This window comes from Tiliqua scincoides, chromosome 5, assembly GCF_035046505.1.
Source record: "Tiliqua scincoides isolate rTilSci1 chromosome 5, rTilSci1.hap2, whole genome shotgun sequence".
Taxonomy (NCBI): domain Eukaryota; kingdom Metazoa; phylum Chordata; class Lepidosauria; order Squamata; family Scincidae; genus Tiliqua; species Tiliqua scincoides.
The window spans coordinates 83,140,404-83,211,571 of NC_089825.1; the positions used below are offsets into that span (position 1 = coordinate 83,140,404).

A 71,168-nucleotide genomic window follows, 5' to 3' on the forward strand; every position below is an offset into this window, starting at 1 on the left:
GGTATTAGTAAGTTGACACCCTGGGGGGGGGGTGTAACACCACTAGTGACCAAAATCACTAAAATCACAGTTTGGAGGAATAATACCATCATGTTATATATCAGTCAATGCGTAATTTCATGCAGAATGTGTTCTATCAAAAGGTACAGCCAAAAAACCAGTGGGGGCGGAGTGATGGTACATCACCACACCCACCATCTGGGGCCCCACCCACTGCATGGGGGGGTGACGCGAACCCTAGTGACGCCACTGCGTGTGAGCTGTGAGATGAGGGCTCCCTCCACAGCTTGCTGTTTCACATCTGTGATGCAGCAGTGGCAGCAAAAGAAAGGCTGGCCTTTTAGAGGCCTTGAGTTATTGCAAGACCTTCATTCATTCATATAAGTTCCATCTCTTATATATTCATTTATGTACATTTATTCAAATTTGAAATGTAAATTAATTCTTTTTTTCCCCCCTGACACAGTGTCAGAGAGATGATGTGGTCCTCTGCCAAAAAGTTTGGACACCCCTGATTTTGAAGTAAGTGCCACAAGTTCAGTGCAACTCACACCCCAGTCCTATGCATGTCTACTCAGATGTAACTTTCTCGTACATTGAATTCAACAGGGTGTGAATTGCTCCCAGGTAAGCATGCACAGGATTGTATCCTTATTCTCCAGTAAGTGTGAGTCTGACTACTACACCACTAAGAATTAATTGATTAACCTGTCAACTGAATCTTGCAGTCCTAATAAATCATATGATAATTGATAAATTATCATCAATAGCTAATGACATATTCTATAGCAGGTTACAAACCCAATTTTCAAAAACATCAAAATAAAGTACAGGTATAGTAACACACACATTCCTAACTGCTTTCATTACTTTTTCCTGTCTTCTGCCCTTCAGCTCTGTATCACAAATACACAGACAATCCTCCTTGCCTGGCTAACTCCATTTTCAATCTTCAGTACCATATTGAGGTAAACCAAACTGAGTTGATACAAGCTTTTTAGATTTATCTATTGTTTCAAGATGTCTCAACATCACTCTATAGTTAGGCTATGTAAAGAACTCATGTCTTCTATAATGGGCATTAGTGGACTGATCTCCACAAGAGATTCTTGTGAAGTGTTGAAGATTTGGGGGTGCTCAACCAGTGCTTCCCAAACTGTGGGTCAGGACTACCAGTGAGTCATAACCTGATTTTTGGCGGGTCATGAAACTGGCAAGCTGATGGCTGACAAGGAAAATGTATTGAGCCTTATGGAAAATTTACTCACTACTAGACAAATGTGCTTTGTCTATAATCAAAGGCCAGGTGAAAGGGAATGCCACACCACCATAAGAATCCTGATTGGGGGAGGAGGGCACTGTTATGGAAGATCAGAAGATCATCAGGTGGATGATGTGGTGTTGACAGCGATTCCATGTTTTGACAGCTGTTTGACAGCTCTGGGAAGGGCAGGGCTGGCTCCACAGCTGTAATCAATCAAGGCCAATGGAGGCCTGGTTGGACACCTGAGCTTCATTTGACCTTGATGGGACTTTGAATGGACATGAACTGAAGAGATGGCTCACCTGAGCCTAATTTAGACTTAATGGGACATCCAAGGATAAAAGGCAGCTTCAGAAGGCATAAAGGTACCCTGACCAGAGGGAACTTGACCAGACAGAGCTATCTGACCCAGACCTACAGGAGAAGAGGACTGCCAGGACTTGCCTGGAAGACACAGAAGACAGGACTACCAGGACCCTGCTGGAGGAGGGACTCTGCTTCAGAAGACTGGACTGTGCTTTGGAGATTGGATTGGACTTGGACTGGAGGCTTTGGACCTTTACCCACTGAGTTAAGTGGAGTTTTTGGGAGGGAAAACCACTGGACAAGAGGACTTGCAGGAGTGTCTGTGTTTGTAGTAATTCTTGTTAATTGCTCAAGTGATAAGGAGTTCTGTTCATTTCTTTGCACACCACAGCTGCTGTTCTTGGAAAAGGAGGGTGTTAATTAGCCAAAAAGTGGGCATTAGAAGGGAGTTGGAATATTTGAATGGGACAGGCACCATATTAAAAAGAATAAGAGGCTTGAGCAGCTGATAGAAGTGAAACTTTTAAAAAGTAAAGCTAGGTGGTCCAGATAGAGTGTTTTAAAAAGAGGGTCCTAGTTCAAAAAATTTTGGGAACCACTGCTCTAGACTCATTCTGAGCACAATCCTAACCAGGTCCACTCAGAAGTAAGTGCTATTGTGTTCATTGGGACTTACTTCCAGGAAAGTGAGGTTAGGATTGCAGCCTTAGACTGCCATCTAGGGCACCAGGGGTGTTGGATTTTGTGGGAGTGATCTGCTGCTGCTGAAAGTCAGTGGCTGGGGTAACACTCTCTTCTCCCCCCCCCCATGAGGCAGCTCTGATGACAAGTTATTGGGGATCCTAAGGCAAAACTGCACTGGGTCCTCCAGAGCAAACATGGCTGCCCCTGGAAGTATACTGGGTGATACCATCACCACAGGTTCTGAGGTTTCTGCCCAGCTAGGTAGTCCTCTTACAAATATGAGGGCTCAGCCAACACCTCACCCTGCCAACTGCTGATACGACCTCTGCCAGCATCGATTTTGACAGTCATAGATTTAATTTTGAATTGTGAGCTGTAACTACTTCAATAGCACTGAATTCTCTGAGGATGTCATTTTAAGCCTTATTTAGAGGATTTGCTTAAAGACCAAGATTACATGTGGAATGATAAGCATTGTACTATATTTTGTTACCTTTTTCAAAAAAATCATATTTTGCATTGTTCAAAAGGAAACCTACTTTATATACACTTGGTATCTGGGTGTGTTTGCATGGTACAGTTTTATCCCACCTTTCCTCCATGGAGCTCAGGGTGGTGTACATCTTTCCCTCTTTTTATCCTCACAACAGTCCTGTGAGGTAGGTTAGGCTGAGGTGGGTTAGACCCAAGCACCCTGTGAGGTAGGTTATGCCCAAGGTCATACAGGAAGCTTCATGTCTGAGCAGGGATTTTGAACCTGGATCTTCCAGGTCTAAGTCCAACCTCAGAACCACTACACACCATCCTGGCAGACTTTCTGCACAACCACATGAGTTAAATACCTACCTTTCCCCTTTTGATTGTATTTAAGGACCCAATCATATCCAACTTTCCAGAGCCAACACAGCCACTATGCAGACCTGATGTAAGAGAACAAATGTTCTCTTGCCAGGAGACCTCCAGAACTTGTTCCCCACCACAAGATGCAGCACATGCCCCATTGACAAGGCTGCATTGGTGCTGGAAAGTTAGATGGGATAGGGCTCTAAGATTCTTAAAGTCCTCTCACATACTGCTGTGGTCTTTTTTTTAAAATTAGAATCAACCAAAACAACACAAAGTTGTGAACTTTTTTTTAAGCTGCAATCCTTTACATGCTTAGTAGAGTTGCAGCCCAATCCTACCTGCACTTTCTTGGGAGTAAGTCCCATTGACTCTAATGGGACTAACTTCTCAGTCATGGATGTTCAGTGAGTGGGGAGGCAGGTGAGGTAGAGCCTTCCTAGAGGAGTCCTTCACAAAGTGCACAGCAGTGTGAGCTGGTCAAGCACCCACAACCCACATGCAGAGCATGTTCACCCCATGGAGGAGGGTGTGTGAGTGAGAAAGTCAGTCAGGTTCACACATGGGTTGTGGGTGCTTGGGCACCTCACATGGCGGCAGTGCTTTTTGAAGGATACCAGTGGGGAGGCTCTGCCTCACTTGCCTCAGAGCCCAATCCTATGTGTGCCTCCTCAGAAGTAAGTCCCATTACAGTCAGTGGGGCTTACTCCCAGGAAAGTGTGGATAGGATTGCAGCCTGAGTGAGAGCCCAATCCTATGCCTGTCTCCTCAGAAGTAAGTCCCATTGCAGTCAGTGAGGCTTACTCCCAGGAAAGTGTGGATAGGATTGCAGCCTTGCCTGGCACCTCCCTGTTCTGAGTAGACATGCACAGGATGGGGCTGTCAGAGCCCAGCCTATGCATGTCTACTGAGAAGTCAGTGCCATTATAGTGAAGGGGGCTTACTCCCAGGGAAGTGTGCCTCAGACCCACTGACTGCCATGGGACTGTGAGCTCTGAATAAACGTGCACAGGGCTGCATTGCGTGCAAGTGCGTGAGTGTGCTTGACTTTCACTGCAACAGTGCAGAGTGCACTGGGGAAAAAACCATCCCACTTTTCTGGAGCCATTTTACTGCTGGGCGTGCACAGTCTGCCTGCCTTGATGGCTCTTCGCCCCCCCCCTCACTCCGCTCCGTTCCATCCCTCCTCCCCTTTCGCCTCGCCTGAGTCAGACGCTTGCCCCTCCCCCTCCAAGGTGCCTCTAGCCCTCCACTCCCAATGGCGGTTGGCGCGTGCGCAGTGGCGAAAAGCGGCCCAGGCCATGGCGGCCGTTTAAAGGTAACCGACTGAGCAGGAACGAAGAGCCCCTTCCCTTCCTCTCGCTCTCCCCCGCCTGTGTCAAGAGTGTGACGAGGCTCAGGGTTAGGTTTAAGGGAGGGGTGACCAGAGGAGAAGCAGGGGAAGGGGGGAAAGTATTGGGGTTCTCCCCCTCCCCCTACACTTCAGGGGCCCCCCTTAACTTGGAGGGGGCAAAAGAGCCCCTGCTGGCCTTCAAGGGGGCGGGTGGTGTGGCTGGGGGGGCATATACAAGTCTCCCGCCTCCCACAGGCTCCGTGTCGTCCTTGGAAGTATAGGGAGGGGAAGTGTCCTCTTACCAGCCCCATCTTGGGTCATAAAAGACCCCCCCAAAAGACTCCCCAACAGTATTCCACCCCACCCCTTCCCCCCTCCAAGTAGAAATCCCCCCCATCAAGACAGGCTGCTCTCTCGCCATAATCCTGCCCCCCCACCCTATTACAGCCCCCACCCCTTCATTCCCTATGAGACCATAATCCTGCCCCCCAGCCCTTCATTCCCTATGAGACCCAAGCAGGCAAAGGGGGAAGAACAGACACACATCACACTATAAGGGGTTCCCAAATAGTGGGGAGGGGGCACCTCGTCCCTTCTGGGCTTTGACAGCCCCTTAAGGTGGGAGATATATATATATATATACACACACACAGAGTTGGGGGGGGAGGCATTGGCTTCCCATTCCCAAGGTAGGAAGGAAATGAGGAGGTCCTGAATGGGAGGGGGCCAGTAAGACGCCCCCCAGGTTGCTTGGGGGGGTCCTTTAAGGGGGGAGAACTTAGGGGTAAGGGGAGGGCACCCCAGCAGGCAAACCTTATCCAGGAGAGAAAAATCCAGGGGTTAAGAGGGACTCATAGCCCCCCCCCCCAATTAGGGGACATCCAGTTGGGAGTGGGTTTATTCCAGCCCCCCCCCCCCCGCTCAGTGATACTTGCTGGGGGTGGGGACTGGTGTGTCCTTGGATAGCCTCTTGTAGGGACCCCCAGAAACACTTCTATTCCCAACCACTGAGCAACCCAGAAGCCATCAGAAGGGCAGAAACGCCCCCCCCTTCCAGACACCCTCACCTCTATTTCTGGGAGTCTTGAGAGGGGGGGAAAAGGGGCATTCCAAGGATATCAGTGGGTGGGGGGTCTAACTTAGGAGTCTGGGGTTCTATCTGTAAGCATTAGGGAAGCGAGGCCCCCATATTCTCCCTGCAGCAACGTGGGTGGGTGGCTGGCACCCCTTTGCCCCCCTCGCCGCCAACAGTTCGGGGCTTGGTGGGAAGAAAAGGAAAGGAAGGGATGGTCCTTGTGGCAGCTGCAGCTGGGAGAGGAGCGGGTCGGTGAGTGGGTCAAACCGGCCGGAGAAAGGTGGGGTAGGAAGAAAGGGGGGCGATGGGTCTTGGTGGGGCGGGCGACGGCGACGGCGCCCCCCGAGGGGTCCAGGTGGGGGATCCGGACCCGGCGGGGAGAGAAGGAGGAGGAGGCGTCGCTGTCGCCACCGCCGCAGAACCCGGAGCCTGAAGCCGCAGCAGCGTCGCCATGAGATCCACCGTGTATAAAGCAACGACGGCAGCAACGACGGGGCCGGGCTTGCTGGAGCCTGGCCCGGAGGAAGAGGAGGAGCCGCCACCGCCGCATCTCCGCCAGCCTCCGCCTCCCCCACAGAACCAGATCCCCGTGCCGGCCCCCGTGGCTGCAGCGGCGGCGGGCCCCAAGGGCCGGGCCATCGTCCCGGCGGCTGCAGCGGCGGCGGCGGCCCCCGGGCAGCAGCAGCAGGAAGGTGGCGGCGGCGGCTGCTGCTGCTGGGGCGGCCTAGTGCCTTCGCCGTGCCCAGCGGGCAGCACTCGGCAGGCGGGCGTGGGCGATGCCGCCGGCAGCTCCCGCCCCTCCAAGTACCAGGCGGTGCTGCCCGGACACACCGCTGCCACCGCCGCCAAAGGCGGCAAGCGCGGCGGCGGCCCCCACGCCGGGCCTGGAGGAGCTCCAGCGTCTCTTTCTCCCCCTCCTCCGCCGCTGCCCCCGCCGGCTTCCGCCACGGCCGAGCCCGGGCAACCTCCTCCACCCCCTGCAGCAGCGGCGGGGGGATCGCCGGCCTCTTCGGAGCCTGGCGCCAAGTGGAAAAGCGGTAGCAGCAGCAGCAGCACCGGTGGCGGTGGAAGCAGCCTTCGGAAGAGCCCCATGGGGGCCGGCGGGGGCGCCTCCAGCCAGGCGGCCTGCCTCAAGCAGATCCTGCTGCTCCAACTGGACCTTATCGAGCAGCAGCAGCAACAGTTGCAGGCCAAAGAGAAGGAGATCGAGGAGCTCAAGGCCGAGAGGGACACAGTGAGTTCGGGGCTGGGGAAGTTGGAGCGGGAGGGGTTAACATTCATCAGGTTGGAGGGATCTGAAGAAAAACGTCAGTTCAAGGGTTAATGGATGAACGTTGAGCGGGATAGACGCTGGCTTGTTAAGGGTTAACGGGGTGGGGGCATGTATGGTATGGAAGCCTGGTGTTGACAGTGGGAGGGATTAATATACATTAGCGCAGAGGCATATGGGGATTAATGAAGGAGTGGTATAGATGCTCAGCAGGAGTGGGGTTGGAGAAAAGGTTGGAAGTGTTGGTTGAGGGGCGAAAAGGGAGGAGTATGACTTTAAAAACTTGGTCTGGAAAGAGTATAAATAAACATATTGACTCATATATTATATACACTAGAATGAGACCTGAAGGAAGAACTGAGGGGAGTTGTATATAATTATCTTGATAGAGGTGACCAACAGGCTATTCAGTCTGTATGCTGCTATGCATTTGCCATACATCCATTTGAGGCCATCCTCTACAATTCAAATGGTTCCTTGAGAAACATGTGGTATCTTAAAGGTTAATATGGAAAGGACTGGTCAGGTTTACTGAATTCTAGCAAATAAAGGGTTAATTGGTGAGGGCACATGGAAAGAGGGCTTAATCAAGGAATTGCTTAATGTTAGTGTGTTCTGAATGTGACATAAGGCAATATGGGGTAGTGGAGGTTAAAAATAGCAAAGAAGTGAAGGGTCATTAAAATCCAAGTATGGTCTTGATATTTACTGAGTTAATAGTAGAACTGTAATACCAACAATGTATCTTTAATGTACTGTAGTTGAAGAGTTAAATATTCAAGGACAGTTGAAGCTCAGAAGTTCATGGGACTAGAAAGCAGCTTGCAGCATCCAAAGTGTTAAGAAGGACTTGGCACTCTGGCAGTTAACAAGCAACTAGGAAGAGGTTGACAACCTGGGGTTTAAGCTGAAAGGCCTACTGGGTAGTTGATAGATGGTGTTAAGGGCAGTGGCACAGTGCAGGCAAACAATGGGTGGGAATGGATCTGGGAGAAGTCATAGTCACCAAGGAGTTAATCAGTAGCTGGCCAGGTGAGGGAGGGCGTCTGTGGCTTTGGGGCTCCAAATGAAAGAATACTTTGGCAACAGGAGAGTTAACTTAAAGCAGCAGGCCTGTGTTATTGGGTGGTATGCAGCACAAGTGGGGTTAATTTAAAGGGGACGTGGCTTGGTACTGCAGCATGGGGGGGAAGAGGAGTAGGAGAGCAGTTTAAGAAAAACAACCAGTTACAGCCTGTGCCATGTGGGCAGTAGGATAGGGTAGAGTCCTTTAACTGGTGCATTTTTAAAGGAATATTACAGTTTGGGTTAGCAATCAGCCCAAATATTTGTTCCTCTACAGATACTCATTTCTCCCTCCCTCTTAATGAAATCACCAGTTCCCCGTTTTTTTATTATGTGTTTTGCAAAATGTGTACTTTTTAATGCTTAATTTCTGGAAGGTGCTCCCCTCCATCCTTCCTCTGCACTGTGCACCTACAGTCTGATTGCCCCTTTCTGGCAGGGTGGTGCCAACCCCAGCTGTTTGGAGCCCCTGATCCTTGTAACATGAGAGCTGCTCTAATGCAGAGTTTTGCTCATATGCTGAGAGCACATCTGTAAGGGGATGTTTACAGGAAGGGGGAAGGTGCTCCATATTTCCCTTAATCTGTCCCCATAAAAGCTGAATGGGGCACAGAGAGAAGATTGGGGGAAACCCTCTTGATCAGCTACTAATGAAGGTTAGTTTATTGTTGCTATGGTTATTTTTTTAGAAAACTTCTGCCTGCAGCAGAGGCACTCTAGTGCATAATGTACATTTCCAAACTCTCAGAAAAACTGTTTGGTATCTGTCTGTCTTTAAATTGTCACAAAAGGCTTGTTGTCTTGGCCTGTATGCATGGCACGTCTGTAGCCTAAAAATAGACCCCTCTTCCTAGTTCCTGCAGCTGCTGCACCCATTATTGTCAAGGAAAGAAATATTTCTGTTCCCCCTTTCCTTTTGGCAGATCTTCAGACTCTGTGTTTGAAGCACGTGTGTAGGGGGATGTTAGTGTTAGCTTCTGGTTGCAGGAAGTGGCATCAGTTTAATATTTACTGGCTAGCAGAATTATATGATCTGGCAAAAAAAAAAAAATCCCTCTCCCAGCAGGCCTGTGCAAAGTTAACCAACATGGAGGTGCTAGTTGCTGTTTTGCAGTCAAAGGATGTGATGATGGCAGACTGAGCACTTCGCATGCTCCTGTAAAGGCTTAAAAAAATCCCACACCCTGAAGAAGCTAAAACACACATGGCACAGATAAATGCAAAGCTTGTGAGTCAGGCTGATACTAGAGCTACTGGGCTAGTCGTCCTTGCGTCTGCTGACTGCAGATTTACAAAGTACCTGCAGTGGTTCTCTCCACCCTCACATGTCATCCCTTTCCTTTTATGAGGTGCCAAAATGATTTGAACTTCAACTCAGTACAGTATTTTGTTTAGTTGTACAAATAATTGAGCACTTCTTGGATTTAACCATCTAGAGTGATCTTCTCATTTTTATTTTCTGTGCAGTGTGCTCTGATGGAAGCTTTACAGAAAAATGTTTTTCAATAAATAAGAAGTACTTAACATCTTTTGTATGATGTTATGGTTTTGATTGGTTTTATTGGCTGTGTCGTATGTAAAGTACTGTAGGGGACAGAAATGATGTGGTTTTTGTGTAAGGGGAAAGGACTAGACAAGACATTGTTTACAAAGAAACAAAGCTGAGAGTTGACCCAGGAGAATAATAATGGATATTTACTATTCCCTATCCCCATTTTACAGATAGGGAAGGCAAAACTGTGGAGAGTGACTTACCCAAAGCTATAAGCTGAATTCACGACTGACTTGGGTTTGAGATCAGTCTTCAAAACAACAGTGCTAAAATAAATCTTTATTACAGTCTCAGTCCAGCATAACAACAAAACCAATGCACAACCAACATGGGCAACATAACGATTAAATATGTTAAATGTGGCAGTTAACAGCCCAAAACTCAAATTATACAATAAAACCTCTCACCATCCTGACCATATTTTGATACAATTTAATCCCCTATGAGATAAATACTCTAAGATTTTTAGTCACTGTGGTGCTATACGTACTATTAGTACTGGCTCTTTATTTTGTCATATTTCTATGCAGCTGCTGTAGGAATTATCCTGACTTTGCTGGGTGCAGAGCTTGAGGTGCAGATGTATAAGTGTTGTTTGCTACCCACTGGGATTGCTTCAGAGCATGTGGCTGAGAACCATAGGGACAGGACCTGTTCCCAGTGCCATCTAATGAATATGAGCTGGGAAGAACTAAACATTAAAAATTATTTTGTATTTTAACAAGGGAGTGTAGTACATGTGCCAGCTTCTAAGAACAGATATGATTGTGGCATGGGAATCTGGTGCTCTGTGGCTTTGAAACCATGAATATATTACCATATGTCTGTCACTGTAGGTGGGATGCTCAGGTAGCCTATGTTCACATCATTTTCCTTTGTTACTGTAAGACATGTCTACAGGACTTTTTCAAAATGTCTCCTCACTTACTGGAGCATCCATTCTCTTTTCTCATACAGGCCTGCGAAAAACATTTTTCAAAATTTTTGTTGGCTTTATATGAATTTGGGGTGCTGATTCAAAAAATGGCATCAGTTTTGTCCCATCACATCTAATTTTGGAGATATAGCATAACCTCATTAGTGAATGGTTCAAGCAGTTTCTTCTTTATGAGGAAGCCATCGCTTAGGCTTCCTCTCAAGCTTGTTCACTGAGGCTATGCCATATCTCTGAAACTAGACGTGATGGGACCAAACTGATGCCATTTTTTTGAATCATCCCCCCAAATAAACCTAGAAATAGGTTTAATTTTTAAGACAGCAAAATATGTGTTACCCGCTGTAATCTGCTATGCTTCCCCATTATCCCATGTTAATGCTCATTGGTTACTCTATCCACACAGTGATAGCAGCTACCATAGAGTTCCTTTGTAAAGAGGAACATTCTCTTTGTGGTCAACAGCTGCATCCTGACAAAGATGTATAATGTTTACTACTCTAGTAACATTGTTACAAACAGTTCAAGTGTAGGGGTAGTATTTATCATTAAGAATATTATCCCATGTTGTTTTTAGTTGAAAATGGAGGAAGAAGAAGGGTTGGCAAACCTTCTTTAGGAAACCATATACAGTCAGTTCTCTTTATCTGCTAGGGTTAGGTTCTTAGAAAACCTAATGGATACCAATTAGCTGATATTGAATCACTGAGACTATGGAAAAAATTGGGTTATGTTCCAGGGGACCCCTTCACTTTATGAACCTAAATCTTAACTTGAAGTTGGTGAGGCTGAGTGATAGCAAGGGCTCATCAACATCTCCAACACCTGATGCTTCCTCCTTTGTTCTGGATATTCTTGGACTCATTGAAGGTTGCTGGCCCAGCAATGAGACCTCAGAGTTCAGCAGTAGGGAAGGGGGTCGCTTCACACATCCCCCTCCTCCACATGTCTCTTGGCTCCTACCCTGGGCTTGCCCCAGCCCCAGGGCAGCCCTCAGGTAACCTTCCAGACCCCTCATCATCACCAGGGTTGTGAAGGTTCAGCTGAAGTCCCTGAGATGGTGCCCAAGATGGTGGGGCAAGTCTAAAAACTGACACAAATCTGTCTGATGATTCTCCATGGGCCAATACCAATGCCTGTTCAATGAAAATTGATCCAATCCAGACAGTATTAGTGGATAATGAGAACAGAGTCACAGATAATGAGAGCAGATGGCAGTTCTGCCCCTTGCAGATAAGCGAATTCACAGATAGTGAGAACTGACTATAATAGGTTCTCCCCCTGGCAGAACTTGTAGATGGAAGCAAAGGAAAATATTGCAAGATCAATTGTATAAAAAGACCTGGACACGTGTAACTCATTGTTCCTTTCCCTCAAATGCCAATGTAGGATGAATTTTAGTATTGAGGAAAAGTGTTATTTAGTTGATAGAATGTCACCTTTAACATCCATGTTGCAATGTTGCATTCTCAGCTCCTTGCTCGAATTGAGCGTATGGAAAGGAGGATGCAGCTGGTGAAAAAGGACAACGAGCGTGAGAAACACAAGATATTTCAAGGGTATGAAACTGAGGAGAAGGTAGAGCCTGAAATAGCAGAGAGGTTGCCTGTAGAGTGCCCATCACAAGAACTCTTGGAGACGTCCCAGCCGCTGCCTTTGAAACATTTTCCATATGGAAGGAACGGGAAGGGTCACAAACGGTAAAGCCAGAGTTATCTATTTTTCCAGTTTACCAATATGTATGCAATAAGCTACCAATATCTAGCTTTCTGTGAGTGATCTCGTCTTTAAAAGTCCACTACAGGGACCAGTTCTTCTGCATCACCTCACCCATCTCTGTCCTTGCCAATGCCTCCATTACAAATTTAAACCAGTTTCAAGTCTGTTTATCAGGACTTTCACCCAGGAAACCTTGGAAACTGAATTTCTGTGAAAAGGCTGGACATTTCTAACAATGTTGGCATCCTGTAAATATACAGTTTCCAGGTTCTTGGAAGGAAGCTACAACTGTTAAATCTAGTTTTAAACTGTTTTTATATCTTCTAATAATGTTCTCAGTTGCAATTATCTCCCAAGGAGAGTGACACACAGGAAACATTTCTCTTTGAGTGGTCCACTTTGAGTGTAAAATAGTCCCTGGGCCTAGGCATTAACCTACCATGTTTTTCCTTCTATCTTTATCACTTTCAGGGAGGAGGAAGTGAGGGGATAGTTCAGCAGTGTAGCATGTGCTTTGTCTGTTGAAGCTCTATGGTTCAACTCTTGGTATCTCCACACAAGAATCTTTTCTACTTAGAGAGGAGAGCAGCTAGTAGGGAGGGTAGACAATAACTGAATAGGGGCACAATCCTGACCTGCATTTGGGCCGGCGCAAGTCCCTTGCGCTGGCCCAGGAGGGTCGCAAACATGCCGTAAGGCATGTTTGTGTCTCCTCTAGAGCAGGAGTCTCTAAACTTTTTGGCCGAAGGGCCGCATCAAATATTTGGCATGGTGTCGAGGGCCAGAAAAAAAAATTAAATATAGAATTTAAATAAATACATTGGAGATGGAACTTCGATGAATGACTGAAACGAATGAATGAATGGGCTCAAATGTCCAGGATTTCTCCAAGCACCAACACAGCCCAAGAAATAAAGGGGTTTGGAGACCCCTGCTCTAGAGGCAGCCAGGCCAGCGCTCCGAGAAGCACTGGCCTGCTGAGGCTGATGCAAGCCTCTGCGCTGGCTTCCTCTTGAATGCTGGGCTGACGCAAGCACAAAAGGTCAGCGGGGAGAGGCTTTTCTGGGCGGGGGACAGGTGGGTGAGCAGGGAGTGTGCAGTGGGGCTTCAAGCCGCTCCTTTCTCCTTGGACTTGTGCCACCTCAAGAGGTGGCGCAAGTCCGAGGAGACCCATAGGGGCCAGCAGCCCTTACCCAGAGGTTAGGGTAAGTATTTCCCCTTACCTCTGGCTGAGCTGCTTCTGGCCACTATCCTGCACTAGATACAGCAAGCCTCCTGGCTTGCCTGTTCCAGTGCAGGATAGGATTGCGCCCTAGGTAGAGCCAAAGGAACAGTAACAGTAATAAGTGTTTTTCTAGTGTAGTGTTTTAGGAGGTTGAAAGTGCCTCACATACACTCTCAGTAATTCCTGTGACATCCTTATAAAGTATTGTCCCTACATTCTAGATGGGAGTACAATCCACTCAGTGAAATGAAGCCTCTTGCTCAACATCTTTACAGTGCAATGCATGTTTACCCACTGAGTTTAAACAGACTTAACTGGAAGTGTGCATTGCAGCCCTAGGTATATTCTACATTGGCTGTTGAATCATTTTTTGATTCAATGTCAGATGGCTTCTTTTTTGAGCTGCTGAGTGTTAGGCTGAGATAAACATAGCTAGAAAGAAGTGCATAGTAGATGTAGTCAATTTGTGAACCCCTTATAGAAACATTATTTGTAGAAAATTGGTGAACTTGGCTCCTAGTTCTTAAGCTGCTTGGTGATGAGACAGGAATTCCTACTGCATCTCTGTCAATGCTGCTATAAAACTTCCTTCTCTGTCCCTTTGCAGGAAATCTGCGTTTGGAAGTGCTGAAAGGAAAACTCCAGTGAAGAAGCTGGTGGCTGAATTCTCAAAAGTTAAATGTAAAACGCCAAAGCCTTCTCCATTGAAAGAGGAACCCAGCAGTTCTTTAACTGAATCAGTTAGCAGGCGTGAACTGCGAAGTCAGGAGACTCCTGAGAAAGCTCGATCATTGGGGGACACTCCGCTGAAATCCTCAGCCTCTCTGAAAGGACCTGGGTGCCATTCAAAGGACAAGAGTTCCTGCAGTGAAATAGAAGACTTGCCGTACCTTTCCACCACCGAAATGTACTTGTGCCGGTGGCACCAGCCGCCTCCTTCGCCATTGCAAGAGCCTTCTCCCAAGAAGGAGGAGACTGTAGCAAGTAAGAGGCTTGCTCAATGCCTTTGTAGTTGTTGGCCTACCGTGGGTTGGAGGGAGCGTGCAACTTGTTCATTTTGGGGTCTACTTAAGAGTCTTTCAGAGACAACCAGGGGCAACATTCCATGTCTGAGTGGTGCTGTTGCAGGTCCTGGACCTCTGACTGGAGTAAGGAAGCCATTGAAACCCACAAGACTCTAGGCCAGGTGTGGGCAATGTATGAAGATCAGACACTCGTGATCTGTGATGACATTTCTGAATAAATATGACATTGGTGGCTTACTACTCTCACAGTGTATGCTGTAGTGATCCATTTTTGCCAGCAAGCTGCTCCTCTCGTAATAGGGGATGCGCTAACTAGAAATGATGACCATTTTACCAGTCAAGTTGGTGGTGGTTGAAGACTAGATAAAATGGCGCACCCAAGACAGTTGTTTGCTGAGTAGTGTGCACCTGTTGGAGTGGCCAAGAGTTCTGGTATTGCCAAAATGTTCCAAAATAATGTTTTAGGCTTTTTTTCTCCCTTTCTCTATCCCAGACAATAGCTAATAAACCATTTGGACTGTGTTCCAGGAGAGCCCTTTTACATGCGACTAAGGGTTCCTGCAGATAGAGTTGTAGATTTTGCCACTGCAGCACTCGAAACCTATGAACCAAGTTGCTGTTCATTTTAAAACCAGCCTGCCTAGCCAACTAGGACTTTGGTCTTTAACCGGGATTATGACCCCTAACAAGGTCATGCTATAACCTGAAGTGGGTTGAATCTGTGCGACTGCCATCTTTTTATTTTTTTAAAAGGGTGGGAAGGGGTTATCAAGAGTAGAAGTGAGAGAGAAGACCTTTATGAGTAAAACACGAAACTGGACCTTGCATTACAAGATTATTTTAAAGGTAAGTCCTGGGCCTGAAAAGGTTGAAGACTACTCAACTAGGAGAGGCACAACAGCAAACAGGCAACAAGAACTCTCGTTTCTTATGGGTACATATGCAGTTCTTCTGGATTGTAGTCAAACTGTTTTAAGCAGAATTAAGAGAGTGGATTGCTCAGAATTTTGGAAGTTGCATAATTTATGCCATTTTTACTAATAAGTCACATTCTGAAGATATGTGTGTATGCGTTGGGTGAAGTCATGCTACAGTCATAAGGTTATACCGTTTTTTTCAGAGAAAACAAAGGGAACTTCAGTTCTGCACTCAATCAATTATGCAAATGACTACCATATGTGCAAACTTTCTTATTTGCATGTATGTTCTTTATTTTCATGATTTTTAAAAAAAATTGTTTGAAGTATCTATAAAATATGGAGGTTTGTATTTTATATTTTACAAAGAGCAGTGCAGGTGGTGGAAGACGAATGGGCTAAGTGATGGACAGTGAGATGCTTGTATGAGTAGGTGACTGGAGGTCATGAAGAACAGGCATTCATTTGGGATTCACAAGCTCTACCATCTGAACATGTTTGGCATGCAGCATCCCAGCTGTCAAATTCTTTAAAATTTAGCAGGTGTGGTAAGGCAGCAAACTATCAAACCCACATATAGACACTGCATCAATAAAACAAGTTCTCCCTCAAGTATTCTGGACCTGGAATCCATTACACAAAATGTACAGACAGTGCATATTTATGTGTGTAACCTACAGAATTGTGGCAATATGTCTAATGAGCAAGGAGAGAGGCATGTAGTGTGCAAGGTCAAGGCATCTTGGGAAGTGGAACATCAAAAGAATAGGGAGCAGTGCAGTGAAAACAGAGCCTGGTGATTAGTCTTATGAAAGCTCTAGGATTTCTTTTGTTTATAAATTAGTGTTCTCTTAGCAGAATTACTGTTATCAGATTTCCTAGTGGAAAGGCATGACAGTTTAAAGTGGTTTATCTGTGGTATAGATAGCTAGAAATCTTGTCTGACATTTGAGCCTTTAGCATTCATCGTCATATTTTCAAATATTCAATATTTTGCATATGTCATATTCATTGTATTATTTTCAACTTTCTAACCATGAGAACTAGAAATAGAGATTGGATTCAGGTAGCCCAATCCCAACATGTCCTGGAGCAGACAGGCCAGCTGAAGTTGCAATGCAACCTGGCGTAGGGGGAATTCTTTCCTCTTACACTGTGTTGTGCAGCAGCTACCCTTATGGGGCTACTTGGAACTGTGCCACCTAAAGAGATGGTACAGATCCAGGTGGCCAGGCTGCCCAGGGGGATGGGTTAGGATCCAGCCTGAGTGCTGGATCTGAGTCCTGTCGCACTCCCAGGCTTGGTCCTCCCACTGCCCCTGAGCACCTTCATTCTGCCCTCCCCCTGCACCCCAGCCTCCTGAGCCGGTCGTCCTCAGTTGGCGCAGCTTACCAGCCGAAGTCCAGGAAGTGGTGTGAGGAAGCTGATGTGCTTCCTTGTGCCGACACCCCCAACTCTAAAGGAGGCACAAATGTCCCTTAGGACATGTTTGCAACAATCCTAGGCCAGCATAAGGAACTGATACCTGCCTAAGGGTGACCCAGGATTGCACCCTAAGTTATTCTTGTGCACATGGAAGGTGCTTCATTTATGTGTTTGAATTCCCCCCCCCCTTCCTGCAGCAGTGCCTGCACCCATTCCTGTGCCATATTCTAGTGGTTCTAGAACCACCTGTTCTAGTGGTTAACTCAACCTTGGAGTAGATTTTTACAGGGCTGCAGAAGGATTACCATCTCTCAACAACTCCGTTCTCTCAATGGAACAGATATTAGAATCCAAGCCAATCTCTATGTCAATAGATATATGGCACAGTGTGAAACCCACGTTTTCCCATTTAAAGCAAAGGGCCTTCACTTTTAGTGCCTCTACTTTTCCTACCACCAGATAGATTAGCAGATAGAAAGGATTTTTGGCTCTCTAACTGTTGAGTGAGTTTATGCAAATTGCTTTTATATTTTCCTTCTATACTTCCTTAACTGTTAACTTTCTTAGCAAGTTGCCAATTCGTTCCATGTAAATAACTTTGCCAGAGTTTACAAATTCTGAGATTATTTTTAAGAGGAAAGGTAAATATAACTGCAGGCTCTTCTTTTCTCCTGTTTTAAGGATAGAACTCTTCTGCCTCATACCTTTAGGAACTAAAGAGGAGGGGTCTATGGCAGAAGTTTTCATGCATTGATTGCTTTCCCTCAGAGAGCAACTGTGTTGCTTGTGTACTACTTTCCTTGCACTTTGGCAAATGGGGTTTTTCAGTGGACCTACTCTGAAGAAGAAAAACAGCTATCTCCTCCTTGACAGGAGCATGATTTTCTTTTTCTGTTAGGATTGGGTTTCTCCCAATTAGGGGAAGTAGCCTCCCTCTTTACAAGTTGTGGTGTCAACACTCATTCACCACCATTCTTATTCAGGGTGATAGGGGGGCTTCCTAAAGCCTCTCAAATCTAGCTCTAAAGATTGTCAGCTTCTCTTGATAAAGCTGAAGATTTGCAAGTGAAACTGACTCCCCTTCTTCCATACTTGTATCTAGATTAAACTGAGCTGTCTTGCAGTTTTGTATTTCTTTGTCTTTTTTAATCATATGTTAAACAAGACACATTTCTTAAAAGCTGTGAAGCAATTTCCTTCTGAAGGTTGAGAAAGATTTTTTTCCTTGCACAGCAGGTTGCCGAAACCTCTTCCTCTTCCAAGCTGCTTGTTCTTAAAATCCAGTCAGCATTTGCTTAATAGAATAAACAAGAAACTAGAGGCCTAACTTGCCCTCAATTCCTTTCTTCTGCCTTAATCCTGTCTACCTGAGCTGTTCCTGCCATCTTGTATTAAGAATGAGAGACATTTAGGAAATGTTCTATGGGGCCAACTCTTAAATCAAACTTCTGCAAGCTAAAGAACCTAAAAATTCCCTTGCTGAATCAGCTCAAAGACCCATCTAGTCCAGCAGCCCATTAAAGAAAAGCAGAATTGCTCCCAGGAATCTCACAAGCAGGGCAGAATGAATCTAGCCACTCCCTACTGTAAACCTTCAGTGGTATGCTGCTACTGAATAGAGATTTCGTTCTTGGCTATTATAGCTCCTACCCATTGTCTTTTATGAGTTTGTTTAATCCTTTAAAAAAAAAAATCCATACTGTAGCCTTGCAACATCTGTGGCATTGGATATACTACAAGACTTAGATGGTTCTCAGCTTTCCTTGGGGCTAATTTAAACTTAAATAAAAGAGCTGGTGTGATTCACTGGATGGAATCAGGCTTGGGGGGAGACCTGTGTTCCAAGGCCCAGGTCAGTCGTGGGCTTCAGATAAATGGTCATCAAAATGGCTTTGAGAACAAACATCTTTGAAAATGTCTGGAAAACTTTCTGAAAGCTGCCATTCAGTCTTTCAAGTGTGCTAGTGGAAAAGTCATGTCAATTTAAAGAGAAAAAAAGCAAAAGATTAATGCAGGCTGGTAGATTACTCTTTGGAGATCACTTGTGAGAAATGGGAACCAGATAGGGAAACACTTGTAAATTAGAATAGAGTTGACTTCTTTCAACCAACTTATGTACCACATAATATGGACAAGCAGGTTTTTAGAGTAGTTCAGTGTTTCTCAACCAGTGGCACCACCAGTGGTACTTGAGGTGTTGTCTGGTGGTACTCACAAGACCCCTGGGCCCCTGCTACCTAGCAGCAAGACCAGGAATGTGACACAATAAACAGCAGTAGGAGGCTCCAAAGCATGCTTTTCCAAGCTCAAAAAAGCCCTCCCCATCCACCCTGAGCCTCTTACTGATGTTAGTCATGTCACATCTGGCCTCGCAACACAGAACTGAAATGGCAATGATGTGATCGCCAGTTACTTCTGGTCGTACGTTAAATAGGTGGACTATGTGAAGTGGTACAGAGGAGGACAAATGTTGAGAAAAGTTGGAGTAGTCCATTTAAAACTAACTAGTCACAGATTCTTTTAACCAGCAAAGTCTCTTAAACTGGAGTTCTGATGGATAAACGAGCAATGGGTTTTTGCCAGAAAAAAAGAATCATTGCATTTCTGAATTGTTGGTATTCTGGGACACTGAAAATAAAGGCTTAATTTATAAACCTGCTCACATTAGTTAAATATAACATGTTATCTTTATAATGTAGTAAGTAGTCATGTATACCCAAGTGTGTTAAATGATATAGAAATGGATGTTCCTCACTCTTCTGAATAATTCTGATTCTGCTTATTGCAGAATGAGAATCTCAAATCGGGATGCACATTTAACTCCATATTGTAAATGTGGGTCCTTATTTGAGATTCTCATTCAGCCATAAAGCTCAGCGGGTGGCCTGGGGAAGTATCATAAGAAAGGATTCCTGACATAAACACTGCTGAAATCAATGAGATAAGTTAGTTGTAACAAACTTAACGCATTTCTGTCCAGCCCACAGGTGTACACTTTTGATCCCTGTTGTGTATATGCAGTGTTGGGCAGAAATGACTTAATTTCCTCTAATTTCATTGGGACTTGTTCATGATTCTTAGGATTCAGCTCAATAGAATAACAACAGATTGTAACCCATCCTGAGCACTTGGGATGGGAAAGATACCTTCAAAACAAAAATTGCCATGTGAGCAATACTGGAAAAGTCTTACACAGTTTTGAAGAGGACCGTAATAATTAATGATTTCTGCATGTAGAGTTGTACATAGGAAAAAGGCAGGCAAGCAATCAGCTTAACAATGCTACACAAATCTTTTTTAAAAAGTTTGGTTTAACGTTGCAGTGGATGCTGTGCTCTCAAGCATTCATTTTCTACAGGAAAAGCTCTCAAGAGTTGTGGTTTTGACACTCTTCTCTTCCTTCCAGTTCCGTCATGGAGGGACCACATGGTAGAGCCTCTAAGAGACCTGAATCCTTTGGAGCTTTTGGAGGTATGTCGGTAGATATCTAGCATCAAAACTAGAAATGCAAATAGCCCTGCTAGGCTGATGGTTGGGAATGGGAGGCAAGTCAGTAGCTATGGGAGGAGGACCAGAGAGACGCTGTGGAAAACCACTTGTGAATGTTGGAAACTGGCCAGCTAGGCCACTGTTCGAGTCATCGCTAGACATGCTGCCGTGTAAAGTTACCCTCTACGATTGTAAAGACGACACTATATTCTGAACTTTCTTTCCATTCTGAACAGATATCCAACCAGCACCCAAGCAATTTTACAGACATTTGTGATGGGGCCTGTACACTTCATGAAACAGCCCATGCTGCTTGTCTAATTAAATGAATTTTTCATTCTTCCAGCATCATGTACTTGATCAATAAGCCTGTGCTTGCCCTTAATATAAGACAGGTGGCCCATTAATCCAAACAAGGCAGTTTTGTTGGTCTTATGTATGTGGGACTAATGAAATAGCCACTTTGTCTTCAAGTCAAATGTTATGTTTTCAAAACCTGACTTTCACCCTACTTGATTCTAGGGGTAAATGCTGAATGTCCAAGAGGTTGACATTGTTGGACCTCACAATGCATATTCTGAATTACCTGTTGAAATAAGGATAAACTTTGCAGATCAAAACTTTAAGATAACGGGATTTTGTGACAGAGTCTGGTTGCCAACATTGCCATGTAATCTGCATTTTGATTACTATAGTATTTATAACTTTTGGTGTTCATGCTTAAGTTGGCTTTGCTAGGAGAAGAGGAGAAATGCACCAAAATATCCCAACTCTTTCCTGCTAACACAATATATGCATACTATTGGGAAACTGAAGTGATAAGTCTGTAAGCTGCTTGCCTACAGGAAAATAATTTTTATTATATTTTAGATATTTTTTTATCCTGCAGGTTTAGATTATGCTATATTTTTTTCTTTTAAAAGACAAATCCCAAAAAACCCAATTATTCTAAAATCCTACAGGATCACAAGAAGATTCAAAATCCCAGTAGCAATTCATCATCCTCTTTTGATCAAAATAATCTATTGCTGCCCCTTAGCCTTTAAACCAGCAACATCCACAAGCATATATGCTTTTTCTTCTTACTAAGGGGTGTAATGTAGCTTGGTCTAACTACTGACATTTTAAAACTACAAACTACCAATTGAAGACTGAACCTGTACAGTAAGACTCTTGTAATGGATATGTGTTCAACAGCTGGTGTTTAATTTTCTTGGTCTTTATTCAGATGCCCTACAAGAGCTAAAGCAAAACTCTTTGCTCAGCCTTTCTAACCCAATTGTCTGTCTGGGCACACCCATTCTGCTCTCTAATCTGGCATCTTTAGGATTGCCTGTTTTCTTTTTCTGATAGGGCTTTCTTCTGCCTGTTTAACTTGGCAGGTAAAACCTTTCCCACTAGTGCAGTGTTTCTCAAAATTTTGGCACTGGAACCCACTTTTAAAAATAACAGTCTGTTCGGGACCCACCAGAAGTGGTGTCAGGGCTGGAAGTGATATCATCAAGCAAATTAAAATAATTATAAATAAAGTAAAACAATTAAATAAGGGGAGATGAGATGGAGTGGCCAGTCCTGTTCCACCAAGTGAATTCTCTCTGTAGCCTGCCTGCAATAACTTAACTTCCCCCCCCCCCGCCAAAAAAAAAATCAGTAAGATTTTCAGCCCTACCCAGTGCCCAGTTCAATTAAAATTCTTATATGGAAACCATATCACTATCTGGACCCACCTGGCTTTTGTTGTTGTTGTTAAGTCACAGCACACCAGGCCTCCTCCTATCACTAACTTTCAGAATTTATCCAAGTTCATGTTCATTGCCTCAGTGATACTATCTAACCATCTCATTCTCTGCGGTCCCTTTTTCTCAGCATCAGAGTCTTTTCTAAAGAGTCCTCCCTTCTCATGAGAGGTTCAGAGTATTTAAGCTTTTGCTTCAGTATCTGTCCTTCCAGTGAACAGTCAGGGTTGATTTCTTGTCTAAAAAAGGGGGAAAAAAATCACTTTACCAGTGCGAGCCTGTTTCTATCCTTTTTAGTGGGCTGCCTTCTGGAGCATTTTTTGAGCTCCACTTTCATCGGATTGGGACCATTCTGGTGGCCTTGCATTCCCCTTTGCCTGACCTTCAACACAAGCCATTTGCTTACTTGCGAGTAAATGCAAACATGCTGCTTGGTTTCCCTTTCCATAGGACTCAGTACATTTGTCATCTTGGAGGGAGGGACCTCTTTCTCAGGTGTTTTTCAGGGGGCTGCATTCATTGGATCAGAACCATTCTGGTGGCATTGGATTCTTCTAGGCCTGCCCTTTGCAATGGATTAAGGCATGTTTCCCTACTTACATGCAATGTGGTTCATTCTCCATAAGGTTTGATGAGTTTTCCTTCTCCACTATCTGCTTGTCATTTTCAGCTTTACAACCCACCAACAATCAGGTCTCAGCCCACAGTTTGAGAAACCCTGCACTAGTGCATGTGTGTGCAATGTCATGCAGTTATAAAGATATAGGAGCCCTGCCAAAAGAAAAACTGACTACCCTGAAAATCTTTGATGTTGTTTTTTGGGGAGCAGGGGAGTGACACAAGATAGAACAAGAGAGATAGCATGGTAATAGCAAGAGGCCTCCTCTCAGAGAGCAAGTGATTAATAGCAAGAAGGGCCTCATCATCTTTTTTAAGAAGGAAAATGAAAATTATGGTGATGAAAACTTGGTGCTCTCTAAAAGCCGTGGGAGATGACATTAGCACCAGGTTAAATTATTTATCCTCTTGCCAAATTTTACAGAACTTGGATGACAGTGTCTTCTCCAAACGGCATGCCAAGTTGGAGTTGGATGAGAAGAGGAGAAAACGGTAAGGAGAGAATGCAGCTGTGCATGCAGGATGCTTGAGACAGTTGCTTTTCTCTAAGTGCACAGCCTCTACATCCAGTACTTGACTCTGGTCCTTAATAGGAGTACATCCATTGCAAACTATTAAGGGGGAACAAGATATAAATAGCCTGGAGGGTGTGTTATTAAGACCTTGTGTATCTGGAATATATTCAAATAGTTATAATATTTCTAGCTGTTACAATGCATTTTGGGGGTTTTGATGAGTCTGGGTACAGGGTAAGGATAAGGAAAGTGTGAGATACCCTTTTAAAGACATAATTGCTAAGCAGGAAGTTTTATGATTCTTTGTAGTATAAGAATTCAGGATAACCCTTTGAAATTTTATAGTTGGCCAATGTAATTTGCAAATATGTACTTTCCCACACTAGTAGTAATATATGCATCACCTAGCCGCATTATGTTGATATAGGGTTTTTTTTTAAATTAGAAAAGTGGAGATCAGTGGTTTTTAGCCATAACTCTCTGCTCTCAGTTTAATTAAAGTACATTGTGTTTTCTCCCTCTTCTCTCTGCCCAGGTGGGATATTCAGAGGATTCGAGAGCAAAGAATTTTGCAACGACTGCAACTCAGAATGTATAAAAAGAAAGGAATTCAGGAATCTGAGCCTGAAGTTACCTCATTTTTTCCAGAATCTGATGATGGTAAGTGGTTTTAAGGCTTGTAGGTTTTTTCTCCCACCTTCTGTATGCAAAAAACTGGTTTGTGAAGCACCGAGAGAAGAAATCTGCTGTAAAAACTAGTGTTATCCAAAAATGCATTGCACATATGATTGTGAGAAAGTACTGTTACTAGTTAAACCATGTTTCATGTTCTTTCTTTCTCTTTCTAGTTGAAAGTTTGCTGATCACCCCTTACTTACCTGTTGTAGCATTTGGCCGACCACTACCAAAATTAACCCCACAGTAAGTACACTTGTACACTGTGTCTGCATTAAAGGAAGTTGCACATGTGCTTTACAGAAATGATGGGGTTTGAATTGTGGGGTTTCTTCACTTTGAGAAGATGATCTTGCTTGCATGCTCTGCTGTCTTCTGGATACTGGTCCACTATTGCACTCTGAATGTGTTGGACAGTTTCCAAGTCTCTTAACGCTGTATGAAGCATCAAGAACTTCTGCCCCACTGCAGTAGAAGGGGCCTCCAAGACCTGGGCCTCCATGTGGATGGGAGGAGTTGCTTATGCAAGCAGTGGAGGGGGATACATCTGGAAGGCAAAGACTTGAACATATCTATCAGTGCAATCCTGTGCATGTCTACTCAGGAGTAAGCCCCATTGTGTTCAGCAGAACTCACTCCTACATAGGTGTGTATAGGATTGCACCCTAACAACCCAATCCCTGTGCGGTGATGCAGTGGTGTTGGCATGGGCTATGGAGCACCTTGCAGGGGCACTTTGGCTGCTGAAGGTCTCTTTGAAGTAAGGGGACATTTGTCCCCTTACCCCATGATAAGTCCCAGCAGGCACAGTGGGTTGGAACTACACCAGTGATACTTGGAATTGCACCAGCAATATCTCTAGCACAAGTCTTAGTTGATTCATGCAGGCAGATCAGGCCTGGGGAAGGGATTAGGATACCCCATCTTTGCACTGCACTTACCTGGTCCGGCAGGTGGACTGATGGCACACGCAGGAAGGTTCTGGCCTTCCCACCAGCATGTTGGCTCTCTGCACTGTACCAAAGTGCTTTACAGCACTTTTGCAACAGTGTGCGCCGGCAGAATACACGTTATACCAGTACAGGCCCTGCATATGATAGTGCCATATGATACTGAGGAGTGGAGGAAGAATGCCTACTGTGCTGGTTGTATGGAACAGGGGCAAAGGATGAAGTGCACTTTTACCCAAGAGCAATCCTGTCTTTGGGGGGAGCCTATTAAGGATGGTATAGTTATTTATCACTTAACCAACATGAAGGAAGGAAAATAAATCAATCCATCATTCCCCACTTCTAACTGTTTAGGATGAGGTTCCCCAAGCCCTCAGGCCAGAGATGGGCATTACGTAGGTTGCATTGTTTTGTCCTTTGTGTTCTTTTTTGGATCCTTAGAACCATGACTTTATCAATTTCTATACCTCAAAAGTACAGAGGTACAGTACCGAAATACATGTTGGTTAAGTGATATAAATACAGTGGCTAAAAGAGTGAAGCTCATATTCATGGTTTTGCAGTTGTCCTAATTTCTAATTCTCATAATCTCTCCAGCTGGTTAACGTTTTTTCCACATGCAATAGTAACAAATTCAAAAGAAGAGTGCTAGAGATGAGTACTTCAGCAGCCATATTCAGTATCCACTATATTCTTTAAAATACAGTAAATTATGTGCTGTTTAAACATAGCTCAAATTTTTAGTCCTTTTTAAACATCTAGTAATAGAACTATAAATCCAACACTGCATAATGCATTGGAAATGGCATAAACTAAAAAGCTATCATTTTACCATTTTAAATGGGCCACTTCTTGTCTCACAGGAACTTTGAGCTGCCATGGCTGGATGAGCGAAGCCGTTGCCGGTTAGAGATGCAAAAGAAACAGACACCTCACCGGACATGCAGGAAATAGGCATGTCCAGTAGAGAGATCTCTACTCAGTGGTTGGCCTGTGCTGTTTGCAGCAAATGGCTGAGAACTGTTTTATGTTCTGTCATGTCAACCTTTCCCCCTTGATGTACATTCTTGTTCACTATAAATATTTTTTATGCTTATGTATGGTTTTTATGATCTCTTTTCACCCCTCACTTCCAGTTAAACTTCGTCACTGTTTTTTCCTTTACTTGGTAGAAAGTACTGGAAGTTTGTATGGGGACAACATGGTTGGCAGTATGGGGTGCACTTTTTGGTTGAGCTCCGTTAGATAACTGCTGCCATCATGGTCCGTTAGAAGCTGTGGAAGCTGGAGAAGCAAAAAAATACAATGAAACTATTCTCATTTGTAAGTTCTCAAGCATGTCATGCCCATCCTCCTTTAAAAAATTAATAAGGTCCTTAAAAATATTTAGTGTACAAGCTAAGAGCTTTGTTGGGGGGGGGCACTTGTCAAGGTACATTGGGCAAGCAGAGACATTCCCAGTTGACCTCCATATATTTCATCCTGCCTCATTTGGCTCTTCATATGCTCCTGTGGTAATGTGGCTTTTTAATTTTTTTGTATGAGTATAACTAACCTTGTTCATGCCTTCTGCTTCTGATCAAAGGACAGCGGGTCACTTAAAACTTGACATCTTAGTTCTAATAATTAAAGGCTGCATGCCTTGATGACTGTGTCGCACTATGGCATAATCCTGTATTAACAATGCAGTGCCAGCTTTTCTCCAGAGTTTTCTTTTGCTGGTGATCTCTCTCTTTCCCTCTGCCAAATGGAGCAGGGTCTAACTTGTTGGTTTCAAAAAACAAAAACCCTCTATATGCAATTCTGATTTCTTAATGGATATGTAGCAGCACTGCCAGAATTGCTGGCATTTGGGATCTGGACATTTTGGGTAAATAATTGGACTCCTAGCATTTTCAAGGGGCACAAAATGATGTCTTAAAAATAGGCTTCCCTTACTGTATCAAAGGTGCCCGAGTTTAGGCTTGAACAACTTAATTGCTTAACAAACACCGTGTGCTACCTTCCTCAATCAGATGCAGCAACTTGCTGCTGTAGGGAGGGGCAACTATAGGTGAGGTAGCATAAAAAGATTTTTCCCCCAAACCCACAATAAAGTGGTTTAGCTTGAAGGTGTCTCTTGAAAACGATTGTTTCTTCCCTCTCCCTGCCCGTCTGAGGTGTGCTACAACCTGACTACTGACAATTTCTAGAAAAGTTAAAGGTGAAATTATGCTGAATACAATGAGCTACAGAAAATCACTCCCACTGGAGGAAGTCTGCCTTCTCCTCCCCCCCCGCCTTTATTTTGTGAAGACAGAGTTAAGCCAGAGTGTAACATCTAAAACTTTAATTTGTGTCTCTTTGAAACTCACTTGGCATTTTTAAAAATGTAGATGCCATCCCTTTAAATTCTTACAGTAAGTGGAGATAAAACCATTATCCTCTCCTGAGAAGCCCACATTCTTAGTAATCCCACATTCTTATCTTCCTGATTCCATTTGTTGGAACCACTATTATCTTGCATAAATAGCAGTGAAGCTAACCTCTTCATGAAACTTGTATGTAAATGGGAAAAAGAGTCATGTCTCACTTTCTCAGTTGTTTGAGATTTCAAATTTTGAATAATGTTTGCTATCTCTAAATGCTAGGAATGTGGAGCAGGGGGCAGCTATTCAACAAATTGGTTTTCACTTCCAACTGTCAAATATTTCTAGTTGTTGCTCCAATTCTGCATTATGTTCTATGGGATTTCAGAAGGTAGCACAATCAGGTAACAAGGTTGCATATGATTTAGACTCTGTAAGGAGAATAACAGATTCTCTCTTTATGTAACCTGTGTAGTTGAGGTTGTACACAAAGCTTGCCTAATTTTATTTTAATAAGAATGTGTTGGTCTCTTGCTTTTTAGCATGCCAGCATGCATTGTTTAAGGGTATAAACCCCCTCCCCTGCCCTGTTACAAGTCTAGAGGTATAAGACAAGCAAGACTTAGGCACAGGCTTCTTGAAGGTATTGTTGATTTCAGAGCTTAGTTTTGCCAAGACTTAAACCTACTTCCTTTTCTAAGCAAACTTGGAGAGTTTGAGGGAGCAATTCTTGGGTCCATGTGAAGGGAGAAGAACAGTTTCTACTTATCCTAAAATATGGCTATATCAAACATGGAACAGTATGTTCCTGAAACAGAAAAAGAAATCCCTCCCCAAACTATCAGATACATGCCAGCTTTCATGAAGAGTCCCATTTTAATACTAACACATGCAACTTATATCTAAGAAAGGGGTGGGTAGGCTTGCAAAAGTAGGTAGGGGTGCGTGCCAAGAATGTGCAGTGGATGTTAGCCAGGGTGGAGGGAATAGTCTTTCTTCCCTATAGGGGATACAGCACTGTGAAATTTGTATTAATGAAAAGCCCTTGCAAATTTAGATCCAAACTTTTGGTTTGAAAACAAAATGTTTCTTTCTTTAACCAAGTTTATGGTAGTTCTTTAACAAAAAAAAAGTGTAATTTCTTCCCTTTTTTGTTTTTCTGCCCTTTGCATCCTTTTTGATACCATTTTAAATATGTAAAATCTGTTGTCTTGTAAATATCTTATAAAGGAAAAAAAGTTTGTAAATACCAAATTTGTGGCTGTTAATGTTTTTTTTAAGTTTTGCTTCAGTTCATTTCTGTTTAACAGTGTTAACAGGGAGTATTGAAAGAGAAATTCTGCTTGTATGTTTAAAATTGAAACAAATCATTTTTTTACAATAAAACAAAAAAGGATATTAATGCTTTTGTCATGTCTCATGTGCCTAGTTTGACAGATGAGATAAAATTTTGAGGACCAAAATCTGCTTCTATGTTGGTTTTCGTTTTGTTTTGCTTCGTTTTCTTTTGATTCCTTTCTACAGGATGGCTTCCAAATAGTAAGAAACTGATACATCCCTGTTCTCCTCCATGTTACTTCCACTGAAGGGCAGAATAGGATATTGGGCTAGATTGAAGGCCCAAATGGCCTAACTCAGATATAAGGCACCTTCAAATACTCATGATTACAGCCCAATTTGTCAGATGGTTGAAGTGGTTTCCCATGTTGGCGCACAAAAACAGAGAAGAAAGTGCAAAAGGCTATGAAATACTGTACTGTGTATAAGATGGTTGTACAGAATTTTGGCAGACTGTCAAAAGATGCAGAAGACCAACCCGGTTCCCAACAAGAGCCACTGGTTGGGAAAATAGACTACTTTTTTGTGTTCCCAGGCAAGAATAGACAATTATTTCTTTTAGTGCAAAAAATACCCCAATTCCAAAGGAGTTCAACTTGAATTTTCAGAGGTGAATGCTCATTCCGCAGCCTCACACCAGCACCACCCTTTCCAAGTACTGTATTGAGTGATGCTGAGGTCAGAAGAAGCATGTTCTAAGAGGCTGAATGACTGAGCTGCACCTACTAAGGGCCTGATCCTATCCCACTTGGCAGCGCTGATGTGGCATGTGCTGCATCCTCTGGTGGGGAGGGCACTCAGGGAATGTGTATTCCCTTCTCGGGGCTGCATCACAGCTGCATCGGCGCTGAAAAGTTGGGTCCTATGCGTGTCTGCTCAGAAATGAGTCCTGTTACATTCAGTGGGGCTTACTCCCAAGAAAGTGTGTTTAGGATTGCACGCTGAGTAAACGGCAGAGGGGGCGTTGTCAGCAGCAATCACAGAGGAGGAGGAGGGCTGTGAGTTCCTTTCCTCATGCCTTGGGTGGGCGATGATGTTGCTTTAGTACAGTACTAAAGCAAAGGGGGGAATGGTTGCAAGGTCGTCCGGGGGTCGTGGGCTGGTTGGTGCCTTGCGGTCCTGAGAGCCTCGCCTTCACTGCTCTTGCATCCTCCTCCTCCTGGCTGCAGCAGCAGCGGCACCGCATGATAAACAGCCATGATGTCACTGTCGCAGTGTTGAAAGCGTAATGCCAGCCAGCACAGGCGAGGGATTCTCCCGGGCTCACCCTCCCCCGCCCATGCAGCACACGGAGCACGTGATGCTGTTGCTGGGGCGTCCTGCAGACCCCCAACACTCCAAGCCCACCCCCACCCCGTCTGTCCGTAGAGGGAAGAACGACCAGAGGTATACTACACCCAGGAGCTGGTACTGGGCTCTCTCCTATAGGTCCTGGGGGTGTCTTCATTTTGGGGGTCTCTCCTAGGCTAGAAATTGTCCCTAGAACCATAATTGGGGGGGGGGGGCTTCAACTTCTTTAAAAAATAAAACTTGTCCTGCCATTGCATGCAAATATGTTTTTTTCTACTTCATCTGCATTAGCTCATATTACAGGCTTCAGGATGAGGCAGCTGAGAGCCCCTGGATTACGACCGCCTTGCAAGGTAGTCCAGTGTTATATCATGGGGGGGCAGAGAGAGATAGAGTGGGCACGACAACCTTGCAGTGAAGGCTAGTGTGATCTGATCTCCCGCGCACCTCCACTCTCGGATTTTTTGCAAAAGGAAATCCAATTTTAAAGGGAGCTAAGAAATTCATCGCAGTAGCAGCTGCACTGGTGGGAAAGGGACGCTTAACCCCTTCCCAGCGGGCCATTTTTGCAATCAGCCTAGGCTGCTATTCACACTTACCTGGGAATAAGCCCCATTCACTATAATGGGACTTACTTCTGAGTAGACATGCACATCCTAGATGCGCATCCATGCACATCTAGTGCATCCTAGAGCCCATGCACTAGGATTGGTGCTTAGTCCCATATCGTGAAGGTTCTGCAGAGCCCTCCTATTCCCCCCTCCCTAGGGTGGAAAAGCAGCCGGGGAGACGAGGTCTTGAAGATCACAAAAATGACCCGCAGGGAAACGGTTAATCGCCTGTTGCCCGCTTTTCCCATCATGTCCTTTGCACAGAAGAACTGCCTGCTGGTGTGCACGTCTACTTTAACTCCACCACCTGCATTATTATTAACAGTACAGTATTTATATACCACTTAGTTCACAAAGCGGTTTACAGAGAAAATCAAACTACTAATGGCCACCTGTCCCAAAAGGGCTCACAATCTAAAAAGATCACCAGCAGACACCGACTAGAAAAGACACCGCTGGGGTGAGGAGGGCGTTACTCTGCCCCTGCTAAAAAGAGGACACCCACTAGAAAAAGTGCCAGTTAGCAGGGTAACTCCTTTAGAGCCCAATCCTATGCATATCTTCTCAGAAGTAACTCATTATAGTCAATGGAGCTGACTCCTAATAAGTACGGATAGGATTGCAGCCTTAGTTGGAGTTACTTCTGATTTAACAGGTCTAAGGGGTTGTTTGGTCAGTGGATGTTGTTACTTTTTTAAAAAAGATGCAGGGGGGATTATTTCTCAAACCCTTTCCCATTTTGTTTGTTAAGAAAAAAATTATTGAAATTTAATGTTTTGGTAGAAAAAAAGAGCAAAATTTACATATACATAAAATCTAGTGCCATAACATGCAGAAAAATCTTTGTTTTTCTTCTCCAACACAACTGGTTTAGAGCGCAAGCCTATGCCTGTCTACTCAGAAGTAAATCCCATTCTAGTCAATGCTTACTCTAGTCTAACTTACTCCCAGGAAAGTGTGGGCAGAATTTAAGCCTCAGGGCTCAAGCCTGTGTCTGTCTACTCAGAAGTAAAGCCACTCTACTCAATGGGGCTTACTCCCAGGAAAGTGTGGATAGGATTGGAGCCTTGGACTTCAGTCCCACTGAACCCAAAGGGACTCTGCCCCCAAGGCAGCGCGTGCTCTACAGCTTTCGCACCCTGCAACGTCCCTTGGAGCTGTCGGTCGCAAAGAACTCTGGGTAGGTTGGAAAGGCAGCGGTGTTTCGAAGTGGGCGCGCGCTGCACCCTGGGAGCTGAAGTTCCTCGGTGGCACGACGTGCGTTAGCGTGCCACCTTACCCATCACACCGCGCGCGCCGCCCCCGCCGCCTGCTCTCAACCGTTCTCGCTTCTTGCCTCGGCTCTTCAGTGGCCGTCAAGATGGCGGACCGTCGGCGGCAGCGCGCTTCCCAGGACAGCAGCGAGGAGGACGAGTCCGACTCGCCGCCCGGCAGCGCCACCCCTTCCCCGCGCGGGGGCCATCGCCTTGGCGTGGCTGGGGGCGCGGGCGTCGTCGTCGGCTCCGGAGGTGGCGTCGGCGTCGTCGTCGGGGGCGGCAGCAGCAGCACCAGCAGCGCCGTTGCGGAGAGCGCGGAGGCGGCGGTGACGGTGGGGGGCAGCCCGGCCGACTCCGAGTGTGTAAGTGGACGGGCTGGGCGGGGCAGGCGGGCCTCCGTTGGGGGTGCCCCCTCCCCTCCCCTCCCTAGGTGGCCACTGGGGCTTCCCTGGACTCAAGACCCCACCCAGACCCGCCTGCCACACTTTGAGCCTATGACTGTAGTGCAAGAGTGCCTCTGCCCATGTGCAGAGTTCCTTTTCTCCCTGAGCCATGTGCAGAGTTCCTTGTCTTCCTCACCCCCTCAGTAGCTACAGCCAGGCCCCACTGTGTCCAGTTATTCCCAGTTATTCCAGTATGAGGTTTCAGGATTTAAAAACCGATCACTATAGTCATCCTCATTGTGCCTCTGATGAGTGTTTCTCAACCAGGGGTGCAGCTACCACTGGTGGTGCTTGAGGTGGTGCCTGCTGGCGGTGGCATAGCTGGAGGGGGGGCGGAGCACCCAGAGAGGGCAAGCGGCCCCTCCCTTTGGAGCCATTCCCGGCAGGGGGAGCAAAACGGGCCGCACAGCTCTGTTTTGCTCCCCCCGCCGGGAATGGCTCTAAAGGGAGGGGCCGCTTGCCCGCTCTGGGTGATCTGCCCCCCCTCCAGCTACGCCACCACCTGGCGGTACTGGTAGGACCCCTGGACACCTGCCACAGAGCAGCAAAACCAGTGATAGGATGCAAGGGAAGGTACCGGGTTGCAGGTCTCTTGTCTTGTGTGTTCTTTGAGGCATCTGGTAGACCACTGTGAGATATAGGGGGATGGACTAGTTGGGCCCTTGGCCTGTTCCATCAGGACTATTATGTTCTTATGATGCAAAGATCATCAGTAAGATTAGCTCGGTGGGCAGAGCTCCAAAGCCTGCTTCTCACGAGCATAAAAAAGCCCTCCCAGCCACCCTGAGCTTCTTACTAGTGTTTGTCATGTCATATCTGGCCTCCCAACCCAGAAGTTACTGGGGATGACATCATCACCAGTTACTTCCAGTGGTACTTCCAGTAGGTGGACCATGAGAAGTGGTACAGCAGGGAACAAACATTGAGAAACACTGGGGTAGAGTGATCCCCTGCTACTTAGTAGCCTAACCTAAGTCCTTGGGACTAGTGTCCAGGTATGTCATGCTCAGTTGATGTAGTTTTCAGGTAATGCAAGGCTGCAGAACCTTTGTTGTGTTTTCCTTTTTTTAAAATTTTTTTTCCTTTTTTTAAAATTAAAAACTATCAGCTGCATTAATGATCAAAAATCCTTTGGGTATTTGTGGCATCCTCCTTGAATTTATGGTAGATGTTAGATTTTACAAATGTAATTTTATGCCTTCTCTTTCCCAGACCATAATCTTTTCCCTGTTTTTCTTCTGCTGTACTGTATAGCTCAACGTGTTATTAAACATAATGTGGTGCTTAACAGGCAGCGTGGGTGGGAGTATTTACATAATGCCAGCTGTCTGGGCCAGAAGATTTACTTTGAAATAGTGTGGCTGATGAAAATAGTGTGGCTGATGAAATGAAAAATGTTACTTGCTGACCCAGGGCAGAAATATTTATTGATTCACCTTGAAAATTGTTGCCATTGTGTAGGGGTTTGGAGGTTAAAAATGCACACTGAGGGGTATTTGGAGTGAAGAGAGATCTTAGAAGTTGACTCAGATCTTTTATCAGTCATATGACTGCCTCAGGATTTGTAAGTAGGTTACATTTTACTTATTGTTGCTACCTTTTCACTAAATTCTGAAGTTGTCTCATGGACTTTAGAAAAGTATAACCCTTTGGGGTATTTTAGATTTTGACATCCAAAAGTACAGTTGTACTTATTTTAGCTACAGAGTTGTCTTAGGATTGGCATGTATTCAGTATGTTGGGTCTTTGCCAATTTATAAAAGAACTGATCTGTAGCAATTCCAAGCCTGTCTTGGGATATCCAGTTTGTTGCCAGTGAGCGCACTTCTGTAAAATGGTAGAATTACTTCAGTAATTATTGACTGTAATGGTCATAAGGCAGTTCACAAGATAAATACTGGGAAAAAGCTATACAGAACGTGAGGAGCAAAATAATATAATTTTTGAACAATTTTCTGATTGTTTTTAAAAACAATCACCACCACCAGATACTACTCTGTCCTGGCTACACCCCACCTTCCACTCAAGATCCATGTAAAATGTTTGGGAAAGGTATGCTTACTACTAGAATTTGCTCATATAATAAGGGGCGTTAGTTTGGTTAAAAGAAATCTAACATCCTTCAGCTCAGCTCTGTTTTCCTTCACCTTATGGATTTCTTAAAACTTATATAGAACAATTGACATGTATGTCTTTCTGTTCGTTTCCTTGGGGCAACATTAGCTGTTTTAATCTGTGTGCATTTCTCTGAAAGGTAATTAGTTTGTTTCTTTCATACAACAGGAAAGTGAAGATGGCATAGAAGGAGATGGTGAGTGGTGGTCACCTTTTACTTGAGCAATTGGGAAGGAAGAGAATATTCAAAATATACATTTGATCTGTGGCTGCTCTTAAAATTCATATTCAGATCTTGCAAGAGGAAAAGTATATTTAATCACTACACAAAGTATTTAATGATACCCTTGTTGGTTTTGAGGCACATAGCTCATTTTATGGTTAAATATATGCATTTGCTGTTTCAGATCTTCTGTTACAAACAGAAAGTGTTTTGCCTCCCTTAACAAAGAGATGTTGACAACATCCTCTGGGGTTTTTGAAATGAACGGGTTTAATCTCTTGTATAGCTCAGGATCGTTTTAGCAAGGCCTGCCAAGATTTTGGAGCTTAAAGAAAACACAGGTCATGGTTCAGGATGTGGACTCACCTCCCTGCATTACAATCTCTGCGCATGAACTGGAGGTTGTCCATGACTTTGTGTACCTTGGCTCAACGATCTCCGACACTCTTTCTCTCAATACCGACCTAAACAAACGCGTCGGTAAAGCAGCTACTACGTTTTCCAGACTCACAAAGAGAGTCTGGTCCAACAAGAAGCTGACGGAACATACCAAGATCCAGGTCTACAGAGCTTGCGTCCTGAGTACACTGCTGTACTGCAGCGAGTCATGGACTCTCCGCTCACAACAGGAGAGGAAACTGAATGCTTTCCACATGCGCCGCCTCCGACGCATTCTCGGCATCACCTGGCAGGACAAAGTTCCTAACAACACAGTCCTGGAACGTGCTGGAATCCCTAGCATGTATGCACTACTGAAACAGAGACGCCTGCGTAGGCTCGGTCATGTCGTGAGAATGGATGATGGCCGGATCCCAAAGGATCTCCTCTATGGAGAACTCGTGCAAGGAAAGCGCCCTACAGGTAGACCACAGCTGCGATACAAGGACATCTGCAAGAGGGATCTGAAGGCCTTAGGAGTGAACCTCAATAAGTGGGAAACCCTGGCCTCTGAGCGGCCTGCTTGGAGGCAGGCTGTGCAACATGGCCTTTCCCAGTTTGAAGAGACACTTTGTCAACAGTCTGAGGCAAAGAGGCAAAGAAGGAAGGCCCATAGCCAGGGAGACAGACCAGGGACAGACTGCACTTGCTCCCAGTGTGGAAGGGATTGTCACTCCCGAATCGGCCTTTTCAGCCACGATGTTCCAGAACCACCTTTCAGAGCGCGATACCATAGTCTTTCGAGACTGAAGGTTGCCAATATATATATGATTTGGCAGTTGCACTAAGAAGTAGGGATATGAATGGGTTAACAGTTTTGGTGGGAGTGTTTTCAGTGTGCCAGGTGGGAAAACGAAAGCCATCTGAAAGTGTTCTGAGGCTTTTCTGGCTCAGTTGTAGCAACAGAGATCTATAAATTGTTTGGCTTAATTTGTTAATAAAGTAGTTGTGTTTAAGAAAAATGATCCTCCAGTAGTCACTTCAGGGAAATCATACTTCTGGGATTGAATGATTCAACAGGTTTAGATAGGGGCAACTAGAGGCTAATTTTCTGTGTTTTTCTCCTTCCTATGATTTAGGGGAAATGAACCTTGAAAGAAAGAGGTAAACAGTGGACTGGACAACAATACTTCCTTCCACGAGTGTTTGACTGCAGTCTGTTCTGACTTTTCTGCCTATTGGCAGCAGCAGAGCTTTCAGCCTCCTTAACAGGCAGAGTTGGGTTGCTTTTAGGTGATGAGCAGCATAACATAGGTTGATCCTTACTTTTTGGATCAGCATAGAATTGTTCTGTACAACACTGAGGGAGTATCACCCAGAATAGTGTATCCTAATGGAACCTGGATTCAGATTCTTTTTGAATGATTCACCTCTTGGCTTTTTTTTTTCCTCTGTCTGAAAATGGCAGTATCTTTTTCAAGGCTTTTGTGCAGATGAACAAGAGAACTTGTAAATCAGGAATATTCATTCTTGGTCATCATTGATTCTTGCATAGCTTACATTAAGCAGGCAATAATATGTTTAGCCAATGAGCATTTACTAACCAAGTCTTTGGTGGTTTTTCCAGCAGGTGCAATAGAGAATCTGCAGTTCATCTGATGCGGAGTTTTTACAAAATTGGCATGGGTTCACTATGTAATGATTCCTTTGTATGTGTGGCAGTTTACCCCAAGGAACTTAAAAATATGCAATTAGACATTGGAGGAGGAAGGAGAAATATACATTCATCTCAGTTGCAGGTGTCTGGGCTTAGTTTCAGTAGCATATAGGTCTGAGGCATTGTACCGAAAGCTTTACGGAAAAAGTGAATTGAGTAGGGATTTGAAGACAGAGAAGTGTCCTAGAGAGCATTCAAGGCATAAATGGCAGCAGGGACAAAAAAGTGAAGTTGTGTTAAGGGAACAGGTGACGATAGTAGGACTAGCAGAATGATGGTCACAGGAAGGGTTTTAGTGGAATATGATGGCAGAGAAGGAAGGTCATGACCATAGATGACTTTGAAGGTTAGGACAAGGAGTTTGTGCTGAGTCTGCGATCAGACAGGAAGCCAATATAAGAATTTGAGAGAGGCTGTAATATGGTGATCTTGAGAGAAATCATTTTTGTGGTCGAGTTTTGGATGGAAGTGAGATGGATGAGGTGTTACAATGGAAGACCAAAGGAAAGCAGTAGCTGAATAAATGACTAGAGCATGAATCACAGTATGTTAAGAGGGTTTCAGAGAAAGGGCCATATTGTGTTGTTGTGTTGTACAGCAAGAAGTGTTGTGACCTAGTGACCATAGATACGGGGAGCAAAAGAGAAGAAGGAATCCAAGATGAAGTCAGGGCTTCATGTCTGATGAACAGGGTTTATGATGGTGTTGTATGTGGATATAGAGAGTATGTGAAGAAAGGGAAAGTTGGGAGGAAAGGTAAGTCTTGGACATATTGGCCCAGTTTTGGCAGATGGACTAACCTGTTGGAATCTTGGATTTCCACATTTCACTCTTCTCCTTCCTGCTTGAGAGAAGGAAATGAAAACTTCTGCTTTTGCTTTTCAGCTAACATCAGTTTCCTTTTTGATTGGAACATGGGGGGCGATCGTTCGAACTTGGTTTAGTGTGTTAAAATGAACCAGGATCAAACCATGTTTTAATATCCTAGTTTGTAAAGCTATAGTTACTGGAGTTTGCATGCAACACAGAATTGTGGTTAGTTCAAAAACTTTCAAGTCTTTTCCTCACATGGGGAAGTATGGAACCCTGAGGCTTAGGCAGGCTCATTTGGTTGAGATGAATGCCTGAACTGGTCCTTGAATTTGAAATGCTGCTGACCTCAGACATCTTTTTCGTTTCCAGCTGTTCTCTCTGACTATGAAAGCGCTGAGGATTCTGAGGTGAGTTGAGTCTGTACCGTGACTTAAATGTGTTTGTTGCCACTTCACGTGGTGAATGATATTAACATACAAACCATTTTGTTGAGTCTTCTAAAACTAGATTGGTGGGCTGTCGCAAGTGCTAGGTAGAACTGGACCTCTGAGACCTTGGGCTAAAGTCCCAGGTCACTTGCGGACTGAGTGTGTGCCATTGAGCAAATCTGGGTACAAGATCTTTGGCTTACTTTGCAGGCATAGAAGTTATAACCTTGTGATTCAGATGAGGATTCAGCACAATCTGACTTGAGAAATGCAAACAAATCTGTGCACTGTAAGAGAATATGTGGGTTTTGGGGTAGAGTGTTTCTCCAGCCCACCCATTTTGCATCAGATTAGATTTCTTGTTTCAGGGTGAAGGGGGTGAATACAGTGAAGAAGAAACATCCAAGGTGGATCTGAAGCAGGGCAATAATGACACTAACGAATTGTCGACAAAAACGGAGAAAGGGGATGAAAAACCAGAATCGAAAGGTACCGTGGCAGGCGAGAGGCAGAGTGGGGATGGGCAGGTAAGTCTTGGTGAATGTTGAGTATAGGTATTAACCAATCTGGAACTTAAAGTATGCCCTTAATTACTGTTTCTGCTTTATAATTAGACACTTATCTCATGTGATGTGGTAAATGTTTATTATATTTGGATACGAATGTGTTAATTAATCAAAACATGCCTGAGGAAGTTCTGTTTTAATGCAAATACTGGGTGTATTACAGATGACATTTAATGATACACTGAGTTAAATTTCAGTACCCAAGTTGGTACTAAGCAGCTCCCTAGTCACCATTTTAGTTACTAGAATGTGTTAGGTGGGTGCATTGACACCAGTGCATAGGCATAGTTTTTTTCTTTAAAACAAAAAATTCTGTATGCGTCAGCAGCTTGAGTAGCTCTTGTAGCTGTGGTGCCATTTTTGTGAGCCAGCACCTACCATGCTATTTTTTTTCCTTTAGGTTGTTTTGGGAAGTGACTTAGGATCACTTCTTGGCAAGCTCTAAAAGGGGGGTGGGAAGTAGTGATGGGCAAGAACTGGTTTTTGGGAATAGTATCAGCATTGCTTACAGAGGCACAGAAAAGAAGGGAGGGAGGAGATAAATGCTGCCTTTGCCATTGTCATCCTCAAGAAAGGGGTCCAAGTTTAACACTATGGGTGGCAAATAATTTGTTACCTTAATAACAAGGTTGTTCAATATAGTTGGGAATTATTAGATTACAGTTTAGGGATAGTCTGCTGAGCTTTAAATCTTTCAGAGACTTTCCTATAGTAAAATCACACCATGCAGTAGAACTTTATATCAACATTTTGAAAAATCAATACAGACAAATTACACAGGCCTACAAAATTGAGGGTCAGAAAAGTTTTTCCCAAACTTTATGGTGGTTTGATATGAATTTGGGGTGCCGATTCCAAAAATGGCATCCGTTGTGTAGGCATCCCATGGTGTAGGCTTCCTCACGAGGGAGCTGCTTGAACCATTCACTAATGAGGCTATACTATATCTCCAAGACTATATCTCCTATCCAAGACATGATAGGGCAAAACGGATGCCATTTTTGGAATCGGCACCCCAAATATACCCAGGAATTGGTGTAACGTTTAAGGAAGCAAAATTTGCGTTGGCCTGTGTTATTGGGGGTGGCGGCATTTTTTTCATACAATGCTGATACTTTTCCTGGCATTCTTGATTGATTTTTTTAAAAAATGCACCTTTGGGGGAAGGGGTTTCCTAATTATATTATGTAACTTTCAAAAGGGATTTTTGGCAAATTTTAGATAGCTGGCCTTCTTACATTAGTATTGTTCTCATCTGATGGCATTTGAGTAAGAAACTCTTGATGATGAGTGTGGGTGGGATTTGACATTTATGATGAGTTTCTACCAAGGCATGATCAAGAAGTACTTGGTTTGCTTTTTGATTGTAGGAAAGCACTGAACCAATTGAGAATAAGGTTGGCAAAAAGGTTTCCAAGCATCTGGATGATGATGAGGATCGGAAGAACCCTGCATATATACCTCGCAAGGGTCTCTTCTTTGAACATGACCTTCGTGGGCAGACCCAGGAAGAGGAAGTTCGGTGGGTGACAAGCCATGATGTGCATGTACAACCTCCTGATTTTAGAAATGGGCTATGTCAGAATGCCAGATGCAGGGGAGGGCACCAGAATGAGGTCTCTTGTTATCTGGTGTGCTCCTTGGGGCATTTGGTAGGCCGCTATGAGATACAGGAAGCTGGACTAGATGGGCCTATGGCCTGATCCAGTGGGGCTGTTCTTACGTTCTTATGAAAGGATTGTGGGGTTGTTTTGATTAAGAAACAAAGGAGGTAGAATATGTTGACTGGTGATGGTTCATTTTATGTTGACTGACTGGTTTATTTTAACAGTCAGGGAGGACTACCAATAACTAATTGAAGGGACTTGACTAGTTACAGGGAGCGGAGTACAAACCAGTAAAGAGTGGTATATTTCAGTTTATCATATGTCTCTCTTGAGGTAGGGCAGACTGTATGTTCGAAGCTGTGGATATGTATAGGACTAGTCACCAATGTTATGGTGACTACAAGAGCCTTGACTGACTGTAAGCAGTCATCTGGAGAAAAATGGAGCTTTATTCTTTATTGTTGAGAAATCTCAAGCCTGCTTCAAGTTGTCTCATCTCTTCTTGAAAAACCCTTATTGGTTCTCTTCCTCCTGATCTCTCAGACCTAAAGGTCGCCAACGTAAGCTTTGGAAAGATGAGGGACGGTGGGAGCATGACAAGTTCCGGGAAGATGAACAAGCACCGAAAACTAGGCAGGAGCTTATAGCTCTCTATGGGTATGATATTCGCTCAGCACACAACCCTGATGACATCAAGCCCAGGAGGGTGCGCAAACCAAGGTGAGCTAGCAGGGACACAGGCTGTGTGGGTCCTTGTCATGATGCAGTATTTGTCAGGCCTTGAAGGCTTATGTTCGTGCTTCACCCAGGTGGTAGCAGAAGGGCTTGCACCAGAGGGCTTGCAGAATTCATTTCTGATCTCTTGCATGTTTTCTACATTAAGGTTTGGGAGTCCACCACAGAGAGAGCCAAACTGGGCCAATGAGCGGCCTAGTAAGCCACCACGACACCAGAGCATTGATAGTACTCCTGTTCCTCCTCGGACATTCATCAATCGGAACTCTGCAGGGACGGGGCGGATGCCCCCACCAAGGACTTTCCCCAGACCCAGTGGCTACAAAGAGACCCGTCCAAGCTATCGTGCTGTGGATGTGAACAGTCAACATGCACCTCGCTTCAATGAGCAGTCAAAGCATGAGAGCAGTTACCGGGCAAGGCGATCGGATCCCATACCAGCACGAGAACCTTCTGTTGAGGCAGAGATTCCACATGTTCGTAACAGCCCTGTTCAAAAGGAAGAAATTGTTTCGGAAAGTCCAACGACTCCTACAGATGCTTTGCAGCCACCACCAGATAAGCCTGTGGAAAAGAAGTCCTATTCTCGAGCACGGAGGACCCGAAACAAAGCAGGCGAGATAGGGAAACTGGCAGATGAAGTCCCACCTCCTTCAGGGTTGACACCTGCAGTGCTGAAAACGGCAGAGGTGGTACCATCTCCCTCACCAGCAAAGACTGGTAATTGGGAGGTACCTGTCGAAGCCAGTCTAGATGGTCTTGACCAAGACATGACCCAGTTGAATATAACGGAACAAAACTGGAACCAAGGCCAGCCCCAGTTCATACAACCTCAGGGTAAGCAGCCTGATGAAGCACTGAAATGAAGTGGGAGTGTGTTTATTGGTTAGGATCTACCCATATTTAGGAAGATAACCTTATAAAAACCTAATTCCTGAAGAAACAAAACATAGACACACACAGTCAAAGGATGACTTAATTATTTCAAATTGGGATGTAATTATCAACTCTGCTCATACTTTCTTTTTCAGGCACCTTCCTTTGTCCTTGTCCTCTGCTCCTAAAGGATCAAAATTCTGATCTCACACCTTAGGTTCTGTTTTCTTAGGCCCATACTGCTGCCACATTTTCCTTTGCTAAGCCCTTCTCTTTGCCTCAGTGGAACCTCTCAGATTGCGGAGAAATGTCCCCATCAGGATCACGGAAATTCAGCCAGTGTTAAAGATTTCTGCCCGCATCACTTTTCTGTAACATTTATTTATAAATACATACATACCCTGTCTTTCCTATTCCAGGGCACATGGCCAAGGCAGCTTACAATTTCAGAATAAAATATACAATATATAAAACAATAAATTTTTAAAAAAATCATGACAGTTACAACCAAATTTGGGGGGGGGGGACACGGGACAGAACTAAGATCACTGCTACAGAAGCACAGGGGGCAGACACACAGCACATCACACAAACGCAAGACGAAAAAGAAAAGTTTTGAGCTCTTACTGTAAAGCCAATTGGGGGGGGGGTAGTTCTCAGTTCTGATAGGGAATGCCATAATTGTGGTGCCACTACACAAAAGGCTCTGTACATTAGGGCGTCTAAGTCAGTTGCTGGCATAAGTAATATAAAATCCTCCACAATATAGACTTTAAAATGTTTATTACTAAACACTAAATGGTTAGTAAGTTGAAAAGTCCTGGGAAGGCACTTGTTTCTCTCAAGGTTTGCTGAAGATGGCTGTCTGGACTGAAAATGCTGTTCAGCAAGGAATTGTGCTTGGCTTTATTGTTCTAAGTCAGGGGTCTCCAAACTTCAGTATGAGGGCCACAGTATATATTTTTCACACCTCCATGGACCAAAAAAAAATCTGTTTTATTTATTAATGAATGAAATTTAAATGAATGAATACATTTTACTTGCATCTTTTTTGTTATCAGCTTCATATGATTCAGAACCAAAGAGAAATTTGGCAATTATAAAGAAAAAATGCCATGCTTCAACTGATAAATGATAGGAGTAAAAATGTCAAATGTTAGCAAAATAATTTAGTAATAAAATATATTTTAAGTTGCTGCAGGCCAAATAGCATCTTGTGGGGGACTGGATGTGAGACCCTTGTTCTAAGTCGTCCTGCAGGGGATATCTATGTATTCATCTCAGAGTGCACAGAGGATAAAGCAGTGTCTCAGTTGTATAGGGCTCACACAAAGAGAACATCAGTGTTCAAACCCACTAAGCACGTACTTACCAAAGTTGCTGTGCATTCCTGTGTGCACACGTTTTCCAATGTTTCCAACACGCTCAGATATTTTTTTCTAAACACCAAATACTGAGAGGTCTTCAAAGCCAAGCTTTGGGTATGGACAGCTAGGTAGATATAGCCAGCTGCGATGAAATTGTACAATTTCACATAATGCTTTGTGTTGGATTGCATGATTGCTTAGGAGGAAGAAAAGTTGAGGTTAATAGGATGTTAGGCTAGGGTGGAGGGAAATCTGTCACATCTAGGGTGAGCCCTTTTTTTCTTGGGGGCCTCTCTTTACACCTTGAAAAGATTTTTGATATGGCTACCTGGAGCAAGATAAAATTGCTATGAGGGCCACATCTGTTCTGTCGGCTGCCATAGAGTCACTTCCTACACACTTGAAGATTTCTCTGGAGCCATGTGCCCTCAAAAGTTTCCTCTTAATGATTAGATTAAAAGTTTAATTCTTGGATGTCTTTAGGAATTAAATCTATTTTAGCTACCCCACTTGCAGTTCAGTTAAGCTATGTGGAGGTCTAGATTGCTCAGTAATGAGCTACTAATGTACAGAATTTTGTGCTCATCTTCACTTTGCCTTTTGCTATACCCTTTGCAAACCTTTTCTTGCACACACTCTTAATTTTCGAAACCTGTCATTTGGGCCTAACAACAAATGGATGTTTGACTCTAAATGATCTGCATGTTTGAATTGTCACAGTCAGAATTTTATATGAATGCCATTTTAAATGCAGTTCTGGGTAGTTTGGTGGGGCTCAGGGGTATCTTGAGTGGGTGGTCTTGTATTGCTTGTCCTCTATGATTGAGCAGGAAGAGCTCACCATCCTACCTGGACAGTTGGTCCAGTCAGCAAAAGGGCACCTTTTAGATAGCCTCAAAACTGTAATGAAAGGGTTCATAATCTCCCAATTCTTTGTCCTAAACCAACAGGGATAATTTTCCCAAGATCTTTGCTCCCTTTGCACCAAGCTAGCCAGAACCACTCAACCTTGCATTCTCATTCCAGTCTTTTCAGGCCAGGAACAAACCGTTTAAGTGCTCACTGTTCAGTTTCACATGCTCTGTTGTGGTTCAGTTGATTAGTTATGCCAGTCTCTATTGCGACTGGGCTGTCATTTGTATCCTGCATGGAGTACTTTAGTCAGCCTAGCAACCGAGCATCTGTCCAGGGAATTCCTGTTGTACCCCACTTGTTCTGTGTACAGTGGGCATCTTGGGGTTGGAGAAGCCCAACTTGTGGCGCAGTAGAGAGCCATGTAGGCCAGCGGATGTCTCTTGTGGACACACCTGGACACTTTTCACTGAAACATTTCATGTATTCAGCTTCGCTGCTGAAAGCAAAAATTGCAATTGGACTATATTTCCAAAATTTAGTCAGTTGGTGGTTTGGGGGGTGTCTCTGAAACTGAATTTGAGTAGGTCTTGGCACTTCCCCTTTCATTCTATATACTATCATGGTTGATTATATTTGCATACTTGGCACTTGAAGTTCCTTTCTTCTTGTTTAACACACCCTGGAATCTTGGGTGAAAACAAATTACAGCAAGAAGTATGTGTGCATGTGTGGTGCATGTGTATGAGCACACAGAACAAGCCACAACATGGCCCTTTAACAGTTTGAGACATAATGTTCTATCTTGGGCACCTTCCAAACAGCATGACTGCGGCAGGCACACCCTTTCTCTATTCTGGTTTCACAGTTGAGAATTTATGTAGCTTCAAACCCGTGGCAAACATCTGCAGTGGTTTATGAATACATTTTCCTTGATGGAAGGGCACAAAGCAAAGAATTTTGCTTAACTTGAGTACCTCTCATGTAGCTAAACAGACCTATATTACCAGAGAAGGAGGGTATTTTGATCTGCAATCTCCCTCCCCCCCCCCCCCCGGAGTTTCTCTTAGGCTGGCAATCCTATATCCTCTTACCTGGGGATAGGTCCCACTGAACTTGATGGGACTGAGTAGACATACAAAGAATTGGATTGGGCTGTCAGCTATATTGTCTGCATTGTGCATTTATTATTGATTTATTCTTGGAGTGTGGCAGACTGGAAAGATGCCCAAGATAAAATCTCACTCTGTGAACAAGTGGCTCATTTTGACATGATTTGGTTATATTTACTGTGCCTTGGAATTACTTTTCTGTTTAGACCTACAGCTGCAAATGTAGATTGGCACCTAGTCCGAGGCTGGGGCAAAAGAGTCATGGTCCAGAAGCCTTTTGCTTTGGTGCACCAATGTTGCATTCTCTCTTGTCCTACCAAAATCTGCACTGGAAAGCATGATTAGATCTAGTTTGTGTTAACAGCAGATGAAATCTTGGTACAAAGGTGTTTTTGATCTGTGGTGCTTTTGAGGGTGGGGGATACCCTTTTGGGAGACAGTTATTGCAGAGTTTGATTCTCCACATTTAAAAGACCTGCACATACAAATCAAGCATGTTGGGGTCAGGCCTTAGGGTGGCATCTTGGTATCTAGATTTGTATGTGCAGGGAGTCTGTCATATTACTTTTTCTCACCTGTAATCTTCAAAGGTATAGCCAAGGAACAGTTTTGCCACCTTTGCTGCTGTCTGTAATCTAGGATTTAAATAGGAAAAGGACTTGGAAAAGAGTCAGGATAAAATTTGGTCTTGCTGGGCATAATTACTTACTCGTGGTCTTTTTTGTGATATGATGTACTTCAAGGAACTCAGAATAGCTTATGCAGGCAGTCTTCCATCTAGGCACTGCTCTAGTCCAGAAGGATTGCCTTCTGTTTTTTATCTTCAACAGAGGAACTGTGTCATGTATCATGCTGCCTAACCTTGACTAACAGGGGTTCCACTTTGGCAGCAAACCAGATCCTATCCCAAGTGGCATCCATAGGAATTGCAATTTTTTTTTTGTTTCCTTGGTTGCTTGATCTGTCTGTTGTGCAGGGAGCTCCTGGTGCAAGGTTTTGGTCAGGTTTTGCTTCCTGAATATAGTACAAGATGGACCTGCATGCACACCACCCATTCTTCCTGCTGCCTTCTTCCTGGATTAGCAAATAATGTTAAGTCTCATTTTTCTCTTTACTCAGGATCTCCTTCAACCCAAAAGTCCCAGGTACTTTTAAGTATTAGTGTAAACTTTGGTGGTGATCTGTTTCTATTTTCCCTTTGTTCCCAGCAGGTATTCCTAATCAGATGCACATTGGAGCAGCCCCACCTCCTCAGTTCAACAGAATGGAAGAGATGGTATGTTTTTCCTTCTTCACAAGTGGAAAGTCTAATAGGTAGTTACCCATTAGCAAGTTTTCATTCTTTAATGAGAGAGAACTTAAATTAAGTAGTAGGTTATGCGGCTGAAGTTGGAACAGTTGTCTTCGGGCTTATATTGACTTGATTTTGAATTGCCATGATATTTTTAGCACAGAATGGGAAACAGGCAGACATTATAAAGAGAAGAGGGTCATGTGGCAGAAGTGAAACTTGGGTGCACTGGCCACGGAACGCCCATTCCCTTGCAGCTGAAAGCTTCACCCAAGCTTTCTACCTTTTCCTCCTTTTCACCTGCTTCCTAAACCATTATCATTTATCTTGATGTTACCATATCCCTGAGCCTCCAAAAATTGGCAGAGTAAGAATTAAATATGAGAGTGTTCATGCAGCTGCTTCTAATATTTTAACTGCGACAACTAAAAACTTGAAGCAAGAGCATAGTCTTGGGACCCTGTGAAATTTGTTCTTTTTAAGGAGACATAAGGTGTAAATAGGCCTTAAAAAATGGAAAGATCCTGACCACAACCACACAGCTAGCTAGCTGGCGGGCATGATGGGATTTTTGTATGAAAATCTTCTGTGAACCCCAGACTGTTGTGCTTTTTTTAGGGTGTTCAGGGAGGCCGTGCAAAGCGTTACTCATCACAGCGTCAGAGACCTGTCCCAGAGCCTGCTCCACCTGTGCATATAAGCATAATGGAAGGGCATTACTACGACACGCGTAAGTGTTCATTGCCGCTTAAAGATCTGTTTAGTGCCCATGTTGACTGAAGTTTATCGCATTGTAAAGTTAGAGTGGGACACAAGTCATCTAATCACTGCTTGCTTAAGAAAGGTAGATCCTTGAGTAATGGGAGAAGGGAGGATCATCTCATATAGCACAATACAAGTTCAATCACCAAAAGGCCAGGGAGACTTGCCTGGGCAGATGGAGTTATGTAGGCCTTGTATTCTTGGATGTAAAGCATGCAAAACTTCCCTTTGGAGAAGTGCTACATTTTTAGAACTCTTAAAAATGGTTTCTATGATATCCTGCCTTTTATCTGAAGAACTTGGGGCAACTAGCGTGGCACTGTCTTGTTTTTCCTTTGCAGCCACTGTGTGAGTTGTAGACTAGGTTGTGAGTGAGCACTTGACCCCTGGGTACCTATTGAGCTTCATGGCTGAGTAGAGAATTGAAGCCAGGTTTCTCCAATCCAGGATGAACCATTACGGCATCCTAGAATGTTCTTCTAAATTATCAGGGTCCATTACATTAAGCTTATCTGTCTCTTCTGTCTTCTTTCCATTTCTTCAATGGTTTATGTTTACAGTACAGTTCCAAGGACCAATCTACACCCACAGCGAGAGCCCTGCTCAGCTGCCTCCCCAAGGAGTGATTGTTCAGCCAGAAATGCATCTTCCCCATCCAGGTAGGAACCTTCTCACTACTCCTCTTGTCTACATTTTCCTCCAGCCCTCCCCCCCAATACTCATGTCCGTACTTAAAGTGAAGCTATTTATACCTCTTGTTCCTTATAACTGTGTATTCTTTTCAGTTTAGACAAGTATTTAGTTCACTGTAACAATATTTCTAACAAATGATTACTGTTTTGCATCTGATGTAATCTGTTATCTGCTGTAAATGCATCTAAGTGAGCTCAGTGAGAGGGAAGCAGAGACAGCAGTTTTTAGAGAGACCATAAAGTTGGTCTCAATGGTACACCCATGCCCTGAAGCATTTGTCCAAAATAGCAGCATTTTCTGTTCACCTTCTCTCAGTTATTTTATGGGGACAGCTTTCTGCTTCATTAACACTAAACTCCCTTTAGCTGTAAAAAGAAAAAGGTATCATTTGAAGTTTTAGACTCCAGCCTTGCCTTTTTGTTTCATTTAAAAAGTCAATAAAATTTTAACAGACAACGAAACAAATTTTAGCTAATTTGGGTGTGGGGCCAAGCATGGGTGGGGAAAATTATTGTTGTACCCTTTGCAGATGGGGGACCCAAACTATATGGAAGTTACTGGGTGTTTGCTAGCTGGACATATCTTAGCTGAGATTATGAAGGTTGGAGGTAGCGAATATAAGCAAATGTTGGAATTTCAGCTAAGGTAGTATGATGGTTGGTTTCCCACCTCCAGTCATCGGGCTAAGAGCATATTGACTGAACCCCATCTTCTGTTCCAGTGCACTGACATCAGTACCCACAAGCAAGGCATGGAAGGTGCATTGCACTAAGATGTATTGAATGACTTTTCACAACAGAGGACAAGGAAAAGAATTTTCCTTGTAGAATAAGGTTAATGGAGCAAGAAAGTCTCAAAAAGGTGCTAGCATTTTACTGAGGTATTCTGACTTTGTTTTCTTCTTTGACAGGGCTACATCCTCACCAGACACCCACACCTTTGGCTAACCCGGGCTTGTATCCTCCACCAGTCTCCATCCCCCCTGGGCAGCAGCCTCCACCGCCACCACCGCAACAGCTGCTAGCTCCAACCTACTTCTCCCCTCCTCCAGGAGTGATGAATTTTGGAAATCCCAGTTACCCATACCCTCCAGGCGCGCTCCCCCCACCCCCACCCCCGCACCTCTATCCTAACCCTCAAGTAAGTTTGCTGTAGCTTGTGCTTTGGTCCTGAAACACTGAAATCTAAACTGGGAGGTGGCCAAATGGGGACGTTCTGGTGTGCTCTGCTGGCCTGTTGCCAAAGCAGGCTTTTATTCTGCGATTGGGGCCTTCTGGCAAGCACCAGTTAGATTGTCCTCTTCTCAGAGACATGGTTCAAGAATGACATTTATACCAGAGACTTGACCCTTCACGTTTTTGGTTGTGCTTTGCTTCCAAGATATTGGAAGGTGAGGCGTAGCTTTTTTGCACAGGTGACCTCTGGACCATGAAATCCCTCAGAATGCTAGAAATTTTTTTAAAGCTGTTTCACAAGTCTTAATGCAAGGTTATTTTCTCAAGAGAAAAATATGTGTAGAATATGGAAAACTACATAATGGGGCAGTTGCTTCTTTATACTTGCTGTTTTCAAACTTTCAGGGAGTTTGAAAGCTGCAGTAAGTCTTTGTGGGGATGGGGGGGAGGCAGCAGGGGCAGGGGGAAGGCAGTGATGCGATCCCCAGGATCACATCGCTCAGGGGGCTGCAGGGCCTGGGATGCACCTTCCAGTCCCTACAGCAGCCATCCCTGGTTGCGGGGAGCCGGGCGTGAGCGCCTGCAGGGCTCCCCGGGTCAGGAAAAGTGAGAGTGGAGAGATCGCACTCTGCCTCTGCAAAACCGGAAGCGGAGCGCTATCTCTCACTTTCTCTCACCTGGGAAGCCCTGCAGAGCCCCGCAGCCAGGGACAGCTGCTGCAGGGACTGGAGGGTGCATCCCAGTCCCTGCAGCTGAATCAGAAGGGAAAGTGGAGCGATCACACTCTGCTTCCAGTTTAGCGGAGGCGAGGTGCGATCGCCCCACTCTCCCTTTCCCTGACCTGGGGAGCCCTGCCGAAGGTCGCGCAGGCCTCCCCGCACCCCCGGGCGGCTGCAGGAGGCTTGGGCAAGTGTACCCAAGCCCTGCAGCCCCCCTGAGAGGCGTGATCCTGGGGATCGCACCGCTGCCTCCTCCCTGCCTCCGCCCCTTAAGGGGAAAGAGACCAGGACTCTCAGGCTGGGGCGTCGCGACGCCCCACTTTGAATACCACCGCTTTATACGATTCCAAACATAACAAATATTAGCACTTGGGGAATCGTCTTGCTAGTAATTGTATTGAAGTAAAATAGGATCAGAGGTGGCTAATCCAGTGCATTTTGATAGGACATCTTTCTAGTTATGGGCACTTCTCTCGTATTTCTTCGGACATGTTCATTATTCCCCTCTGTAGACAAGTGCTGAATGATGTGCATGGAGCATGACTAGCCAGGATATTCCCATTTGCCTGTCTCACCCATTGGTATCCCTACTTGTTCCAACATTAGTATGGAATAAATGTGAACTTCAAACGTGTGGTTCTTCAGTTTTATACGAAATCTGTAGATTAATTTTGGATTAAGAGACAAAAATCTGAGGGTTCTGTGTTTTAAAGAAAACATCCTGAGCCTTTTCAAGATTAAACTCGGAACACCAGATGTTCCTGTCTCAAGATGGCTCAACAAACCAGTTTCTAATAAATTAGGTGTTCAGTATAGACCAGTGCTGCTCAACGTTTGTCCCTTACCGTACCACTTTGCATGGTCCACCTATTGGAAATACCACTGGAAGTAACTGGCATTGATGTAATCACTAGTTACTTCCGGATTAGGAGGCCAGTTGCAACACAACAGACACCAGTAAGAGGCTCAGGTTGGATGGGAGGGCTTTTTTGAGTGCACAAAAAATGCATGCTAGAGCTCTGCCGTTTGAACCAGGCCTCCTACTGCTGCTTGTTGCACTGCATTGCTGGTCTCACTGCTGGGCGGTGGGGGTCTGGAGGTCTACATACCATCTCAAGTACCACTGGTTGAGAAACACTGGTAGGCAGATGTCTGTGTAAACTCCTGAAAAAAACCAATGGCATGTGTTTATCTTGGGTTTGCAGGCTCAGTCTCAGGTGTATGGAGGGGTCACATATTACAATACAGTCCAACAGCAAGTGCAGCCGAAACCTTCGCCACCCCGAAGAACTTCCCAGCCGGTCACCATAAAGCCACCACCCCCTGAGGTATCTGCTGCTTACTCTCCCCCATTTTACTCTATAGCCTGAAGCAGGAGTTCACTGTTCACAAGGTTGTCCTTTATCACCAAGAGTCATTTGTGAGGGGGAACATTTCTACTTGTCTGTTGTTCTGATATGTTGCAAACTCTAGATTCTCATTGCAGGTTGTAAACAGGTCTCCAGTTAACGTTTCAAAACTGTACTGAAGGTGAGCTTAGCCATTAAGTCCAAAGTTGATACTTGAACCTTGTTTAACAAAATCAAAACCCCACCAATCCACAATGCTTAAAGTCGTTTATGTTAATAAATTTCAATGCCACACTGTGACAAACTTCTTTAGAATAAAGCTGGTTACCTTGTGTGCAATAAATGTTTTAAACAAGGGGGAAACCACGTTTTATTTCCTTGGTTTGGAATAAACCTTCTTTTGGGTTCCTCTTTATTTTGAATGTTTTCTGGGTCATATGAAAATAGTACTTTCTATCATATTACTGCCCCAAAACATTGTGCTCAGGAAAACTTAGCAACAACTTGGTCTTATAAAAAATAAGTGAAAGTGAGACCTCCTTTCAAAAACCTGGGCGTGGGGAAATATTTTATCTGCAGGAAACCTCTTTGTACGGAATCCACCTCCCCTTTTTGGAAATTCTGTTGTAGAAGATAAGTCCCCCTAGTCCTTTTACAGGCAACAGGTACCATACTGTACTCTTCTTGTCTTTTTCACATTTGATTTGTGCTGAGGTTAACCCAGAATACCAGTCTGCAAACTCAACCCTTGGATTTGTTTGCAACCTGTTCAAGGGATAAATGCAAAATCAGCAACTGCTATCAGGGTTGATGGCTCATAACTTGCCTCTCACATAATTTCCCCTAGCATGTTATTGCTACCTTTGGTAGGTTTTGTTACTTCTGATTGGTGAAGGGAATGTTGGACTTGCCATGAAAGTTCATTCACTGGATGGAGATTGTCCAGGAATAGGTTATTCCTCCCACTTGTTTCAGAGGCAGGGCTGTGCAAATGATTGGGCAGAGACAGGAACTTCTAATTTCCAGGATGTAGTGCGGCTGCATAGACAGATCAGAATCTAAGGAATCACTAGCATTAAATGTTATACATGTTTATAGTAACACGCACACACCCAAGCCAGAGAGGAGGTCACACAATTTTATCCTGAGGACATAGGCTCTAGTTCTATTCTGCAGTAGCCAGGCAAGCTGTGGGAGTTAGACTTACACGTTCTTAATCCTTAGAGCTGGAAATCATTCTGTTCTGGTCGACAAGGTACCAGCAGAATTAAGTCTATGCTTTACACCTCACTTCTCTAACGTTCTCCAAAATAAATGTCATGGAAGTGGAAGGCATTCAAGGCACCTTAGGGGGTACTGCAATGTACTGCATTCCAACAAAAATTTGCATAGTACCTGAACCTTGTTGGATGGAGAAGTAAAGATGTCTACCATCAGAAAGCTGAAATGGCAGGTCAGAGAAAAGGGTTCAAACTCCACCTCCCTCACCCAAGACCTGTTATGGTGGTGGGAGTTCCCCTTCTTGGAAGGACCGTAGAGATGGTAGAGGCCGTACCATCCAGGAAAAGGAGGGTGCTTTGTGCACCAACTCTCTGAATTTTGTCCACCAACTATCTCTTTCCATATGCTTCTGCTGTGGTATTTTCTGTCTCGAAAACTCTCCTATATTCTTCCTGAAGACCGACTCAGCTTTTACAGCCAGACCACTTAGTCTTGGCTCTAACTGCTGTTCCTGTGACTGAACTCTAAACTATCTTAAATTACTGGAAGCATTTGCAGTGGGTACCCCAGCCCCCTATATGCTTGCGTCCACCTTTGAACCCAAGAAATCCTTCAAGGAGGCACTTGTAAAGATAGATGACTTAAAATAGCCACCTCCTAAAGGATGTTATAGCACCTCATGTCTCTGGTACACATAGATGACTGTCACTGTAGTGAAACACAGTAAGAAACTATGGTTTGTTTTACTTCCCTGTTGAAAAGATGTGGTTTGTTTGGATCAAGCAAATGAAGATCTGGAACAACAGCTAAGGTCATTGTGCCACCTCAAGAGACTGCTGTTCTGTGGAGAGAGGAATGAACTTACAAAACTGAGTGCTGAGTAAGATGGGTGACAAAAGCAGACAGCCAGCTCTAACCATGAGTTTTTCTGTGGTTTGAGGTTTTGGTTGAGCCAAGCCAGCACTCTGAATGAGATAGAATGAGCTGCACTAGAGGTTTGGAATTAGGTCTTGTCCCAGAACAGAGTCATGTGCCTGCATAAACTTATAAAATCTGCTTTGATAGATTTTGCAACTGATGTAATGGAAGGCTGGCTCCTGCCAAGGGAAAAGGAAATCAAACAGCTCTGTTCTGGTTTGTGGGGTTAGTTTGAAGGGAAGAGCAAATTAAATGGTCAAGTAACTATGGATAGCTGTGAAAGCCCCTGCAGCTGCTGGTACATTTGCAAGGAGAACATAAACCACAGGACCAGCCACTAGGGGGCCCTTAGTGCTTTCATAATCTCTTGGGTTTGGGGTTTTAAAATTAGTATCATGAGCTTTTAATATAAAATATAATAAAATGTAAAGAAAAGCTGTCAGGCTTTTCTTTATTGTTGCCCTTAGCAGTGTTCTGTTGGCTGCTGTGGGCTTCTGAGAGAAATCGGACTTTCTTCTCATATTCTAGTGGCCTTAGAGAAAAGAGCAGTCAGCCTGGAGAGAGCTGCTTTCTCTGTTTTTTAAACAGTCCACCCTCCTCTTTTGGCTTTGGGGGAGGGGTCTCAAATGCCAACAGATGAATGTTTTGAAATATACCTTAGCATCTCTAATGCTGTAGACCCACTCTTAGAAGGTACAGCTGACACAAGTTGTAACAGAAAACACTTGAACAAGGAACCAACAGGCCAGTTATTATTAGTAGTAAGAATATTTATATGTTGCTTTTCAATAATCTCTGATTACCTATCTATGTGGAAAAGCCTACATAGGGACCAAAAATAGGAGCGTGATTACGAGAGTAAAGGAACATGAACACCACTGCCACTTAGCAGTGGCAGAGCATGCTGTGAGAACTGGTCCCCAGATTTTAATCAGACTTGGGTTCTTTCCACAGTGCAGTAGGACCACACTAGAATCTACAGAGAGGTCACTGAAATTCAAAAACATAGAAACAATACCAACAAAAAACAAGAGACTCTCAGTAGAAGTAATGCCTGGTTTATATCACTTAAATACACTGGAATAAAAAACTTTGAAGACATAATAATGATGAACAGGCAAAGTCTATTCAAGCAGGAGCTTGTGGCCAGTTAACAGTTAAGGTGGTGGCTAGCTAACAGTTAAGCACACACAAGTTCTTTGTAACCCCTGAAGATGCTTTCCACAGCTGAAAGCGAAACATTGGGACTCGATCCTACAACGTGCTTTCATCCGTGGCTTAAAAGATTTGAGAAAAATTTCAAATTATGTTTTGAAATCTCTAGTCTATCAGATGAACAATGGCTTCAGCTCACTCTGTGACATTTGTCACTGCTTGACACAGAGCGAATGGTCCCAACCGTTAATCCAGTTCTTCCAGGCTAGATGAAGAGGATGAAGGAGATTGTTTGCCTTGAACTTTAACCTTCATTTCTGCATGAATTACTTCAGTTCTCAAATTCCCAGTGAACACTCATTTTGTACAGTTGACAAACGCTGGGTAGAATGATTTGCCATTGACTATTGGGGTCAGCAGAGGGAGGCAGACCTGGTTTGTTGGAGAGATGTTCCTGTTAACCTCATGCTTGGCTCTGCCCATTTTTTGTACTTTAGTGCTATAGCTGATGGAACAGTGCCCCAAAATGACCACTCTGTTTGGCAGGGCTTTGGCATCCTTGGTCAGAAGAAGAATGCTCCTGACATCGAATGCTTCCTTGCCAGAACAAGAGTAAGGAACTCTTTGTGACCCAATCTGATTTTTACAAGAGAATTGACCTGGTGGTCAGTAAACAATACGCGCTTCATTTTCCAAAATACCCTGAGTGCAGTGCCCTTCTTGAGGCTAGGGCTGGCTTTTTCTTCCATAAAATGGGTAGCAGACATGTGGCAGAAGGTTCCCTCTTGAGTGCAGAATCCAGTTGCTAGAGGGACAAAAAAGTTTTGAGAGCTGGAGCTCTGTGAAAGCCCTGTGGTTTTGAAGCAGGCAGGATCAGAAGATGGAAGGAGAACCAAACATGCAGTTTTTTGCACAGCCCTGTCTCTGAAGCAAGCAGATAGCCTCCACCACTGAAAAACTGTTCCCTAGAGCAGGGGTTGCTAAACTTTTTGGCCAAAGGGCCGCATCAAATACCTGGCACAGTGTCGAGGGCCGGGGAAAAAAAATAAATATAAAATTTAAATAAATGCATTGGAACTTAGATGAGTGAATGAATGGGCTCAAATGTTCAGGATTTCTCCAAGCACCAACACAGCCCAAGAAATAAAGCATAAATGGAACCCCATTCCCCTACTCCACAAGCACAACTCTGGTTGTGTTTGGTCAACTGGGCCAGGGATTCTCAGAGGCTGGCTGCAGGTCGGATAGAGGCTCTATGCGGAGACCCCTCCCCTAGAGGAATACACATCAAATTCTAAGTTTGTAAACACATATCTGGGCAGTGCCACTTCAAATGGGAGGGGGAACTACATGAATGAATCCTCCATAAAAGAGCTTGTACTCTGTAGATTGTTTAGCACCTTAAGGAGAAGACCAGGCTAAAATCTTCCTACCTGGCATGCTAAATTTTTTACATACAGGGAATTTTTTTGTATGCAGTGGCATTCTATTCTACAAGCTTTCATCTGCGGTCTGAAGTGGTACAGCTGAGATATCTCAGTGAGAACTAGAGTTCTTCATGGCTGAAAATAGTTGGCAAGAGGATGTGGCTAGTTTAAACCCTCTTCCTCTGCCTCTTAGTATTCCTTATGCTCATGGTGACTCTGAATGAGTTCTTTCTGAATGTGAACTTTTGATAGTAGCATAACAAGTTTAGAAAGGATCTCCTGAGCTATCTATGTCACAACCCATGGCAGCTTGATAAGGAAGGTTGTATGACAGAAGCTACAAGGTTGCACAGATACTAGCGAGAAGACTTGCTTTTACCTGTGGCCATTGGAAATGGAACTCTGGTTTGAGCTTATACATGTACAGGCAAAGCACCTGATCAAAAGAAGGGCAAATTAGGGGTGATTGCCTTGATTGGAGAGGGTGAATGCAAATAACTGGTTTTTCTTGCTGAGGCATAGAATAGTTTAGCTATAACTGCCAGCTCCTAAGCCATGTTAATACCAGGCTTTTGTTTTCTTTTTCCCCCCTTCTATCTAGGACAGCAGAAATGAAAAATCCAAAGAGAGGAACAACACTTAAGGACTGTGCAGTTTGCTGGTTTCATTAGAGTACCAGAGCTGGCACTTGTGGTGGGCAGAAGGCAGCTTCTCTGTGTGGAGTCTCTCCCTCTCCTTTCCCTTGGTCATAGGTGAGGCACCCAGATAAAGGCGCTCCTCCTGTGCCATACCATGTCAGTATTGTAATCAGGGCCAGGTTGTCTGTCAGGAGGGTACCAGCAGAAACACATATTTCTGCAACATCTCACCCTTGCTCCTATCCTGGTGCAAGAGACTGTTTATTAACATTATTGGATGTCAGATTAATTTGCTTCCTGAGAAACAATTCTTGTTCTGTTCTTAAGTGTGTTCAGCTTTTTAAGTGGCCAGCTAAACCTACCCCAGCTCATCCACGTGGTTAACTTGCTGTTTGAGGAACCGGACATTGCTTTCTTTCCATTCTGTTACGCTCGTCTTGTTTACTTGAGTTGCGTGACTCTGTTTTCAACCGACTTCTTCCATATGATTTTAACGTACGTCACGCTTTTTGAGCAAACTGTTAGTTTCTTGAATTGAAATGATAGAGCAGTTCTGTTGCAACTTATTTTAGATATACAAAGATCTTAAGTTAGAATGAGCCCCAGTGGCAATTGTCTTGTTGGACCCAACTTGATGTTCTTAACCATTAGCCGCTTCTTCCTTCTCCCAAAGAAAAATTTATTTCAGTGTGCTGCATTAAGCCAACAGGCGCACCAGTGTGGATGATAGCTGAAGGTGCCCTATAAGCTTGGAAACTTTTGACCAACCCCTGACATGTCCATCAGAGGACACCAGGGCATCCTTCTGTCTCTTGACCCTTCTTCAGCACTCTTAAGTGATGCCCCACAGGCTGTCAGCCAGCCAGCCTGCACTTTGCAGCTTAGATTTTGCCTGCCAAGCTGCATGGCTTTCATTAAATTCCCCGCACTTTGTGTGTGTGTGTGCGTGCGTGTATGTATGTTTTAAATTACAAAATCGCACTGGAGAGATCAACTCTGTTAGTCACCCTAAAACCACTTGTGTTGGTGGAAGGAGATGTCTGGCATTGGACTTACCATGGCATGAGTTTTCCAGGGAGCCGACCCCAGCCTATTTTTTTCTGGGTGAATTTTTCATGCATGTGTAGTTTCCTGACTTGTACTAGGACCTGTGATTTTTTTTAAATCCATAATTCCTTTTTAATTTAATTTTAAAACAAATACAGCTGGCATTGTAAGGAAAAACACTTTGTGTTCTAAATGTCTCTGTTTTTTCCTCTGCCTTAAGGTTTGAAATGTATCCTTTTAACATATCAGTCTTGAAATCTTAGACCTAATGACACTGTGATAGCTAATTTTTGTTATTAAATTTTTTTTGTTCCCGTTCTTCTCAGAGTGAATGTTTTTTTGAACAATAGGGTAAATACTTTATAGGAAAGATACCATAGGTATTAGATAAATACTTGAAATGGTCTTTTGTTTCACGAGTCTAAAAACCAATACTGAAAGCCAGAACTGTATGTAGCACCCTATGGTCTTGAGCTGATACTGAAAATTAGCATAATTATGCAGTTACACTTTCATGTATTTTCCCAGGGGCCCAGTCCTATCCTTCCTTCCCACCAATCCAGCCACACCAAAACGACTTGCACTGCACCCTGTTGGGGGGGGCAGTCACACAGATCTTTTCTGGTTAAGGGAACATCTGTTATCTTATCCAGGGTAATCCTCCAAGGCCTGGCCAGGCTTACATGGATCTGTACCAACAAAACCGCTGGCGCAAGTCTGCATGGGCCAGGGTCAGGAGATCAGGGTCAGGAAGGGGACTTAGAATTCTGCAGACCCCATTGCTGCTGACCCCATCCTCTTCCGATATCCCGGCTCCTCCATCACCTCCCTGTTCTGCCAACCCCCTGCCCCATCTCACCTCCCCCACTTTCTTTCTATTGGTGGTCTCGTGTGTCTGCTGGCACACAGGGAAGGCTCTGGCCTCCCCACCAGCTGCTCCGGCAGCCTGCAGCTTCCTGCATTGTGTTTTATGACCCATAAGGCAGTTAATACTGGCAGAACACTAGTTCCACCATTGGGACAGCCCAGTAGGATTGGGCTATAAGGCTGCAATCCTATGCATACTTACCTGGGAGTAAGTCCCATTAAATTCAGTGGGACTTACTTCTGCATAGACTTGAATAGGATTGCACTCTAAATGTAGTTTGGTTTCTAAGGTTCAGCTTTTCAAAAATTAATGACATTTTGCCAACAGGCTGGGGGTGTAAAAGAGAGAATGGAGAATACACTGTAAGTGCAGTAGATAGAAGGGTTGGGAGGAAAGTTTTAAGGGAGTATTGCTCTGGCAGTCATATGCCTGAAAAACCATACAGGTCTTTGAAGAGCTGTTCTTATTTCTGCAAAGCCTTGTCCAACTCTTCTCTGGTTTCTGAGGTTTCTGCAGGACTCTTTGCATCATCTGTCAATGCTAATCAAAGGCAAAGACTGGCTGTCTACGAAAACCACACACACAAGAGGTGTGAGGGAGATAATCGCATGCATTCTGATATTTCTCATTTGGGTCAACAAGAGAACCAGCAATGAGAGACATAGAGGAACAACAGCAGAATATGTGTCCCCGAGATGGTCCCCAAAATAATTTGGGCATGCAGCAATCATTGCTACATGGTTCATCCCACCAGAAATTGATTGAGCAGACACACGGATGGATTATGAAGTCATTGCATTGATTTAACAAGCTAGCAGAAGGCAGCATAATTCAAAATGCACCTTTGATTGGTCATTGGCTAGTAATGAGTTCTGAGGCGGACGCTTTGAAACTTTCGAAAGCAGGAATAAAACCACCTCCTGGGCTTTTGGATTTTTTTTTTTTGTTTAAATCATAAAAGCACATGATGCAGTTCTATTACACAAGCTAAGCAAGTCTGACCATGCCAACTGCAGGAACAGGAGACTATACTGGAGCTATATGTAAGCTGCTTGGAACACTTTGGAGGAAGACAGAGCTAGGTGTAATAAATAATAAAAAGAACTTCAAGATTTGCTTTTTATTTCCAAGAACTTAATATTTTCTCAGGCCTTACACAGGGGTGTAGTACAGAGGGAGAGAAGAGTTCTTTCTCAGATTTGAAGACTAAAATCAGCCTTAGGGGGCAACCTCTTACTCCCACACCATCTCTCTCAGGTTTTTTGTTTTTTTTTGCCAGGGGGGAAATTTGAGCACCTGTTTATTGGGAGGGAAAGGGGGATATAGTGCCCAGTCCTATCCAACTTTCCAGCACTGATGCAGCTGTACTAATGGGGCATGCACTGCTTCCAGTGGTAGGTGAGCGATCACAAAGGCCTCCTCAAGATAAGGGAATGTTTGTTCCCTCACCTTGGAGCTGCATTGTGGCTGCGTTGGTACTTGAATGTTGGATAGGATTGGGCCCATAATTATTTAAATATGGTAAATAAAAGGTAGTAAAAGAACTATCAAAGTCACAAAGTAGAAAAGACTGCAGCCCCTTATTACTTCCTCTGCTGTTTTAGAAAAGCCTCTATTTGTCTTCCCTTTTTGCCTGCATTGCCTTTGGAGTGAGAAGTGGAGGTGCCTAAGTTGAGGGTGACATAATGGAAATGGTACATGAGCCATGAACTTGTTTGCCTTTGGGTAAGGTCATTGCTTCAGCCTCAGCTAACATGTCTGTAAAATAGAGCAAATAATGTCCTTAGTTGTAGGGGCAGTGATAAATCCAATAAAGATAATAAACTATTTTGCAAAGTCTTATATAAATGAAAAGTAATAGTTTCAAGTGTTTCAGGACCTGGTTACAGATGTAAATGTTACCGAGCCGTTGGGGAACAGTGATCATGCTGTGATCTGTTTCAACATGCAGGCTGGGGGAAGAATACCGGGCGAATCTCTCACAAAAATCCTTTACTTCCGACGAGCGGACTTCCCTCAAATGAGGCGGCTGGTTAGAAGGGGGTTGAAAGGGAAGGTAAAAAGAGTCCAATCTCTCCAGAGTGCATGGAGGCTGCTTAAAACAACAGTAATAGAGGCCCAGTGGAAGTGTATACCGCAAAGGAAGAAGGGCTCCACTATATCCAGGGGGGTGCCTGCATGGCTAACCAGCCAAGTTAGAGAGGCCGTAAAGGGCAAGGAAGCTTCCTTCCGTAAATGGAAGTCTTGCCCTAATGAGAAGAATAAAAAGGAACATAAACTGTGGCAAAAGAAATGTAAGAAGATGATACGGGAGGCCAAGTGAGACTATGAGGAACGCATGGCCAGCAACATTAAGGGGAATAATAAAAGCTTCTTCAAATATGTTAGAAGCAGGAAACCCGCCAGAGAAGCAGTTGGCCCTCTGGATGGCGAGGGAGGGAAAGGGGAGATAAAAGGAGACTTAGAGATGGCAGAGAAATTAAATGAGTTCTTTGCAACTGTCTTCATGGCAGAAGACCGCGGGCAGATACCGCTGCCCAAACGGCCCCTCCTGACCAAGGAATTTAGTCAGATAGAGGTTGAAAGAGAAGATGTTTCAGACCTCATTGATAAAGATCAATAAGTCACCGGGCCCTGATGGCATCCACCCAAGAGTTATTAAGGAATTAAGAATGAAGTTGCTGATCTCTTGACTAAAATATGCAACTTGTCCCTCAAAACGACCACGGTGCCAGAGGATTGGAGGACAGCCAACGTCATACTGATTTTTAAAAGGGAAAGACGGGGGACCCGGGAAACTATAGGCCGGTCAGCCTAATATCTATACCTGGTAAGATGGTGGAATGCCTCATCAAAGACAATCTCAAAACACATAGATGAACAGGCCTTGCTGAGGGAGAATCAGCATGGCTTCTGTAAGGGTAAGTCTTGCCTCACAAACCTTATAGAATTCTTTGAAGAGGACAACAGGCATGTGGATGCGGGGAAACCCGTGGACATTATATATCTGGACTTTCAGAAGGTGTTCGACACGGTCCCTCACCAAAGGCTACTGAAAAAACTCCACAGTCAGGGAGGGCAGGTCCTCTCCTGGATTGAGAACTGGTTGAAGACCAGGAAACAGAGAGTGGGTGTCAATGGGCAATTTTCACAATGGAGAGAGGTGAAAAGTGGTGTGCCCCAAGGATCTGTCCTGGGACTGGTGCTTTTCAACCTCTTCATAAATGATCTGGAGACAGGGTTGATCAGTGAGATGGCTAAGTTTGCAGACAACACCAAACTTTTCTGAGTGGTGAAGACCAGAAGTGATTGTGAGGAGCTCCAGAAGGATCTTGCCAAACTGGCAGAATGGGCAGCAAAATGGCAGATGCATTTCAATGTAAGTAAGTGTAAAGTCATGCACATTGGGGCAAAAAATCAAAACTTCACATATAGACTAATGGGTTCTGAGCTGTCTGTGACAGATCAGGAGAGAGATCTTGGGGTGGTGGTGGACAGGTCGATGAAAGTGTTGACCCAATGTGCGGCGGCAGTAAAGAAGGCCAATTCTATGCTTGGGATCATTAGGAAAGGCATTGAGAACAAAATGGCTAATATTATAATGCCGTTGTACAAATCGATGGTAAGGCCACACCTGGAGTATTGCATCCAGTTCTGGTCGCCACATCTCAAAAAGGACATAGTGGAAATGGAAAAGGTGCAAAAGAGAGCGACTAAGATGATTACTGGGCTAGGGCACCTTTCTTATAAGGAAAGGCTACGGCGTTTGGGCCTCTTCAGCCTAGAAAAGAGACACCTGAGGGGGAACATGATTGAGACATACAAAATTATGCACGGGAAGGATAAAGTGGATAGAGAGATGTTCTTTACACTCTCGCATAACACCAGAACCAGGGGACATGCACTAAAATTGAGTGTTGGGCGGGTTAGGACAGACAAAAGAAAATATTTCTTTACTCAGCGTGTGGTTGGTCTGCGGAACTCCTTGCCGCAGGATGTGGTGACGGCATCTGGATGCCTTTAAAAGGGGATTGGACAAGTTTCTAGAGGAAAAATCCATTAACATAAGAACAGCCCCACTGGATCAGGCCATAGGCCCATTTAGTCCAGCTTCCTGTATCTCACAGCGGCCCACCAAATGCCCCAGGGAGCACACCAGATAACAAGAGACCTCATCCTGGTGCCCTCCCTTGCATCTGGCCTGACATAGCCCATTTCTAAAATCAGGAAATTGCGCATACACATCATGGCTTGTACCCTGTAATGGATTTTTCCTCCAGAAACTTGTCCAATCCCCTTTTAAGGGCATCCAGGCCAGATTCCGTTATGGGTTACAAGCCATGATGTGTATGTGCAACCTCCTGATTTTAGAAATGGGCTATGTCAGAATGCCAGTGCAAGGGAGGGCACCAGGATGCAGGTCTCTTGTTATCAGGTGTGCTCCCTGGGGCATTTGGTGGGCCGCTGTGAGATACAGGAAGCTGGACTAGATGGGTCTATGGCCTGATCCAGTGGGGCTGTTCTTATGTTCAAGTGGATTGGAGTCTTCAGACTGGGACATCAATACGTCTCTATATTAATATATTGGTTTATGCTAATCCCATGTATGCTTAAATATCACCTATACTCCACAAGGTGTGTGTGTGTCAGCAGTATCCCTGTCATCATCATTCTTTATTTACGGTCACAGACCCAACATACAGCAGTATGTCTGTGCAACTGGGCCATACCAAGGGGTGAAGGATAAGTGCAACAGCTGTACTTCCTGTTATGGCAATGGCTGGAAATGCTGGTTCTTGCTTCCTGGTGGAGTGCGATGGAGAGATGGCAGCAGTAGTTGTTATGTATGTAAGTTATGCAGGATCGAAATCCTGCATAACTGACTGGCCCAGACTTATGGCTGGCCAATCGATTGATGGATTGAAATCCTACCATCCGATTGGTCCTCTAGTTAATGTAAGTTCTGGCCAATCGGGTGATGGATCGAAATCCTACCACCCGAGTGGCCCTCTAGTTAAAGTTTCAACTGCACCAATCATGGGAAGTCTGGGTGGAGTTAAAGGCTATAAAAAGCCAGGGGTTTGCCTTGTTTTTTGCCAGGTTCTGTTCTGAAGATGGAATAAACATATTGAGCTGTTACCACTATGCCTTCCTTGATTCGCATGGACCCACTATATAACAGTAGTGATGACTAGTAATCTGAATTTACCTCACTAGGACCACTTAAGGTGCATTTCCTTCTCAAGCGCTGTTTGCTCTAAGTAGGGAAAGTTAACTGAATATTTGGTTAAGACAAATCACACCCGTGGAGCATATCTGGAAGTTGTTCCGGTCCACACCCCCCTTCATAATGAGGGCCTTATCCAGCTGATGCATTCAAAAGTGTGCTTGTACCACGCCTTTGGATAATGAATCCAAAGGAAAAAGCCTAGCACACTGGTGTATTGCCTTTTTGCCTTGCTGCCTTGTGGAGGTTGCCCAGATCTCTCCGCTTAAACGTCTTGTCTCCTTAACTCTTGATAGCTGCACACCAAAGGGCCTCAAAATGACAGCCTGGTTACTACTCTGGCATCTCCCTCCCAGCCTGACAGCTTATTCCTAGTAGAACAGGGTGGGGCATCTTCCTTGCCCAAGATAGCCAGCCAAAGCATCATGTGAATAGGCTAAGAGACATGGTGCTCCTGTAGGTTTCCTGCTCACATGACTGCATCAAACACACACACACCCTTTTGTTTAAAGCCTGGATGGTGTGTGCTCAGCCTGCAAAGATTGTGGTTGAATAACAGCAGAAACTGATTCATGTCAAGGCAAAATCTAGCAGTGTCTTCTGGCCTATTTCACCCCAGCACCTAGTTCAATCTCCAGGCCAATTCTGAAGTGTGTTGGGGGGGGGGGGGGAGTGAAACTGGCAATCTCCACACTGTCTTGATGCTACACCCTTCTTTGCATGTTAGCAGAGGTTGGCTTTACAAGGAGGCAAGGTGAGGCTGCTACCTCAGAGCAGAGTAGATGACAGACAGGTCTAACCAATGGGGTACAGTCCATTGCCTGCCTCAGTTTGCCTGATTCGGAAAATGGAAACGATATAGCAGCAAGTTGCATGATGGTTACAAGAATAAATGAGACAGTTATCTTTCTTTGAACTTAAAAAGGCTGAATATGGACCTGAATAAATAATTGTGCAATATTTGGGTAGTGGGAAGGGTAAATAATTTTCCATTGTGTAATTGTGGGCAAACGCCATGCTAGTCAAGTCTGAATTTGAGCTAGAATACAGATAGGGTTCAGCTCTTGATCCCATAAACAGAATGCCTCTGAATATGCTCAAGGTATCTTTCCTTTGACACTGAGGAATAGATGTATTCTTTCGCCTATTTTGGATTATCATAGGGGGTAGAACTGCCCAGTTGCAGAGTGTGCCGGTCAGGCAGCCTCAAGTCCTAGTAACTCTTCTGTGTTAAATTAACTCCTATGTCTAGTACTGTGCTGCACAAGGCCTCTCACAGCTTCTTTCTCCCCCTTAGCCCTAATCCCCATTTTTACTTGCCCTCCAGTATTTCACAGATTAAAACAGGAACATTGTTATGTGCTGGTAACACTCCTCACACCAAGGATCACTGCCTGAATGCACACCCACTTCCAGCCACCCACCCACACATGCCACCACCACTAGACACTGCTGCAGGCTGTCTTCCACTTGTGTGAGCTACACTCATGTGCTTGGCAATCATCTCTGCTGCATGGATTTAAAAGCAGAGAAACTGTTTGTTCTTGTAGTTAAAGATATACTGTACTAGGAACTCATAATTGTCCCATAATTTGTTATCGAAACAAACCTCACCAGCTGCAGTGTGTGAAAAGGCAGGCTGTGCACTACAGGCTGTCTTCATATTCCTATGCAAGGATTTACAGATATGTGTGCTAGAAGTAAGATGGACCGAAAAGATGTAACTTCTAGAGACTGGACTGTGGGGGTGGTGAAACCAAAAGGACAACAACCCTAGCAGATCGCACACAAAAATGTAAAGGCATCCCAGAAAATTATCTAAAAGGAAATTTAGAGACAGGGACACACCAGAGAGTACAAGAAAACCAGGGCTGCACTGATAGATGGGACTCATTGGTATGGCAGTGGCATAGCTAGAGGGGGTGCAAAGCACTAAGTTTTGCAGGGAGCCTCCACGTGAAGTGCAAGAGGCCCCTCCCCTTTGGAGCCATTGTGGGCGGTGGGACCAAAACAGAGGCAATGCATCTGTTCTAGTCCCATCACCTGGAATGGCTCTGAAGGGGAGGGGAGGGAAGGGGAAGGGGCAGCTTGCATGCCACGCGGAGGCTCCCTGCAAAACTTAGTGCTTTGCACTCCCTCTAGCTACGCCACCGGGTATGTGTTTGGCTCTGGTATGGCAGTGGGTTAATACATGCAGAGACACACTCACTTTCTCTGAAAAGGAATTTTTTCCTCCCTTCTCCAAATGCCATGTAATTTGCTACTCCCACACATGGTCTGTTTGGCAAAGCCGTCGCCAAGGTTTCACACGTGGCACCCTCTGGGGGTGCTAGAAGGAGAACTAAAAATTCCTTCCTAATAAAATGGAAATGCAATGAAATTGGAAGGGGAAGAGGTAAACCAGAGAGAGCAGGTCATCAGATATCTGCTCAATTAAGAAATCTGTTAAACATACTCTTGGTTTGAAAAGGGCCCTGTTCTTTCTCGTCACCAACACAAGCAGAGAGGCAGGCATAATGCTTCACTAGAGCTCATTTTCTTTCATTATGGTTAAGTATTTTGCCTGAATAATTAATCCATGGCTGACTGATTGCAAACTAAAATGTGAAACCATGGTTTGCGTTAACTATATTTCTGCATTGCTTCTGCACTGAGCAACATATGGTTAAGGCAAATTCTAGCAGCAACTCCCACTGCTAGATGGGAGAAAGATGAAGAAAGCTTTAAAAAAATGTTAGTATATCCCTTGTGTTTGTTGGATATTTGCAGATAAATGTGATTTTGTCACATTTAAATGTGATTTCACCTCAACTTGACATCTTTTCCAGTGACTGTTGCTGGTATCTCTTCTGTATTTTTAGTTTTTTTGTTTTTGTTTTTTTTGACTGTGAGCACTTTGGAGACGGGGAACCATTGATTGATTGATTTTGCTATGTAAACCACTTTGTGAAACTATGCTTGTTGAAAAGTAGTATATAAATATTCTTAATAATAATGTCGAGAGTGCCTGTGCTGTGCAACTAGCAGGTTCTGGTTGGCAACCTTCAGTCTCAAAAGACTATGGTATAAGCCTACAGCACCCAGTATTCCCAAGCGGTCTCCCATCCAAGTACTAACCAGGCCTGACCCTGCTTAGCTTCCGAGATCAGATGTTCTCTGGAATATTCAGTTAAAGCCAAGAGCAAGGTACTTCAAGACTAGAAGGTACTTTCTTCCAGAGAGACCTCATCCCCTACACCCCACCCTATAAATTAAATTCTATAAGTCAGTTTCAAGAGGTGTGTGATCTTTGGTGGTTGTGGGTGGAATTGGATCTACTAAGGCAGCATCCTTGATCTCTGGAAACTTTCTACCTCTGCTTTCTGAAACTTTAGAAAATATTGCCATTATTTTTTTTTTCCCCGTCACCATAGGGAGTAGGAACTTAAAAAGGGAAAGCTGTAAGTAATCTGAAAGAGCTCTTAACATTCTGCACTGCAAAGCCGCATTGTATGCAATCCCCACAGGCAGGCGAATTTCTAGTAGAACTGGACGGAGCTGGTTGCCTGGCCTGTTCACAAGCTGTGGTTAGAACAAAGGGCAATTTGCTAGGTTTGGACGCAACAATAAATTGTGTTTTGTTTCAAGCCAGCGGCTGTAGTGGTTAGAGCAGCAATTTTCAACCTTTTTCATCTCACGGCATACTGACAAGCCACTAAAATTGTCAAGGCACACCATCAGTTTTTTTTTTTTTTTAACTATTGGCAAAGCACACCGTGCTGCTGGTATGGAGCTCACATCCCCTAATGACCCTACTAATAAATGACCCGCCCCAATGTCTGCAGCACACCTGTGGACCATTCATGGCACACCAATGTGCCGTGACACGCTGGTTGAAAATTGCTGTACTGGAGTGTTGGACCACTCTGGTGTCTTTGTTGGGGGTGTGAGGGTAAATAGAATGCCAGATGCAGGGGAGTGACAGCAAGATGCAAGTATCTTGTGGTCTCCCTGAGGCATCTGGTGGGCTGCTGTGAGATACAGAATGGTGGACTAGATGGGCCCTGGGCCTGATCCAGCAGGGCACTTCTTATGTTCTTATGACCAGGAAGACCTGGGTTCAAATCCCCACTCAGTTAAATGTGACCTTGAGCCAGCCAACATCTTGCAGCCCAACCTGTCCTGCAGGGTCATTGACAGGATAAAAGAAAGGGAGGGGTAATACACATGATGCTGAGCTCCTTGAAAGGAAGGGTGAGATATACATTTTTAAAATTTATTCTTCTGGGCATTTATATGCCACGTTTCCACCTCCTATGAGGCCTTCAGGGTGGCCAACATTCCATTTAAAGCAACATGTAATTGAAACATTACAAAAGAATCAATTAAAAACAAAAAGAAGTATGTAATAAAGAGAGGCATTCAAACAAAAGCTTGTTTGGTGAAGACAAAAACATCTTTACCATGTGATAAATTAAAATCGATCATTTAAATGTGACAACTAAATAAATGAAATTAACCAGGAATGGAAGCAGCAAATTTCCTCCCCTTCCTCATGAACCCAAGACTCAAGTTACTAATGCTAAGTGATGGTTTAATCATAGTTTAGCATTGCATCTGAACCTGGCCAATTGTCTAGGCTTGGTTAAGTCAATCTCAGTGCCCCATGACCTACAATGCATCATAGACATGTTACAAGGGTGGCAATAATGTGAAAAATTGCAGAGATCTGTGCAAACAAAATGCCATGGTAACAGAGAATATTAGCAGCTAATTATTATGTAGAGTGTGAGTTTTCATATATATAACTTTTTTGTATTAGGAGTTGTTTTTGCACCGGTACTTTTCTCATGTAGTTCTTTCAGAGGATGAGTGACTGCGACTTGTTCTGAAAATTAACAGCCCAGTCCTCCTGATTTTAGAAATGGGCTATGTCAGATGCAAGGGCAGGCACCAGGATGCAGGTCTCTTGTTATCTGGTGTGCTCCCTGGGTCATTTGGTGGGCCGCTGTGAGATCCAGGAAGCTGGACTAGATGAGCCTATGGCCTGATTCAGTGGGGCTGTTCTTATGTTCTTATAGCCTATGCATGTCTACTCAGAAGTAAGTCCCATTAGTGTCAATGGGGCTTACTCCCAGGAAAGTGTGGATAGGATTGGGCTGTAGCTCATTAAAAATGGGAATGATGATGCCTTAAAAGCAGTGTTTTGGGGTGAGGGACAGTAGGCTCTGCTTAAATCTAGGCTAAATTTTCCTGAGGCACAAGCATCTAGGTTGTAGGAAACACTGGGATGCTAGACGATTATCCCAAACATGCACACTTGCACTAGTAATGTGTAAGTGTAACATTCCTCTCCTCTTGGGTACAAGACAGAGTGTGTTTGTATGTATATGTTGTGGGGGGGGAGGAGGCTGCTGCACATCTCATTCTCACTAGACTAGAGCTGTGCTGGGAACCCTTCCCATCCTCCCTTGTACCATCTGCCTGCCAAGCTGTCATCTGGCCCCAATTGCTTGCACTCTGCAGGCATGAGTACAAGATTTTTTTTGGGGGGTGGGGGGGAAGACTTGGTTGCTTCTCTACCACCAGAAATGAGGACCGAATTTTGTCTCCCTCTCCAGCTTAATCCAGAGAGAGATTGACATCTCCTCTTCCCTAGTCTTCTTCATTGAGTTCAAATACAAAGTTGGAAAATTTGTGACCTCTGTTTGATTTCAAAATGAGTAGAAGGATTGAATCCAGGTTGGAGGATTGTCCCTCCCCCTGAACTGGCCCAAGACCTCCTGACACCTGAGCTGACAAGCCAAACGCTACCCGCCCCCTCGCTGATGATGTGACAGCTTCTGCTCTTCCCACACTCCAACATTCTAGCTCAGCACACTCTTCCCCTTCACATTTCCTTTTCCTCTCTGTCCCCAATCCAGGGAGTCTATTGTCTGTTCTCTATCCAGGAGATGGAGAAGCTGTAGAGACAAGTAGGTAGGCAGAGATGAGCACGACCACTCCTCCCCCAAAATGATTTGCTGCCTGAGATGACTGCTTTATTTTGGCCTCCTGGATGGGCCTGGCCCTGAGCTCAAACATGGAATGTAGAATATTGGAACAGTTCAGCACACTGTACTCCATACTTCAAGAATTCTTTCCTTAATCAGCTTTCAAGGCAGAAAACAGAATTTACTATCATTTGCTCTGGATCTTAGGCCATACCTATATCGCCAAAGCCCCAAGGGAAGTGGTAGGAAGAGTCAATCACATCTTCCAAGCAAAGTAAGTCCACACTGCAACTGGGGTAACTCAGTTCCCGTGACAACTTGTTGTGTGCCTGGGCAGAGAGATTTTGAATGGACCATAATATAGCAATTGAGAACCTCTTTTCTCTCTTGAGTAATCCTTTAATATATTGTACTGGACAAGTTAATGTTCTATTATGCAAAGGTAGGAACCATCTAATAAGACAACAAGCAATTTAAAAATCACTATTTTTATTTAATAAAAGAATTTCAATTTTTAACCATAGCACATTCATCCATTTTATCTGGCAACACTGTTGCTAACTTTGATAGAAAGCCAACTTGAGAAGTTACAAGACTGTGTGACATCACAACTGTTGTCTCTGCAGGAATAAAGACTCTGGAGGAATACTGTATGATGTTGAAAGTGTCTGTTCAAATATGTGTTGAATGGATTCCTGGTCAAATGGGAATGATTAGACTTCTATAATCCTCCATGCCTTTCTTGAATCGAACCAGATGATTCAATGTAGCCATAAGGATTTTGGTCGCATAGATGTGCTCCACATTTTCTCTCACTCGTCTCTTGTGCATGGACCTTTCCAAGAAAGAGGTTGGGGGGGGAAGCAGCCAGTCACTGCTCAGACTGCCATCCTTGATGTCCTCCAGCTGGAGCAACAGTGGCAACACTATAAGAATGTTGTATCGCAGGCAAGGGGCACTGGTGTCGCTAGGGGGGTGCGGGCCGCACCGGGTGACGTGCCGGGGGGGTGACGCACCCTGGGGAGGATGCGCTAACATCACGGCATTAGGAGCTGCCACATCGTGCCATGCACCATTGGATGTAGAATGGCCAGCAGAGTGCAATGCAAAAAACAGAATTGAAATAGCTCCTTTCCTTCAAAAGTTATGGCCCAAAAACCGGAAGGAAAAAATGCATAGAGCCCTATGAAAAGTGAAAGTGAGCCGTATCGCGCATTTACTCGTGATTAGGCGTACTTGCCATAGTCTGTTGGAAAGGGCAGGCTGAGAGGAATCCAACGACACCAGAATGGTCCTGACCCAATGAATGCAGCCCCCCAAAACACTGAAGAAGGAGTTTCCTCCCTCCATCTGCCTCCCTCCCAGTCTATGGAACCTTATGGAAAGCAAAGCAGCCTCACTGTCGTGTTTACTCATGAGTAGGCAGACGTGCCTTGGCTGGTGGTCAGGCCAGGCAAAGGGGAATGTGAGGACACCAGACTGGTCCTGATCCAATGGAGCTGTAGAGCAACAGGTGCTCCAGAATGCAGCCTCCCCCCCTCCCAAAGGAACAAAAAAGAGGCTTGAATGGTAAGGGGAAAGTTTCCTATTTTGCACTTGCAAAGTCAGGTGAGTCCTTATCTTGATATGCCTGAAATAGAAGAACTTGAAACTGGGCACTGGGGAGGGCTGGAAATCTCACTGATTCTTTTTGGGGAGTTGTTAGTGCAGGCAGACTACAGAGTAAGCTCCATTGACCATTATGGGACTTACATTAGAGTAGACATGCATAGGATTGGGCTCACAGGCTGCAATCCTACCCACACTTTCCTGAGAGTAAGCCCCATTGACCACTATGGGACTTACTTCAGAGTAGATTCACTTGGTGGAACAGGACTGGCTCCCCCTTATTTAATTATTTTATTTTAATTTAATTATTTATAATTATTTATTTTAATTTGCTTGATGGTGTCACTTCTGGCCATGACATCACTTCCAATGGGTCCTGGACAGATTGTCATTCTAAAAAGTG

General features: G+C 44.4%; 2 protein-coding genes across 5 annotated transcripts; both read left to right on the forward strand.

Moving 5' to 3' along the window:
- The first annotated feature begins 5,241 nt into the window (after window positions 1-5,241).
- On the forward strand, window positions 5,242-28,332 carry MSL1 (MSL complex subunit 1). The gene is made up of 8 exons (XM_066629115.1): window positions 5,242-6,739; window positions 11,800-12,026; window positions 13,878-14,254; window positions 20,044-20,108; window positions 22,905-22,972; window positions 23,531-23,655; window positions 23,844-23,916; window positions 25,484-28,332. The coding sequence occupies exons 1-8, from the start codon at window positions 5,957-5,959 to the stop codon at window positions 25,572-25,574; spliced, it is 1,809 nt and encodes a 602-aa protein (XP_066485212.1). The 5' UTR covers window positions 5,242-5,956; the 3' UTR covers window positions 25,575-28,332.
- Window positions 28,333-31,517: 3,185 nt separating this feature from the next.
- CASC3 (CASC3 exon junction complex subunit) lies at window positions 31,518-57,408 on the forward strand. Of its 4 annotated transcripts, XM_066627064.1 has the most exons (14): window positions 31,518-31,825; window positions 34,190-34,217; window positions 37,522-37,559; window positions 37,949-38,107; window positions 39,517-39,668; window positions 40,297-40,473; window positions 40,637-41,325; window positions 45,904-45,971; window positions 46,605-46,716; window positions 47,309-47,407; window positions 48,352-48,581; window positions 50,541-50,663; window positions 50,822-50,865; window positions 56,007-57,408. In XM_066627064.1, the coding sequence occupies exons 1-13, from the start codon at window positions 31,568-31,570 to the stop codon at window positions 50,861-50,863; spliced, it is 2,175 nt and encodes a 724-aa protein (XP_066483161.1). In that variant the 5' UTR covers window positions 31,518-31,567; the 3' UTR covers window positions 50,864-50,865; window positions 56,007-57,408. The 4 variants fall into 4 exon arrangements, with proteins under 4 accessions (XP_066483161.1, XP_066483159.1, XP_066483160.1 ...); XM_066627062.1 differs by having other exon boundaries at window positions 50,822-57,408; XM_066627063.1 differs by lacking the exon at window positions 50,822-50,865.
- Window positions 57,409-71,168: the final 13,760 nt, after the last annotated feature.

Excerpts from the sequence above, each read along its gene's own strand:
- CASC3 (XM_066627062.1), top strand. The coding sequence starts at position 31,568 with ATGGCGGACCGTCGGCGGCAGCGCGCTTCCCAGGACAGCAGCGAGGAG. Across the intron at positions 37,560-37,948 it reads AAAGCGCTGAGGATTCTGAG|GGTGAAGGGGGTGAATACAG; the intron begins GTGAGTTGAGTC and ends TTCTTGTTTCAG. Across the intron at positions 45,972-46,604 it reads TCAACAGAATGGAAGAGATG|GGTGTTCAGGGAGGCCGTGC; the intron begins GTATGTTTTTCC and ends TGCTTTTTTTAG.
- MSL1 (XM_066629115.1), top strand. The coding sequence starts at position 5,957 with ATGAGATCCACCGTGTATAAAGCAACGACGGCAGCAACGACGGGGCCG. Across the intron at positions 14,255-20,043 it reads GAAGGAGGAGACTGTAGCAA|TTCCGTCATGGAGGGACCAC; the intron begins GTAAGAGGCTTG and ends TCTTCCTTCCAG. Across the intron at positions 20,109-22,904 it reads ATCCTTTGGAGCTTTTGGAG|AACTTGGATGACAGTGTCTT; the intron begins GTATGTCGGTAG and ends CAAATTTTACAG.